This window comes from Coregonus lavaretus (genome assembly GCF_964263955.1).
Source record: "Coregonus lavaretus genome assembly, contig: HAP1_SCAFFOLD_293, whole genome shotgun sequence".
In the NCBI taxonomy this organism is placed as follows: domain Eukaryota; kingdom Metazoa; phylum Chordata; class Actinopteri; order Salmoniformes; family Salmonidae; genus Coregonus; species Coregonus lavaretus.
Genome location: NW_028159039.1, coordinates 42,720 through 114,808, shown reverse-complemented (window position 1 = coordinate 114,808; position 72,089 = coordinate 42,720). Strand labels below are relative to the sequence as shown.

General features: G+C 42.6%; 2 protein-coding genes across 12 annotated transcripts in view; one reads left to right on the top strand and one right to left on the bottom strand.

The window, feature by feature from the left end:
- The window catches only part of LOC311123342 (uncharacterized protein), a 32,305-nt gene extending 21,365 nt beyond the window's left edge, over positions 1–10,940 (bottom strand). For 2 of the 11 annotated variants that reach the window (XM_084197614.1, XM_084197611.1), the window contains exon 1: positions 10,803–10,916. Coding sequence is in view for 1 of the 11 variants with exons in the window: in XM_084197604.1 (XP_084053730.1) it covers positions 4,919–5,046 (128 nt within the window). In the remaining 10 variants the exon portion in view is untranslated. Of the gene's footprint in view, positions 1–3,701; positions 3,965–4,918; positions 5,063–10,683 lie in introns of those variants that run through there. The other 9 variants (XM_084197613.1, XM_084197607.1, XM_084197609.1 and 6 more) reach the window with 9 other exon arrangements.
- A 23,085-nt stretch (positions 10,941–34,025) lies between these two features.
- On the top strand, positions 34,026–63,910 carry LOC311123333 (NLR family CARD domain-containing protein 3-like). Its single transcript, XM_084197596.1, has 11 exons — positions 34,026–34,062; positions 41,526–41,630; positions 43,785–43,883; positions 48,525–48,641; positions 51,332–51,448; positions 51,824–51,908; positions 52,038–52,266; positions 52,691–54,480; positions 54,761–54,927; positions 61,034–61,080; positions 61,603–63,910. The coding sequence occupies exons 3-11, from the start codon at positions 43,801–43,803 to the stop codon at positions 62,127–62,129; spliced, it is 3,162 nt and encodes a 1,053-aa protein (XP_084053722.1). The 5' UTR covers positions 34,026–34,062; positions 41,526–41,630; positions 43,785–43,800; the 3' UTR covers positions 62,130–63,910.
- Positions 63,911–72,089: the final 8,179 nt, after the last annotated feature.

The window sequence follows — 72,089 nt, the reverse complement described above, 5'->3', positions numbered from 1 at the left end:
CATGACTGACCCACCGCCAAACCAGTCATGCTGAAGGATGTTGCAGGCAGCAGAACGTTCTCCACAGCGTCTCCAGACTCTGTCACGTCTGTCACATGTGCTCAGTGTGAACCTGCTTTCATCTATGAAGAGCACAGGGCGCCAGTGGCAAATTTGCCAATCTTGGTGTTCTCTGGCAAATGCCAAACGTCCTGCACGGTGTTGGGCTGTAAGCACAACCCCCACCTGTGGACGTCGGGCCCTCATACCACCCTCATGGAGTCTGTTTCTGACCGTTTGAGCAGACACATGCACATTTGTGGCCTGCTGGAGGTCATTTTGCAGGGCTCTGGCAGTGCTCCTCCTGCTCCTCCTTGCACAAAGGCGGAGGAAGCAGTCCTTCTGCTGGGTTGTTGCCCTCCTACGGCCTCCTCCACGTCTCCTGGTGTACTGGCCTGTCTCCTGGTAGCGCCTCCATGCTCTGGACACTACGGTGACAGACACAGCAAACCTTCTTGCCACAGCTCGCATTGATGTGCCATCCTGGATGAGCTGCACTACCTGAGCCACTTGTGTGGGTTGTAGACTCCGTCTCATGCTACCACTAGAGTGAAAGCACCGCCAGCATTCAAAAGTGACCAAAACATCAGCCAGGAAGCATAGGAACTGAGAAGTGGTCTGTGGTCACCACCTGCAAAACCAGTCCTTTATTGGGGGTGTCTTGCTAATTGCCTATAATTTCCACCTGTTGTCTATTCCATTTGCACAACAGCATGTGAAATGTATTGTCAATCAGTGTTGCTTCCTAAGTGGACAGTTTGATTTCACAGAAGTGTGATTGACTTGGAGTTACATTGTGTTGTTTAAGTGTTCCCTTTATTTTTTTGAGCAGTGTATTTTTGTTTAGTATAGATAAAAACACAAAGCTTCCAGCAGAGGTCAGTGCTCTTCTGACAGCTGTCAGATGGTAGTGTGATGTCCGAAGCTTCGACCGTCATCATCACGTAGTATTGTTACTTTGATACAAGCATTGATACGTTGTGTCCAATCAGTAGTGCTTTGAAAACTGCAACGGCGCATCAGACCACCGGTTTTAATCGTCCAATCCCTAGTGTCCACTGAATGTTGACTAGCAACAAGAAAGTGGTACCTAAAAGACTCCCACCATGAGTGCCCATTGAAGTGGCTCCAGACGAGGATATCTGAAATAAAAACCCTCCAACTTACAATATGGAGTAAAAAAACAAGTGGAGCAAACCAAACCAAACCAGACCAAACCAGACCAAACCAGACCAGACCAAACCAGACCAAACCAGACCAAACCAAACCAGACCAAACCAGACCAAACCAGACCACACCAAACCAAACCAAACCAGACCAAACCAGACCAAACCAGACCACACCAAACGAGACCAAACCAAACCAAACCAGACCAAACCAAACCAAACCCTGGGAGATACAAGACAGAAAGACTTTGTTCATCAACTTAAAGAAGCAGAGCTACAAAGAGGTGCCAGTCTTCTAACATCTCTAAGGCCAACCAGAACACTGGACCAGCTGCTCTTCAATATCACATAACAGATGGAACCCTTCTGACTAAAGAGATGACAAGCCAGCACAGGCATAAGCATACTGTCTAATGAGGTGGCGCCAAGAGGTGCGGCCAACGTGCTAACGTCCAACCTCAAAATATAAATGGAAATACCAAAGCCTGTAACAACATGTAGTCGTGACTGATATCTTTCACCTCATCTCCCTGTTACTGTTTGTTAAGGTAGTTATAGACAGTGCAGCAACACAAGGCCACATTCCTCTCAGCCCTTCCACTCTCTCAGGCTAATGTGTATTTATTAAAAGTAGACTATTTCTTTCAATCTGTTCTTTTCTAAACGTATCTGAGAATGTAGACAGAAGGGCTAAAACGGGCATGATTGATCTGAGGGGAAATCATTGATACATTCAGAAAGTATTTTTGCAACAAGTAGGAGATTTATATTATGTAAAGTAGGCTAGGTTATAATATATAATAGCGGTTTGTTAGTGATATGCAGATGGAGGTCTATACCTCAGCTATAGCCTACATATCCTAGATGACCAGCCTAAACCGGTTCAGATCAGTTCACATAGGCTATCAGTAGCAGGATTGATCACCTACAAATCGGTTTTCAGTCCAAATAACAGGGCATGTAAACTAGGCCAAATATTCTCAAAACATTTCCTAAAGAGACCATCTGGGCCCGTTTCCCAAAAGCACCTGAAGGCTAAGTTAATCATTAGAACCTTTGTAGTATTGTTAAATCTCCAAGCTGTTTTCAAAACCATTGTTTCTTTATTTTTACTATTTTCTACATTGTAGAATAAGAGTGAAGACATAAAAATTATGAATTATGAATATGGAATCATGTAGTAACCAAAAAAGTGTTAAACAAATCAAAATATATGTTATATTTGAGATTCTTTAAATAGCCACCCTTTGCCTTGATGACAGCTTTGCACACTCTTGGCATTCTCTCAACCAGCTTCATGAGGTAGTCACCTGGAATGCATTTCAATTAACAGGTGTGCCTTCTTTTAATATGCCATTTAGCAGACGCTTTTATCCAAAGCCACTTACAGTCATGTGTGCATAAATGTTTACGTATGGGTGGTCCCGGGTATCAAACTCACTACCCTGGCGTTACAAGCGCCATGCTCTACCAATTGAGCTACAGAGGACCACATTTGTCATTTGTTCTTAAACGGATGAGGATGTCGTTTGTTCTTAAAAGTTAATTTGTGGAATTTCTTTCCTTCTAAATGCGTTTCAGCCAATCAGTGCTAGATGCGTCACTACAGACCCTGGTTCTATTCCAGGCTGTATCACAACCGTCTGTGATTGGGAGTCCCATAGGGCTGCGCACAATTGCCCAAGCGTTGTCCGGGGTAGGCCGTCATTGTAAATAAGAACTTGTTCTTAACTGACTTGTCTACTTAAATAAAGGTTAAATTAAAAAAGGTTGAGTCTCTAGATTTCCTTGCTGCTCTGGGGAAATAATGAAATGGTTGTCATAGTGATTTAAACTGGGACTGGTTATCTCCAATCTGAGGCCATGTCATTTATTATATTTCACCCAATTGATAAAGGAAGCTAGAAGGCTGAACCCAGAAGACAACTCTAAATAAACACTAACTGATATAATCCTAAAATCCTTTCACTCATATTGTAATGTATCTTTGTTCAACGGATGTCGGGAAGCCTATGATATCAATAGTGTAGCAAACAGCGGGGCAGGGCGGTAAAGCCAGGTCACTGGCCAAAAAGGCAAACACCCTACGCATCGCAGCAATGGGAATTGTAACCTGACTCACACTGTCCCCTACAAAAGTCCCGTGCTTCGACTACTCAGACCCCTCACATGTCCGGGCCATGAATTCTGATGGCCTCACAGACATCATACTACTTCTGACACCAATGTAGTGAACAGCGGGGCAGGGAAGTGAACCCAGGTTGCATGTGTAAAAGGCAAACATCCTACACATCGCGCCGTTGGCGCCAATTGGGTTACTTGGTTGGCATTGTGACGTGGCTCATTTAGCGAGGATCACTACAATATAGTAGAACTATGATACAATTACATTTATCATATGAAATGTTAAATGTAGAACTATAATATATGAATATATTGAATTTGACTTGCCCATGTTCAGTTAGCTCCATTTTGTATGATTAAACTGACACGTACCTGTCTCAGTAGAAGTCGACTGTTAGGTCTGAGTGTTTTACTTCCATTCACTGTACTAAAATTACACCATACATTTAATTTCTCTACACACTTTACAATCATTCCTGGCAGGATTCTCACCTTGTAGCCTGAATTCACAACCAGAACATGTCAAGTCATTGAGATATCTACTGTTCTGCTGAGAGAGCACCTTCCTGATGACTAGCACTCTGTGTATTCTTATGGGTGAAGTCTGATCTGGAATGTGAAGCTAACTGAAATGTAGATAAGCTTTGAAAAAACAGTATATCTAGCTAGCATCATAGTACACCCCTCAGGCTACATACAGGTTTCAGCATGAGGCAGACATCAACAGCCGAGTTGTAGGCTACTACCTGGGTCATATTCATTAGTTTACACCGCAGCCAACAGTTTTAAAATGTTGCAACAAACCGTTTTTTTTTGTCATTTAGCAGACACTCTTATCCAGAACGACTTACAGTTAGTGAGTGCATACATTATTTTTCATACTGCCCCCCCGTGGGAATCGAACCCACAACCCTGGCATTGCAAACACCATTCTCTACCAACTGAGCTACATCCCTGCCAGCAATTCCCTCCCTTACCCTGGGCTAATTGTGCACCACCCCAGGGGTCTCCCGGTCGCAGCCAGCTACGACTTTACTTTCTTTTTACTTTTCTCTTTTTTAAATTTTAAATTTGAAAAGGAATTTTCCCACACAGCAGGAAATGCATACTTGTAATGTATTCAAGGTTTAAAAAGGCTTCTAAAGTTTATAATTTCCACTTCAAAATGTCAGACTTATTTTGCTATAATGAAAAATTTATCAACCCCTACAAAAAATGTCCATTAATTATAATCCACATAATAATTCACATTTCCTGTTGCTGCAGGATTATTTTCCTGCTGAGAAAAACTGGGTGAAATTAAGATATGGCATCTGTAAGTGCATTCATCTTACGATAGCTAGGTGAGACAACCACATATCACAGTCATATATACAGGATACAAACATTTTATTCTAGCTGAACAATGGAAATGTAGTGTTTTGCAAACAACAACAAAAAAATGCATACACATTTAAAATCTATGAATAAAAAATCGGAGAAAATATTAGCAATAAATTATATTTAAAAAAAACACAAATGTGATTTTTTGGGGGAAATAGCGTTTTGGAAATAAACATAATAAATTCTTCATAAAATTGTCATCTCACCTCTTAGCTTTGGGGTCATGTTCCCCAGAGAGACTCATTTTAGAGGCAGGGACCCCCTCCTCTCTCTCCCCAGACAGACTCATTTTAGAGGCAGGGCCCCCCTCCTCTCTCTCCCCAGAGAGACTCATTTTAGACCACTGACCCCTAAACAGAGATGCAGCATGTTGGTTGTGGTTAACACAGTGACAACTCATTCTAGAATGTCAATTGTTCTCTTTTCCTCATGATCTCTTAGAAATAAAACATTTATTAACAGACACATGCAAATAGTCGGGTGATTTAATTGTATCACAGGAACATTGTTACATTCCTCAACAAGAAATAAAACATTGTCTCTCAAACAGAAGAAGGAACTAACAGAGAGCCACTAACAACAACCAAAACGAAACAGGTGGTTTTAGGAGGGGTTCTGAAAGACACTCATGGGGGTGTCCACTAGTGGTGGGAAACAGAGGCTTTCTGAACCCTTTGGGGCTTTCACCAAATTGTGCCGAAAACGCCATGGATAGATTTGAGTGCTAATAAACAACATTTAGTTAGAATGTGGGGTTCACTTTTTGCCTCCAGGTTCACTATGTTTTCAAAAATGATGCATCTGTGGTATTATTTAGGATACTAAATACAGAAGATTATCATAGGTTACACTAAATAAAACACATTATTTAAACAACAATGGGAAATCCCAATCCCCGTCCCTACCTGCTGAGCTCCCATTCAGGGGCTACAAACTGGAAGACATCAAACTAAATGTATAAATAAGGTGTCCAGTAGAGGTCAGTGTTTGAAAGAGACTTTGCATCAAAATAAAAAGCACTGGCACCAGGGAGAAATCAGTGAGATCGCTCGCATTTTGTGAGGCCGGTTGGACGTACTGCCAAATTCTCTAAAACGACGTTGGAGGCAGCTTATGGTAGAGAAATTAACATTAAATTATCTTTCAACAGCTCTGGTGGTCATTCCTGCAGTCAGCATGCCAATGGCACGCTCCCTCAAAACCTGAGACATCTGTGGCATTGTGTTGTGTGAGAAAACTGCACATTTTCGAGTGGCCTTTTATTGTCCCCAGCACAAGGTGTACCTGTGCAATTATCATGCTGTTTAATCAGCTTCTTGATATTTCACCCCTGTCAGGTGGATGGATTATCTTGGTAACTGAGAAATGCTCACTAACAGGGATGTTAACACATTTGTGCACAAAATTGGAGAGAAATAAGCTTTTTGTGCGAATGGAACATTTCTGGAATCTTTACATGTTGCGTTTATATTTTTGTTCAGTATAGATACAAACACAAAGCTTCCAGCAGAGGTCAGTGCTCTTCTGAGACCTGTCATGGAAGTGTGATATCCGAAGCTTCGACCGTCATCATCACGTAGTTTTGTTACTTTGATACAAGCATTGATACGTTGTGTCGAATCAGTAGTGCTTTTAAAACTGCAACGTCGCATCGGAGCTCCAGTATTAATCGACCAATCCCTAGTGTCCACTGAATGTTGACTAGCAACAAGAAAGTGGTACCTAAAGGACACCCACCATGAGTGCCCATTGAAGTGGCTCCAGACGAGGACATCTGAAATAAAACCCTCCAACTTTCAATATGGAGTAAAAAAACAAGTGGAGCAAACCAGACCAAACCAGACCAAACCAGACCATACCAAACCAAACTAGACCAGACCAGACCAAACCAGACCACACCAAACCAGACCAAACCAGATCAAACCAGACCAAACCAGACCAAACCAAACCACACCACACCAGACCACACCAAACCAGACCAAACCAAACCACACCAGACCAAACCAGACCAAACCAAACCACACCAGACCAAACCAGACCAAATCAGACCAGACCAAACCAGACCAAACCAGACCAATCCAGACCAGACCACACCAAATCAGACCAAACCAGACCAAACCAAACCAAACCAAACCCTGGGAGATACAAGACAGAAAGACTTTGTTCATCAACTTAAAGAAGCAGAGCTACAAAGAGGTGCCAGTCTTCTAACATCTCTAAGGCCAACCAGAACACTGGACCAGCTGCTCTTCAATATCACATAACAGATGGAACCCTTCTGACTAAAGAGATGACAAGCCAGCACAGGCATAAGCATACTGTCTATTGAGGTGGCGCCAAGAGGTGCGGCCAACGTGCTAACGTCCAACCTCAAAATATAAATGGAAATACCAAAGCCTGTAACAACATGTAGTCGTGACTGATATCTTTCACCTCATCTCCCTGTTACTGTTTGTTTAGGTAGTTATAGACAGCAGGGGCGGTGTGTTCATTAGGGCGATATGGGCGACGCACTGCCAAACGGGAAAAGGAAGGGATTTTTTTTCTAATCAATTATATCACGGCAACAGTAGTTCAGTGTTCTAATCTAGACGTCTGATCTGCCACTAAATGTCCAATCAGGCTAAAGTCGTGCTTCAAATGTCCCCGCCCGTTTTGGGGCGATTTCAGTCAGGTTGAAAATCGCCCAGAAGTCTCTCATAGCCTCTAATGTAAAATATTTTTTTTTCAAATATCAGAGCTTTCAATACAATCTCTATGGGTTTCTGAGGGCTTGCACTTACGCGCTTTCGTCATACGTAACATAACCATGAACGTAACTAAGAAACTTCTCTTTCACCCTGAAGGCGGCACGGCAGACAGCACCGCTTGGACAGCGACTGGTGTAACCGACATGCACCATCTTTCAGAAAAGATTAAGAAAAATGAGCTGTCAAAGACCCACATGGATAGCTGTTTGAGATTGTCTGCTTTGGGGAGAGTGAATATATTTACTACGACACTAGCTGTCCGCCGCCACAACAATGAGGTTAGCAACAGCAGAGTCGTGAACACTGTCTACGAGAATCGAGACGACCTCATAGAATGTTTTGAAGCCATCCGGACGGGTTCATTCATTCACGGGTTCATTCACATAGACAACAATACTGTACAAAGCCAACAAACACATTGGTCTGTTTGCCTTCAGGGACTCCTCTCAACAGCAGCTGCAAGAAGCAACAGGAGCCAAAAGACCCAGAACAGCGTTGAGAGAAGAGGAGAAGCAGAGGCTGTCTGAAGAGGTCTGCAACACCATCCTGGATCACACCAAAGAAAGGTTCTCTTTCTCTGGCCACCTTGTGAGTGCTACCTTACTGCAAGCAGACATGTTAGAAAGGTACTGCCATTCAAAAAAATAAAAAATCTGTTCATGTTCATTTTTACAAATCTATACAATTGGCCAGAATATGGTTGTTCATTTTTACAAAGCCATACAGATAGCTATGTTTACCTTTTCTAGAAATTACTTTCAAATTCTGTTTTCAGGCGAAATGTCTATCACTGTTCATTTTCACAAATCTATACAAGAGGGCAGAATATGGAAGTCTATAAAAATTTCTTATTACCAATAACTTTCATCAATGTTTTCAGTAGCCTCTATCAAAAGCTCCTGCTTGCTTGTTGTGAATTATGCTCAGGTGCACATATTTCCAATTCAACCATGAGGCAAAAAATGTGGTAAAAGCTCTTGTTGATCCTGCAATCTGAACAAATACCAAGATGCTGTATTTTCAGCTGATATTTCATTTGTTTATGGAAATGCATATTGTTTATGCATTGTTGAGGAATGTGAAAGAACACCCTTGATTATTTTTACTGTGATAACTTATTTTGCTTTTGTAAGCCAACACTTTTGAGATCAGTCAATAAATGCTTCTGGTATTGACTTATATGCTGCCCCTGTCTTCATGTTGTTGCTGGACATATCTTTTAAAAAATGTGTGTAGGTCACCTAAATCGTCAGAAAAATTGCCCCCCCTGAGAATTTTTTCAGGAGCCGCCACTGATAGACAGTGCAGCAACACAAGGCCACATTCCTCTCAGCCCTTCCACTCTCTCAGGCTAATGTGTATTTACTAAAAGTAGACTATTTATTTCAATCTGTTATTCTCTAAACGTATCTGAGAATGTAGACAGAAGGGCTAAAACGGGCATGATTGATCTGAGGGGGATCAGTGATCCGTACAGAAAGGTTTTTTGCAACAAGTAAGAGATTTTATATTATGTAAAGTAGGCTAGGTTTTACTGTATAATAGCAGTTTGTTAGTGATATGCAGATCAAGGTCTATACCTCGGCTATAGCCTACATATCCTAGATGACCAGCCTAAACCTGTTCAGATCAGTTCCCATTGGCTATCAGTAGCAGGACTGATCACCTACAAATCGGTTTTCAGTCTAAATAACAGGGCATGTAGCCTAGGTCAAATATTCTCAAAACATTTCCTAAAGAGACCATCTGGGCCCGGTTTCCCTAAAGTATCTGAAGGCTAAGTTAATCGTTAGAACCTTTGTAGGAGTATTGTTAAATCTCCAAGCTGTTTCCAAAACCATTGTTTCTTTATTTTTACTATTTTCTACATTGTAGAATAAGAGTGAAGACATACAAATTATGAATTATGAAAATGGAATCATGTAGTAACCAAAAAAGTGTTAAACAAATCAAAATATATGTTACATTTGAAATTCTTTACATAGCCACCCTTTGCCTTGATGACAGCTTTGCACACTCTTGGCAATCTCTCAACCAGCTTCATGAGGTAGTCACCTGGAATGCATTTCAATTAACAGGTGGGTCTTCTTTTAACATGCCATTTAGCAGACGCTTTTATCCAAAGCGACTTACAGTCATGTGTGCATACATTTTTACATATGGGTGGTCCCGGGGATCAAACCCACTACCATGGCGTTACAAGAGCCATGCTTTACCAATTGAGCTACAGAGGACCACATTCGTCATCTATTCTTAAAAGTTAATTTGTGGAATTTCTTTCCTTCTTAATGCGTTTGAGCCAATCAGTGCTAGAGGCGTCACTACAGACCCTGGTTCTATTCCAGGCTGTATCACAACCGTCTGTGATTGGGAGTCCCATAGGGCTGCGCACAATTGGCCCAGTGTCGTCCGGGGTAGGCCGTCATTGTAAATAAGAACTTGTTCTTAACTGACTTCTCTACTTAAATAAAGGTTAAATTAAAAAAGGTTAGGTCTCTAGATTCCCTTGCTGCTCTGGGGAAATAATGAAATGGTTGTCATGGTGATTTAAACTGGGACTGGTTATCTCCAAACTCTGAGACCATGTCATTTGTTATATTTCACCCAATTGATAAAGTAAGCTAGAAGGCTGAACCCAGAAGACAACTCTAAATCAACACTAACTGATATTATCCTCAAATCCTTTCACTCATATTGTAATGTATCTTTGTTCAATGGATGTCGGGAAGCCTATGATATCAATAGTGTAGCAGTAAAGCCAGTAAAGGGCGGTAAAGCCAGGTCGCTGGCCAAAAAGGCAAACACCCTACGCATCGCAGCAATGGGAATTGTAACCTGACTCACACTGTCCCCTACAAAAGCAAGTCCCGTGCTTCGACTACTCAGATCCCTCACATGCTGGACCATCAATTCTGATGGCCTCACAGACACCATACTACTTCTGACACCAATGTAGCAAACAGCGGGGCAGGGAAGCGAACCCAGGTTGCATGTGTAAAAGGCAAACATCCTACGCATCGCACCATTGGTGCCAATTGGGTTACTTGGTTGGAATTGTGACGTGGCTCATTTAGCGAGGATCACTACAATATAGTAGAACTATGATAAAATTACATTTATCATATCAAATGTTAAATGTAGAACTATAATATATACATATATTGAATTTGACTTGCCCACATTCAGTTAGCTCCATTTTGTATGATTAAACTGACACGTACCTGTCTCAGTAGAAGTAGACTGTTAGGTCTGAGTGTTTTACTTCCATTCACTGTACTAAAATTACACCAGACATTACATTTCTCTACCACTTTATAATAATCCCTGGAAAGATTCTCACCTTGTAGCCTGAATTCACAACCAGAACATGTCAAGTCATTGAGATATCTACAGTTCTGCTGAGAGAGCACCTTCCTGTTGACTAGCACTCTGTGTATTCTTATGGGTGAAGTCTGATCTGGAATGTGTAGCTAACTGAAATCTAGATAAGCTTTGACAAAACAATATATCTAGCTGGCATCATAGTCCACCCCTCAGGCTACATACAGGTTACAGCATGAGGCAGACATCAACAGCCGAGTTGTAGGCTACAACCTGGGTCGTGTTCATTAGTTTACACTGCAGCCAACAGTTTTAAAATGTTGCATAAACAGTTTACTCCAAACACTGTACAACGTGACCTAAACGGTTTCTGTTGCCAAACGTTTTGCTACGGTGGGCACTAATGAACACACAGTCTTTCCACAATATTTATTTGTCTCTCTTTCACACAAAATACCTTCCTGAGTGAAAAGAGTTAACAGTAGATTATGAAAGAGAAAATGTTGTTGCTTGTTGTGTTTTAAGCCTGTTTTGAGAAGACAAGTCTATAGACCTATGATACAGAACACTCTTAGAAAAAAGAGTTCCAAAAGGGTCCTCTGGCTGTCCCCATAGGATAACGCTTTTGGGTTCCAGGTAGAACCCTTCTGGCTTCCATGTAGAACCCTCTGTGGAAAGGGTTCTACCTAGTACAAAAAAATGGTTCCACAAAGGGTTCTCCTATGGGGACAGCCAAAGAACCCTTTTAGATTCTAGATAGTGTAGGAGCGATCACCCTGGGGCACACAATGGGCACAGAACGAATTCACCCCATGCATCTAATTTATATTGAAAACATGTTAAGGAGTGTCGGCCTATTATAACAATATGACAATATAATAAACTATATTAATACACATAACAATATCATCAACTATATTAATACACATAACAATATCATCAACTATATTAATACACATAACAAGATCATCAACTATATTAATACACATAACAATATCATCAACTATATTAATACACATAACAATATTATCAACTATATTAATACACATAACAATATCATCAACTATATTAATACACATAACAATATCATCAACTATATGAATACACATAACAACATCATCAACTATATGAATACACATAACAATATCATCAACTATATTAATACACATAACAATATCATCAACTATATTAATACACATATTATTATTATAACGCCTCTCTCCCCAGGGGTAACAGCTCCTCTCTCCACAGGGGTAGCAGCTCCTCTCTCCCCAGGGGTAACAGCTCCTCTCTCCCCAGGGGTAACAGCTCCTCTCTCCCCAGGGGTAGCAGCTCCTCTCTCCCCAGGGGTAACAGCTCCTCTCTCCCCAGGGGTAGCAACTCCTCTCTCCCCAGGGGTAGCAGCTCCTCTCTCCCCAGGGGTAGCAGCTCCTCTCCCCCCAGGGGTAGCAGCTCCTCTCTTCCCAGGAGTAGCAACTCCTCTCTCCCCAGGGGTAACAACTCCTCTCTCTCCAGGGGTAGCAGCTCCTCTCTCCCCAGGGGTAGCAGCTCCTCTCTCCCCAGGGGTAGCAGCTCCTCTCTCCCCAGGGGTAGCAGCTCCTCTCTCCACAGGGGTAGCAGCTCCTCTCTCCCCAGGGGTAACAGCTCCTCTCTCCCCAGGGGTAACAGCTCCTCTCTCCCCAGGGGTAGCAGCTCCTCTCTCCCCTGGGGTAACAGCTCCTCTCTCCCCAGGGGTAACAGCTCCTCTCTCCACAGGGGTAGCAGCTCCTCTCTCCCCAGGGGTAACAGCTCCTCTCTCCCCAGGGGTAGCAGCTCCTCTCTCCCCTGGGGTAACAGCTCCTCTCTCCCCAGGGGTAACAGCTCCTCTCTCCCCAGGGGTAGCAGCTCCTCTCTCCCCAGGGGTAGCAACTCCTCTCTCCCCAGGGGTAACAGCTCCTCTCTCCCCAGGGGTAGCAACTCCTCTCTCTCCAGGGGTAGAAGTCCCTCTCTCCCAGAGGTAGCAGCTCCTCTCTCCCCAGGGGTAGCAACTCCTCTCTCCCCAGGGGTAACAGCTCCTCTCTCTCCAGGGGTAGAAGTTCCTCTCTCCCCAGGGGTAGCAGTTCCTCTCTCCCAGAGGTAACAGTAGTGGTAGTCGGTGGTGGTGGTTGTAGCTGTGACTGGAGTGAGGCCTGTCCAGGGACTTTTCTAGGATTTGAAGACAAAGCCAGTATGGGGGTCCAGGGGCTTTTCAACAGCTAAATGCATGAATTTGGTGCACTTTGAGATGAACATTGAGATATTAGATATTTCTCAGGTAACTTGCACCTTCCCACCTGCCACAGCAGACACTGTCAGTACTCAATCACAGTTGCTACTGTGGGTCTCTCTACTCTGGAACACTCTCTACTCTGGAACACTCTCTACTCTGGAACACTCTCTACTCTGGAACACTCTCTACTCTGGAATACTCTCTACTCAGGAACACTCTCTACTCTGGAACACTCTCTACTCTGGAACACTCTCTACCATGGAACACTCTCTACTCTGGAACACTCTCTACTCTGGAACACTGTCTACTCTGGAACACTCTCTACTCTGGAACACTCTCTACTCTGGAACACTCTCTACTCTGGAACACTCTCTACTCTGGAACACTCTCTACTCTGGAACACTCTCTACCATGGAATACTCTCTACTCTGGAACACTCTCTACTCTGGAACACTCTCTACTCTGGAAGACTCTCTACTCTGGAACACTCTCTACCATGGAACACTCTCTCACTCTGGAACACTCTCTACTCTGGAACACTCTCTACTCTGGAACACTCTCTACTCTGGAACACTGTCTACTCTGGAACACTCTCTACTCTGGAACACTCTCTACTCTGGAACACTCTCGGAACACTCTCTACTCTGGAACACTCTCTACTCTGGAACACTCTCTACTCTGGAACACTCTCTACTCTGGAACACTCTCTACTCTGGAACACTCTCTACCATGGAACACTCTCTCACTCTGGAACACTCTCTACTCTGGAACACTCTCTACTCTGGAACACTGTCTACTCTGGAACACTCTCTACTCTGGAACACTCTCTACCATGGAACACTCTCTACTCTGGAACACTCTCTACTCTGGAACACTCTCTACTCTGGAACACTCTCTACTCTGGAATACTCTCTACTCAGGAACACTCTCTACCATGGAACACTCTCTACTCTGGAACACTCTCTACCATGGAACACTCTCTACTCTGGAACACTCTCCACCATGGAACACTCTCTACCATGGAACACTCTCTACTCTGGAACACTCTCTACCATGGAACACTCTCTACTCTGGAACACTCTCTACTCTGGAACACTCTCTACTCTGGAACACTCTCTACCATGGAACACATACATCTACAGTGTATTGCCAAAAACCACTCAAGAACTTCAAACAAAGACTCTCTCTCAACAAAACTTAAATATGCCAATTAGCAGACACTTTTATCCAAAGCAACTTGCACACATACATATATATATATATATATATTAACATATGGGTGGTCCCGGGGATCGAACCCACTACCCTGGCATTACAAGCGCCATGCTCTACCAATTGAGCTACAGAGGACCACACAAACAATTCACATCAAACATTTATTATCATAACAGTATGGTGCTTTTAAAACTCACATCACTGTGATTGATCCATTTGAAGAAAGAAGTTCAACAGGTTGAAACAGTGAAAAACTATGGAGGACTAAAAGTGCCACAATTAAATAAATAAATACACCATTAAATAATTACTTAAATGTGTCATTAATTAATTAAAATTAGAATTAAATACATAAATGTGTTATTAAATGTGTCATTAATTAATTCAAATACCGATTCATTTTATGTAAAATACATATATAATAATTTCACTATTTACATTTACATTTCATGGTCCTGCGTTGGAGTGCTTCCTGAATTACTTAAAACTGTCAAACTGACCCATCAAAAGTTGGTAGGCGGAACCTAACGCCTGATTGGTTACCCTCTGCATCAAGCCAAGACAAATCAATTCCGGATAATGTCAGCAGGTCCTGCTTCTACATCCTCTGCTAAGTTTAAAATGTCTCTAACCAACTCCCTGGAAAGTTCACGGAGATCCTCCATTGTCTCTATCCAGGTTGGCCTACTCTACTTCAGACCAAAGCAATGGATCAGACTAGATTCGCGTTAGCCCCGCCCACTGACTTTGATGGGTCAGTTTGACAGTTTTAAGTAATTCATGAATCACTGCAATGCAGGATCATGAAATGTAAATGTAAATAGTGAAATAATTATATATGTATTTTACATAAAATGAATCGGTATTTGAATTAATTAATGACACATTTAATAACACATTTATGTATTTAATTCTAATTTTAATTAATTAATGACACATTTAAGTAATTATTTAATGGTGTATTTATTTATTTAATTGTGGCACTTTTAGTCCTCCATAAAAAACATGGTTGTTGGGGATGTTGTATATTATGTATACACATAGGCTATATATGAGCCCAAACCCCCAAAAAAACTAATGATAAAATAATGATTGAACCATTATACAATACATAACCTACTGCATATTACACACGGCAGAAAAACATTAAAAACTGAAAAAAGATTGAAGATGTCTTCGGTACATAATTGGTCTAGCCTTGACTCCACAATTAAACACATTCTAGTAATGGCCTTTGAGTGATGACTGTATTATTATACATACTGGATGGACTGGTTACCTTATGTTACACTCCACACTTCCTATCCATGAGTCTGGGAGAGAACGTATAGGCCCAGGCGATGCTGTTGGTTCATTGATTGTGCAGGGCAGCTTACAGAGTTAGCCTTCCGGTTTACAGAATTAGATGTTAATATAGTCTAGTAATAGGAAGAAAACAAATATGTCCATAATAAATAGGATGACATATTACTTTTAGCTACAGAATATCTCACCACCGTGCGTTTCCATCTCCTCCCCTCTATCCTTCATTCATTTTTCGAGCGCGCAGAGAGAAGGGCTGTCAACAGTTTAGTGAAATGTGTTTCCTTGTGAAAACATGTTACTATTGATGATCCAAAACAGATTCCACCTGGTTTCCCAAATGAAGCACTGGGTAGCTGCAGGAACAGGGTTGGAGAGCCCATGGCATACAGAGTTTGGGCGGAATATCACCTGTCGGGCAGCGAGAGGCTGCATGCTCCTCAAACAGTGGTGGGGTTTTGGAGTGAAATAACCAGAGTATACACAGCATATGATTGAAAAACTAAAAACGAACAGGCAGGAAAGCAGCCTCCATTCACTAGTCGAGCTGTTCCCCTGACCCTGTTCATGCCCATTTGATAATCGGACATTATAAATCCAAACCAATTGTAAAATATTAAGGCCAGGCACCACAGGCAAAACATTGTGATTTTGCTTCCATCTGTCAATGTTCCGATTTTGGGATATTTTGGAACTATAACTTCCATACTTTCATAAAATGTCCAATTACATCGGCAATAATGTATATAAATACTTGATTTGTATCATTTTATCCCAACTCCGTCAACTACACCTAGCATAAATGTCGTTTTTGTTAGCATGTTTCATGTAGAACTTCAACCGCTATTTTTCAAACTCTCCATGTTGAATCATATATAATTCAACCGCTATATTTCAAACTCTCCATGTTGAATCATATATAATTCAACAGCTATTTTTCAAACTCTCCATGTTGAATCATATATAATTCAACCGCTATTTTTCAAACTCTCCATGTTGAATCATATATAATTCAACCGCTATTTTTCAAACTCTCCATGTTGAATCATATATAATTCAACGGCTATTTTTCAAACTCTCCATGTTGAATCATATATAATTCAACAGCTATTTTTCAAACTCTCCATGTTGAATCATATATAATTCAACCGCTATTTTTCAAACTCTCCATGTTGAATCATATATACTTCAACAGCTTGTTTTCCGGAGCTGATCGTTACTAGTCCATATATGGCTATATCCTTTGTGACGTAGTGCTGAAAGAGGAGGCGTTTACTGACATCCGATTGGTTACTGACATTTTAATGGCACTTTCCGGCAACCTGATTGGTTACTGGCATTTTAATGGCACTTTCCGGCAACCTGATTGGTTAAAAGGCCTCACGTGCCGCACAGCGCTTCCTTGTTTGAAAATATATCCCGCGAGGAATCCACGTAAAGAGAGACAAAATGAGAAAATCTCGAAGAATATACCTACAGTATGTGGATAAAAAATAGGCGATCTCAGTTAGCCAATGCGAGAAAAGCAGTGAATGAAAGAAAACATGAGCCTGATCAGCCGATCCAGGCAGTGGCAGTACAGGTAGAGGAGGAAAAGGAGGAGGCCGGCAGCAGCGCGTCGAGACGCACATTAGTTGAGATGAAGATGACAGCTAGCAGCGATCAACCAGACAGCAGATCGTACATGATTTGTACATGATTTGATTTGCCCTAAGTGTCTAAACACTGGACTGAAAATCACCATAGACCTCCACCAACCAGGGATTCTGTAATTCTGTCATGATAGAATCTGCACCCTGAGAAGGTGATCGTGATGCATTTAGGAGGAGTGTTTACACTTCCTCCAGGCTGCAGGAGGGCTCCAGGGGAGATGTGGCATTTTATATAAATGTGAGGATGGTTCTTCTAGCACACGAACTTGGACTTGGTTATGCAGCTCTAAAGACAATAAACAAAGTCCTAGGGATTCCTTCCCTGAGTCTCAGCTCATATCAGAGACATGACAGGAGAGTGACAGGTCAATAAAAAGGGAGAGTAGCCCATTATTGTCAGGTGACTTGCTGTGTATAAATAATATTTAGTAGCCAACTGTGATTACTGAGAAATTAGCTTTACATAAAGTAAATGCATGCTGATATGCTAATATATACACAGGGTAACATGCTGATATGCTAATATGTACACAGGGTAACATGCTGATATGCTAATATTTACATAGGGTAACATGCTGATATGCTAATATGTACATAGGGTAACATGCTGATATGCTAATATGTACATAGGGTAACATGCTGAAATGCTAATATGTACATAGGGTAACATGCTGATATGCTAATATGTACATAGGGTAACATGCTGATATGCTAATATGTACATAGGGTAACATGCTGATATGCTAATATGTACATAGGGTAACATGCTGATATGCTAATATTTACATAGGGTAACATGCTGATATGCTAATATGTACATAGGGTAACATGCTGATATGCTAATATGTACATAGGGTAACATGCTGATATGCTAATATGTACATAGGGTAACATGCTGATATGCTAATATGTACACAGGGTAACATGCTGATATGCTAATATGTACATAGGGTAACATGCTGATATTTAGTCCTGCAGTTATGACTGTAATGTCGACAGACATCATAATAAGTACTTTTTCCCCCCACTTTAGTAGCAGAGATTCAGAGAGGGCAACAGCCAATGGGGAGTGCTGCAAAGCTAATTAGAATACGCAGATATAGACCCAGACATGGCAGAGTTGCTGAAGGAGGATGAGGATGCCATCATAGACATTCATGGATCCTTTGATGGCTCTTGGCACAAGAGAGGATTCACTTCCAACTACATTGGTGCTGGTACCAGCCAGCCCTAGAAAATGGTGAAGATCCACCCAGTCACAAAAAACATGGAGGCCATACATTCTTTAATTGAGAGGATGCACAGAAAATGGTACCTGTATATCACAGGATGTCAAATGATAACGTCCTCAAAAGAATGTAGCACGGAGGAACCCAGAATGCAAATGAATGTCTGAACTCTAATATGGTCGCGACGCCCCAAAACTGTCTTCTTGGGCAAAAGCCTCATTGCCAGTATGGCAGTAGCCACGTTCAATGAGGGAGCCACTGCTATATCAGATGGGATGGACTAATTGTGTATTGGCAGCACTTTGGTGACACTGGAAGCAATCAGAGAGGAGTTGTGAGAGCTGATGCTGCTTCAATGGAGTGTGACAAGGGGAGGCGCAGGTCACATGACACAGTCAAGAAAGTAAAGCGGCACCAGCAACAACTCAAAGAGGGCCGTACATATGGGGCAGGCATAGCTGATTACTGTTCTGCACATTTCAACAGCCATACAAAAGCCTTGGATGTGACACATTGAGCAAAGTTATATGATTTTTTGGCCAAAACTGCATATTTGCCCTACAGACCAGTATTCAAAGCATATGCTCTATTGCTTGAAACAAATGTATTAAACGTGCTGATGTATTTGTAAAAGGTATATTTGATGTTTATTTGTCAGTTTAGAAGTGATATATGAAAAATAGATTAATTTAATGTGACGTAAATGGTCATATTTATGGAAAGTACATTTTAATTGTAGTCTGTGGTGTTTGGCATTACAGTTGTTCTCAATTGCTAAAACACAATTTCTGAAACCTTGCTCCATTTCCTGAAAACATTAAACACAAAACCTCATCTTCAAGCACTATTTACAAAACCTCTGACTCCTCTCACAAAATGAAACATTCACCCTCAAAACAGTTTTTACCTGTGTTCAAAATCAAACACTGCTCTCAAATCATAAACAAAGTGATCAAAATGATAAACACTCTCAAGCAGTCAGTAAACAATACACCGAAAAATAGAAAACACATTGTTCAAAACATACAGTTCTCAGGGAGAAGTACATTTTAAATCTCAAAACAAATTTCATGTTTTTCCATCATTGTCTCTTCCTCTTCGTCCTCCTCTTCCTCTTTCTTGCCCTCCTCCTCCTCCTCCTCCTCCTCCTCATCGCCCACCTCGGATACGCACTCGTCCTCGTCCTCTCACATTGTTTCTTCTATCCATTCTCAGACTTTCTCCTTCCCACCTTCAACAACCTGTTTGCTCTCTGAACTGCCTTATATTGGTTGTGTCGCATCATTTGAAACAGGTTAAATCCATTTTGAGTGGATGTGTTCAATCAATGACATGTGCTCTCTATTTGTATTTGATTGTTGCCACTTGTGTTTACCAGTATGGATGACATGTGCATTAGAGTGCAGAATGTGTTTGGAGAATGAGAACGTGTTTAGAGTTTTGCTGAAAAGTCTAAGTGAGATCTGCATATTGTGTTTTACCATGTGAAATGGTTTAAGATATTGACAACAGACTGCATAATTAGTTAAATTAGTCAAGGCAACTGAGAACTTTGTTCAGCCAATGGGTTTTAGTGTTTTAGCAATTTGGCCTTTTATAAACGCATTTCATGCAATTCCACGTCATTTTACTTGACTGGAGACTCTGGCATAATCTTTATTAATGCCGTGTTCAAAACAACTGGAAACTCTGAGCTGGTAAATCTCAGACTTCCGACTTTAATGAGTTCAAGACAACTGGGAAATGGGGAAAAAACGAGCTCCGACTCGAAACATTTGTTTTAAACGGTCATCCAACTGGGAATTCTGGCCTCTTTCTAGAGCTCCGACTGGAAACATTTGTTTTAAACGGTCATCCAACTGGAAATTCTGGCCTCTTTCTAGAGCTCCGACTGGAAACATTTGTTTTAAACGGTCATCCTACTGGGAATTCTGGCCTCTTTCTAGAGCTCCGACTGGAAACATTTGTTTTAAACGGTCATCCAACTGGGAATTCTGGCCTCTTTCTAGAGCTCCGACTGGAAACATTTGTTTTAAACGGTCATCCAACTGGGAATTCTGGCCTCTTTCTAGAGCTCTGACTGGAAATATTTGTTTTAAACGGTCATCCAACTGGGAATTCTGGCCTCTTTCTAGAGCTCCGACTGGAAACATTTGTTTTAAACGGTCATCCAACTGGGAATTCTGGCCTCTTTCTAGAGCTCCGACTGGAAACATTTGTTTTAAACGGTCATCCTACTGGGAATTCTGGCCTCTTTCTAGAGCTCCGACTGGAAACATTTGTTTTAAACGGTCATCCAACTGGGAATTCTGGCCTCTTTCTAGAGCTCAGACTTTCCTGATTTGAAGACCACTGATGTCATGATTCTACCTCATTTTTTCCAGAGTTCCCATTTGTCTTGAAAGCGCAATAGCGCACAAATGATCGAAATGATCGACACTTAAAAACTGATAATCTGAGATCAATGAAAACGAACTTGAATCCATCAATAGCCTATGCCTTGGTGTGTCTAGACATATTGTATGCTACAATATGAGGAAGAAATTATAGTCCTAAAAATGTTTTAAAGTTTCTCTTACAGATTTGCAGCGCGTTCCCCACAGTATGCCTTGTTATTGTGCTACACTCCATTTACATTTTAGTCATTTAGCAGACGCTCTTATCCAGACCGACTTACAGTTAGTGAGTGCATACATTTTCATACTGGCCCCCCGTGGGAATCGAACCCAAAACCCTGGCGTTGCAAATGCCATGCTCTACCAACTGAGCTACACGGGGCCTAGATTATTTTTAAAATAAGCTATTTATCCTCTGTGACTACATTTTAGGCTTTCTCATGGTGTAGTAGGCTATTTTGAATTATTTCATTTATTTCTGAACAGACAGCAGTAATTCTATAACTTTGTAAAATGTATTTCAATTGATCAATTGAGCAGCTCCTCCAGAACCCTTGGCGTGGCTCTATACATGATGGGCAATGCTGGAGAGATGAGAGTTGGAGGCTCATGTCTGTCAGAGCAGAGAGAGTTCTGGGAGAGATTATTAGAATTTTTACATTGCAAAAAGTGACAATTATCTTTCATGCCAGGAGAGGTACCGGATCCGGCCAAATAGGTTCCTGAACAAAACAGTCCAAAACGGAGAGGTGCCGGATCCTGTTCCGGCAGGATCCGGATCAAATTAAGCACTGATAATACACTATAACCATCATATCAAAGTAAACTTGGAGTCACGCGATATGTTGCGTGGTCCTCCCACTACGACTCGGGAAAGCATGCAGTTTTAGGCTACAGATGAAATAAGTTATGATGAACTTCACAGGTTGGTGAAAGTGCAAGGTGACGAGCTTGATGCTCCTTTCCAATAAATATTAAGGCTCTTATTCAGCTAACATGATGATCGATGCTCAGCTGCCATTTGTGAAATACAAATAATATCGATATAGCCATACCCACACTGTATCTGTGAGTTGTTGGCATGTGCCATGGCCAGAGTGGGCACATTTGCTATATAATGCAACAGCTTTAGTGACAAAACCATCAGTAGAGTTGAAGATGCGATGGAAACCCATTTAACTTGTGTTTTCCATGTGGTACATGGGAATTTAACCACACAAGGAATTACGTTATCATGTACAGCCTTTTATCCACAAAAAATCAGTTTGATGGAAACATCTCTGGAGGGAAAATGCGCATATTGTTTTATGCAGATTTTAGAAAATTTCGCATGGAAACATTTCGAATATTGGATGAAAACCTATCTATTGACCAGATACTCCATTGGCCGCTCTAACAATCAAAATAATTATCTTAAAAAGTTAAAGGCAGTCGAGAGGAAGCAAGATCAACAGAACCGAAAACCAGAAAAAAATGTTTTCAAGGAACAGCAACAGAACCTGGAACGAAAGTGATCGATAGTGTTCTAGAACAGAACTGATATTTTAAAAACAACTGGTTAAAAAGTGTTATTTTACGAGTCACACACAAAAAAACACTATGAAGTGCTTATGCAAAGCCCTCACTCTGTCACTCCAACTTATTCCAGTGTCTGCCTGCCAGCTGAAAGTCTTTACCAGTGGGTGTGTTTAGGCTACCTGCCCCTCCCCTCTCTGAAGCAGAGGCTACTGTACTGACGTTACAAGCTTCATTCAGAAGATAGATGTTTTATTTGCTAGAGAAGAGAATGGTGGTGTCGGGAAGAGTGGGGTGTGCCGGACACAACAAAAGTTTCAGATTGTACAGGCTTCTTTTCACTCTGTCAATTAGGTTAGTGTTGTGGAGTAACTACAATGTTGTTGATCCATCCTCAGTTTTCTCTTATCACAGCCATTCAACTCTAACTGTTTTAAAGTCACCATTGGCCTCATGGTGAAATCCCTGAGCGGTTTCCTTCCTCATCGGCAACTGAGTTAAGAAGGACGCCTGTATCTTTGTAGTGACACACCATCCAATGTGTAATTAATAACTTCACCATGCTCAAAGGAATATTCAGTGTTTGCTTTTTATTTTATTTTTACCCATCTACCAATAGGTGCCCTTCTTTGCGAGGCATTGGAAAACCTCCGTGGTCTTTGTGGTTGAATTTGTGTTTGAAATTCAGTGCTTGACTGAGGGACCTTACAGATAATTGTTTGTGTGTGGTACAGAGATGAGGTTGTCATTCAAAAATCCTGTTAAACACAATTATTGCACACATGTGAGTCCATGCAACTTATTATGTGTCTTGTTAAGCATATTTTTACTCCTGAACTTATTTAGGCTTGCCATAACAAAGGGGTTGAATACTTGTTGACTCAAGACATTTCATCTTTCATTTTAAATTAATTTGTAAAACATTATTCCACTTTGACATTATGGAGTATTGTGTGTAGGCCAGTGACACAAAATCTCAATTTAATCCATTTTTAATTCAGGCTGTGTAACAACAAAATGTGGAAAAATTCAAGGGGTGTGAATATTTTCTGAAGGCACTGCATTATAGACCGTTCAGACTTAAGTAGGGGACGTTGTTGGGCATCTCCTTTAGCATACGCATCAGATTCATCTACTGGGTTGTTATCAATCTAAATAAATACCATCTAAAATATAATATTGCTTGATTGAATGTCTTAAGAATATTTTGTTACTTATTTTGAATAGTTCTATATTTAGAAGTACATAAAATGAATGTAAGGATATGTTTTATATTATAACCAATCAGCATTCAGGATTAGACGTTGTATAATATTCTACAAAGGCCTACTGAAACATGTAGCATATGTTCGTTTCCCATACAATAAAAACATGACAATGTAATACATTTGATAAATAGTATTTATAGATGTGATTAGTAATAGAGTTATAGTAAGTAATACAGTCTAGTAACAGCTTCTTTTTACAAAGTAAAACATAAAAGATAATTATATCAACCTGCAAGGCTCACGGTCATATTATTTACTGTAAACATGAGTGCCAAAGCTTGATAAATAGTGCAGAAACAATTGTAAAGGATGAATTACATAAATAAATATCGGTGAAAAGATATCCATGAAAAGATATGAAAACAAGAGTAATTTATTGATTGTATGGGACCCTGTATTGTGTCCTTACCAGTGTTTTAACTCATGAATCAATCTCATGAATAATGCTTCAGTTCGGCTGGCGCTGAACTCGGCTAGCCAAACCCAACGAGTGTTCTAGTATACTCCCTTAAAAAGACCTTAAAAGACCTTCGCTAGAAAATCGTGAAAAAATAGGCAGTAGTCCTATTTGTCCTTTTTGAGATGCCGTAGCCAGTGTACACTCAAAATCGTCTGAATTAATTAAGATAACTCAAGCAATCTTGGAAAAATGGGTAAAATTGCAGGACATTTGCTTTAAAACTGCAATAATTCTCTCTGCCCCATGGCAAAATATGTAGAATTGCATGAAATTGGTTATAAAATGGCTACATATTCTCTCCACCCCAATGCAAAATGTGTATAACTGCAGAAAACTTGCTTTAAAACTGCAATATTTTCTCTACACCACATGGCAAAATGTGTAAAAAGAATTAGACCACCCACAACACCCACAATTCTTCATCATCATTACACCATTGTTCTAAATTAAATTCACCCTCTTCACCCTCCTCATCGTTCAGTTCATTCAAATGTAATTGTAAAGTAACGTGCCCCATTATCCGTTTCCATCGCCCGTTCATCCATTGGCATCATTCAACCAGTGAGGAGAGAGACACATTATCACCTGGGTACCAACGTCTTACAGCGCATTTGTCTTTGTCACGAATACCGCCGAGGCTGCTCCTCCTCCTTGTTCGGGCAGGCTTCGGCGTTCGTCGTCCCCGGAGTACTAGCTGCCACCGTTTGATGTTTTCGATGTTTGTTTTGTCATGTCTAGTTTAGTGCACCTGTTTCGTATTCTGTCCTGATTATGTCCCCTATAAGTTTTCCTGTGTTATGTTTTGGAGTTGTGTGTTGTTGTCCGCCTGTCGTTTGTCTGTTGGTTTATGTTGTGCTTTAGTGTTTTACGAGTAGCGCGTAGGTTTTCGCCTGCTGTGTTTTGAGGCCATTTATTTTCTGTATTGTGTATTCAGTCAAGTAAAGCTGTTTGACTTATCCGCTGTGTCCTGCGCCTGACTTCACCACCACATCCACAAGTACATCGTGACAGTGTTGTTGTTTTATCGTACTGCTTTGCTTTATCTTGGCCAGGTCGCAGTTGTAAATGAGAACTTGTTCTCAACTGGCTTACCTGGTTAAATAAAGGTGAAATAAAAATTTTAATACAAATGAATGGAAGTTAGGCTACCAAGCAAGCTTTTTAGCCAGGTAGCCTAGGACAACAACAAATAAAAGTGTGTACTGTATGACAGAGTGATATACCATTTTGTTGTGCTGGAATGTTGTTGCTGAAGAGATTGCTATCTCTTCTCTCACTCTGTTTTAGTTCATGCAGGTGACTGTGACCCTCTGGCAGAACGCCCAGAATATGTTCTGGAAGTTAATATAGGAGACATTGCTCAGTTTCTTAGGAAACTAAGCCTGCGGGATAACAGCCAGTCACAAGCAGGAACCAATCCATGTTCTGACCGACCTGTGTACTATGGTGCATTGAGTTGGTTGGAACCTCTCCAGTTAACTGTTAATAAACAATATTAAATTAAACTTAAATTCATTTAAGTTTGACTTCGTGTGTCCCTGTGTTGAATTTCCACGACATCATCAACATAAAAGAGAGGAGGATGTCATTGGTGTTTCTCTACTAGTAGAGTGAGTCAACATGAAAGGGGAGGATGTCATTGGTGTTTCTCTACAAGTAGAGTGAGTCAACATGAAAGAGAGGAGGAGGTCATTAGTGTTTCTCTACTAGTAGAGTGAGTCAACATGAAAGAGGACGATGTCATTGGTGTTTCTCTACTAGTAGGGTGAGTCAACATGAAAGAGGGGGATGTCATTGGTGTTTCTCTCCTAGTAGAGTGAGTCAACATGAAAGAGGAGGATGTCATTGGTGTTTCTCTCCTAGTAGAGTGAGTCAACATGTTTTCTCTACTGGCACCAACACACACACAGAGAAATCAGACCCATGGACAGCCACATCATATTTAGCTAACGTTGATTGGACTGAATTGTTTTTGGTATCTTTCAGTTGTCACTGTATTAGACTAAGCAGAGGTGATTTAATAATGTTGAAATGTTGAAGTTGAAATGGTGCTGGAATAGTGGAGGCAGCTCCTGTTTTCTTAGTGACTTGCGTTAACTCTCCGTGGTTCTAAATCAATAGTTGTTTAGTGCATATGAACTAACAGGTTATAGAGCAAACAATGCAATTATCACAACACATAGATTGTAGAGGTCCGTCTGTCCCTCGAGGATGATGACGAATCCGGTGAACCACACAATTAAACAAGGATAGAGAGTGAAAAGGATCTGGCTACACTCATACTGTCCCTGACCATTATGAAAAAAAGCAAATTGAACAATAAACTTCGGTGTCTCAACACTGTAACGAACTCCGTCGTTGTTCCCCAAGATCACCTCAGTCCACTCTGCGCGTAACTGGACAATATGCTTGGCACCAAACCGTACGTGGACGCGGACAGTTCCAGAACGCGGACATGAGCAGAGCAACACAATAAACTAATCCAAGTCTTTAAAGTCAGTTACATTAGTAATATTCATGTTTTATTTATTTTAAAAAATCGTTTTCTAAAACAATATTTTGAGATCTGGGCCCATATCCAAAAAGCATCTCAGAGTAGAAAATGTGTCGTATAAGTGCTGAGAATAAAGCCATTTTAGTCCTACTCTTATGGGTATAAATTAAAGCTATGCATGAAGCCTCTTTATTCATAAGCGTCCCACCTAGTTGGCAGATATTTAGGACACCTCATGAGCTGTCCTAACCAGTTAAGAGGTACCAGCAGGTGTCTTGATAATAGAAACATGCAGCGAGTCAGTGGTTCCTGTGCAACATGTAATTGCTTTGGAGCAGTGGTGACCTGTCATTCAGGGCAGAGCCCCACCTGTTTAGCAGATGCTCTTACCCAGAGCGATTTACAGTAAGTGCATTCATCTTAAGATAGCTAGGTGAGACAACCAGATAATACAGTCAAATATACAGGATACGAACATTCCATTTCAGCTAAACAATGGATATATAGCGTTTTGCAATTAAAAATAATGCACATCTAAAATCTATTAATTAAACATCTGAGAACAGTAATATTGAAGGTACCCATAAGCAACCATTTCTAATTAAAAAACTCATGTGAAAAATTGTGGAAATAGCATTTAGGTACCACGTTCATCTGTACAAACAATAGTACACAAGTATAAACACCATGGGACCACGCAGCCGTCATACCGCTCAGGAAGGAGACGCGTTCTGTCTCCTAGAGATGAACGTACTTTGTTCTGAAAAGTGCAAATCAATCCCAGAACAACAGCAAAGGACCTTGTGAAGATGCTGGAGGAAACAGGTACAAAAGTATCTATATCCACAGCAAAACGAGTCCTATATTGACATAACCTGAAAGGCCGCTCAGCAAGGAAGAAGCCACTGCTCCAAAACCTCCATAAAAAAGCCAGACTACGGTTTGCAACTGCACATGGGGACAAAGATCGTACTTTTTGTAGAAACGTCCTCTGGTCTGATGAAACAAAAATAGAACTGTTTGGCCATAATGACCATCATTATGTTTGGAGGAAAAAGGGGGTTGCTTGCAAGCCAAAGAACACCATCCCAACCGTGACGCACGGGGGTGGCAGCATCATGCTGTGGGGGTGCTTTGCTGCAGGAGGGACTGGTGCACTTCACAAAATAGATGGCATCATGAGGAAGGAACATGATGTGGATATATTGAAGCAACATCTCAAGACATCAGTCAGGAAGTTAAAGCTTGGTCGCAAATGGGTCTTCCAAATGGACAATGACCCCAAGCATACTTCCAAAGTTGTGGCAAAATGGCTTAAAACAACAATGTCAAGGTATTGGAGTGGCCATCATAAAGCCCTGACCTCAATCCTATAGCAAATTTGTGGGCAGAACTGAAAAAGCGTGTGCGAGCAAGGAGGCCTACATACCTGACTCAGTTACACCAGCTCTGTCAGGAGGAATGGGCCAAAATTCACCCAAATTATTGTAGGAAACTTGTGGAAGGCTACCCGAAACGTTTGACCCAAGTTAAACAATGTAAAGGCAATGCTACCAAATACTAATTGAGTGTATGTAAACCTCTGACCCACTGGGAATGTGATGAAAGAAATAAAAGCTGAAAGAAATCATTCTCTCTACTATTATTCTGACATTTCACATTCTTAAAATAAAGTGGTGATCCTAACTGACCTAAGACAGGGAATATTTACTACGATTAAATGTCAGGAATTGTGAAAAACAGAGTTTAAATATATTTGGCTAAGGTGTATGTAAACCTCCGATTTCAACTGTATTCTTAATTCCATTCCTTAACAAAGGCCAAAACTGCTTTCAAAAGTGTTTTCCCCGTGATCGCATTAAGAGTTGTTGTCCGTTGACTGCTTGAATAAACGGCCCTACAAAGGCAAAGAGCATCAACTAGAAAACAGTACAACTGAAGTGTCACGGTTTCGGCCGAGGCTGCTCCTTCTCCTTGTTCGGGCAGGCTTCGGCGGTCGTCGTCCCCGGAGTACTAGCTGCCACCGTTCGATGTTTCATGTTTGTTTGGTTTTGTCTAGTTGTACACCTGTCCCTTGTTAGTGTCTGATTTTGTTTCCTATTTAGTTATCGTGTGTTGGGTCAGGTGTTATGTGTGATTGTTCATTGTCAAGCTGTTGCTCTGTTGTATACTCTCGTGTTTGTTGTTTTCCCGAGAGTCCGCACTGTGTGCGCTTTATTCATTTTTACGCACTGTGTGTGTTGTGCGTAATTTTGTACTTTGCCTCCCGGTTGGGTTGGCTGTTCGCCTGTTTGGTGCTGCATTTTTGTTTACTAAAGTCTGTTGACGAACGCCCGTGTTTCCTGCGCTTGATTCCTCACCGCATCCACACTCAACACCTGACATGAAGACAAAAAAGGCTTTAAAGTTGTTTTTGCTGTTCAGCCAAATATGTCGTAGGTAGATAAGTGTAAATGCACTGATGTATCATCTTATTATGACCACTGATCTGACCTATGACCCCTAAAATGCTGATACTGCACTCTGCCTTTGTATGACCTTAAACAGCTGTATGGGTCATGCAAAAGCAAAGTGCAGCATCTAAAAAATCTAAATGTGTTTATCCAGCTTTCTTGTTGTTTTTAATGGTGTTATGTGCTTATGTACCTCACTTGCTGTTGTTTCCTTGGTTTTTAAAGGGATTTTGTAGTTACAGCAAATTTGACCCTCCATTTTCTCTGAAACAGAAGATAATTGAACCAGGACACTTTGTCACAAGATATAACAGATACTACGAAGCCTGATTTAGGTCTGAACTCATCTTTGACCGAATGTGTAGCGGCAGTTTGCAATTGTACGGCAGAATAGCTGTGCACATCATCCTAATACCTCTTTATGGACTACATTTGTAAACTTGAACAGTATCTTCTGTTAGGGTGTGAACTGGTATGGTAAGATTACCTAGTGGGGCCAGTAACTGAAAGGTTGTTCGTTCAAATACCTGAGCCATCAAGGTAAAAATCTGTCTGTGCCCTTAAGCAAGGCACTTACACCTTATTTGCTAAAGGGGCACCGTACTACTGTGGATGACCTTGTAAAACAGGACATTTCACTGCATCTATCCGGTGTCTGTGACAATACATTTACAAATATTTTATTTATTTATTACAACAGTTAATTTAACAATGCTGGTTATAAATCTTGTTGACATTCATCAAAGGACACCTTGACTTGCATTACACTCTCACTGCAGAAAAATATTCTCATGAAATCATATGACTCATAGTTAGAGAAAAGGATTCCTGTAAACGTGGCCTGCTACAAGCAGGAAACCAGTTATGGATGTGTGATCTGTCTTGTCATCTTTTTGGGGTAACCACATTGGAACATTCCAACATTCATCTTTAAGGACATGAACTGGCAGAACAGGTTTCAGCAAAGTATGGAGTCATTGTTTTCAGGAAGGTGTCTCCATGGCGATAGGAGGGACAGGAGGCAGACTAAGGGCAAGGGAAGCCACCTGAACTACTGCCTTACAAAGGCAAAGAGCAGTCCACGCAAACAGTGAATCTGAGAACAAATGGCAAGTGAAGGTGTCCTTGGATCAACGTAAACAAGAGTTATGACCAGCATTGTTAAATTAACTGTTGGAATTGCAAAAAAATATATATGTTTTTATTGTCAGATACACCGGATAGGTGCAGTGAAATGTGTTGTGTTACAGGGTAAGGCATAGTAGTACAGCACCCATGAAGCAAGTTAGTGTGATGTGCCTTGCTTAAGGGCACATCAACAGATTATCACATTGACGGCTCGGGTATTCAAACCAGCGACCTTTCAGTTACTGGCCCAATGTTCTAACCACTAGGCAATGTGACCACACCATACCAGGTCCCGCCCTAAAAGAAGACAATGTTTAAGTGTTCAAATGTAGTCCATGAAGAGGTATTAGGATTATGTGCACAGCTATTCTGCCGTACAATTGCAAACTGCTGCTACACATTTGGTCAAACATGAGTTCAGACCTAAATCAGGCTTCATAGTATTTGTTATATCTTGTGACAAAGTGTCCTGATTCAATTATCTTCAGTTTCAGAGAAAATGGAGTGTCAAATTTGATGCAGCTACAAAATCCAAGGAAAAACCAAGGAAACAGCAGTAAGTGAGGTTACTGCCATCTGGCTTTGTTCCACCATGTTCTACTGCAGTTACTACGGTTTTCCTTGGTATTCTATCAGGCTCTGAGTTCAGGCCATCCCGACCATGACACTCACCCTCACACACTCAAAATTCAGCGGGAAAATGTTGAATAATTTTTGTCATAAAGTCAGTCTTGTCCAAAACTGAGTTTAGTGAGACTTGTGGTTGTGACTGCATCACAACGTAAATGAAGGTTGCCCACATGCCCACACCAAGTAATAATCCATTCAGAATGCAACTGCACGCAACCCAATCGTAATGCCTGTGGTAAATGTGGGTTGACTTTGGATATCCCTATGGGGCTAGTTAGGGACCATCAGTAAATTACACCATGTACATGGGACAACATGTTACAATTCCAATAGCTCCAAATTTGGATTGCAAAACTAAACAGAGACACCAGACAAGACACAGAGACAGCAACAGAAGAATAGGATATGATGGAGAGAGACACCAGACAAGACACAGAGACAGCAACAGAAGAATAGGATATGATGGAGAGAGACACCAGACAAGACACAGAGACAGCAACAGAAGAATAGGATATGATGGAGAGAGACACCAGACAAGACACAGAGACAGCAACAGAAGAACAGGATATGATGGAGAGAAACATCAGAAAAGACACAGAGACAACAACAGAAGAATAGGATATGATGGAGAGAGACACCAGACAAGACACAGAGACAGCAACAGAAGAATAGGATATGATGGAGAGAGACACCAGACAAGACACAGAGACAACAACAGAAGAATAGGATATGATGGAGAGAGACACCAGACAAGACACAGAGACAACAACAGAAGAATAGGATATGATGGAGAGAGACACCAGACAAGAAACAGAGACAGCAACAGAAGAATAGGATATGATGGAGAGAGACACCAGACAAGACACAGAGACAACAACAGAAGAATAGGATATGATGGAGAGAGACACCAGACAAGACACAGAGACAACAACAGAAGAATAGGATATGATGGAGAGAGACACCAGACAAGACACAGAGACAACAACAGAAGAATAGGATATGATGGAGAGAGACACCAGACAAGACACAGAGACAACAACAGAAGAACAGGATATGATGGAGAGAGACACAAGACAAGACACAGAGACAGCAACAGAAGAATAGGATATGATGGAGAGAGACACCAGACAAGACACAGAGACATTAACAGAAGAATAGGATATGATGGAGAGAGACACCAGACAAGACACAGAGACAGCAACAGAAGAAAAGGATATGATGGAGAGAGACATCAGACAAGATGAAAGACATCAATAGACGACACAGAGAAAGTGATGGATAGAGACAGAGGAGGGGAGAACACACAGTAGACTATCACTAAAAGCTGATATCGGGATTCTAATTACTGCACTGTGTGTGTGTGTGAGAGAGAGAGAGAGAGAGAGAGAGAGAGAGAGAGAGAGAGAGAGAGAGAGAGAGAGAGAGAGAGAGAGATAGAGTGTTTAGGTACTGTGGGATTATTTAATCAGTTTGGCTCATTGGACAGGTCAGAGTCTATGTTTGAAGTTCTTGAGTGGTTTTTGGCAATACACTGGTGATGTATTCACGGATTTAGCTGTTGAAATTCCTTCCCGGACCCTCCTACTGGCTGTGGGCTAAGCCACCGATGTCTTCATATCCTAGGGTAGAGAGGAGCTGCTACCCCTGGGGAGAGAGGAGCTGTTACCCCTGGGGAGAGAGGAGCTGCTACCCCTGGGGAGAGAGGAGCTGATACCCCTGGGGAGAGAGGAGCTGTTACCCCTGGGGAGAGAGGAGCTGCTACCCCTGGGGAGAGAGGAGCTGTTACCCCTGGGGAGAGAGAGGAGCTGATACCCCTGGAGAGAGAGGAGCTGTTACCCCTGGGGAGAGAGGAGCTGTTACCCCTGGGGAGAGAGGAGCTGCTACCCCTGGGGAGAGAGGAGCTGCTACCCCTGGGGAGAGAGGAGCTGCTACCCCTGGGGAGAGAGGAGCTGTTACCCCTGGGGAGAGAGAGGAGCTGATACCCCTGGAGAGAGAGGAGCTGTTACCCCTGGGGAGAGAGGAGCTGTTACCCCTGGGGAGAGAGGAGCTGCTACCCCTGGGGAGAGAGGAGCTGTTACCCCTGGGGAGAGAGGAACTGCTATCCCTGGGGAGAGAGGAGCTGCTACCCCTGGGGAGAGAGGAGCTGTTACCCCTGGGGAGAGAGGAGCTGTTACCCCTGGGGAGAGAGGAGCTGTTACCCCTGGGGAGAGAGGAACTGCTATCCCTGGGGAGAGAGGAGCTGCTACCCCTGGGGAGAGAGGAGCTGTTACCCCTGGGGAGAGAGGAGCTGTTACCCCTGGGGAGAGAGGAGCTGTTACCCCTGGGGAGAGAGGAGCTGCTGCCCCTGGGGAGAGAGGAGATGTTACCCCTGGGGAGAGAGGAGCTGTTACCCCTGGGGAGAGAGGAGCTGTTACCCCTGGGGAGAGAGGAGCTGTTACCCCTGGGGAGAGAGGAGCTGCTGCCCCTGGGGAGAGAGGAGCTGCTACGAAGAGAGACTGTGACCCTGCTCGGGAAGAGCTTATCGATTGGTGATTGTTGGGGCACGTTTGGCAGGAGCTTCAGTAATGAAGATTGCTGAACTTGCTGATGTTTCACAATATGCCATGGCCGTCTCAGTCACCAGGTCTCAACCCAATTGAAGACAACCATCAACAAAACACTAAATTATGGAATTTCTTGTGGAAGAATGATGTCACATCCCTCCAATAGAGTTCAATAGACTTTTCTTTTCTTTTTTCAACCTTGACAATGAACACTTTAATGAACCACAAACACTTGATGTTTAGGGATGGCACAAACATAGGGAGACAGTTTGTGTTCCTTCTCACATATGCACCTAGGAAGATGCAGTGTTTCTCAACCTGTCATTTTACATAATGTTGCAAGACACATACCATCAAATGAATCCATAGACTTTTGTCCATATTTACAGAAGGCTGTCATTTCACAAATTGTTCCTATATTGAAAGGACATAGGGAAAATAAAGTCAAACATTTCAATAGAAAATAATAAAAACAATCACAGCATTACTCAGTCTTAATGTATTTTAACCATATTAACCAGTTTAATCAAATTGTTTTAATTTGGAACACTAAATCAGAACTACATTTGGAGTTCCAGACACTTATAGAATGTATGCCAAGGCACATTGTAAGAGCTATAAAGAGACAGGGAGTGGGAGAGAGAACAGGTAGAACCTGATATGGAAATGAGCAGAACAAACTAAAGGAACTTTCCACCACCGAATGATCATTCCAGACTCTACTTCTATTGAGAGACATATAAAAGGTAAGACGACGATTGTTATGTGTATTAATATAGTTGATGATATTGTTATGTGTATTCATATAGTTGATGATATTGTTATGTGTATTCATATAGTTGATGATATTGTTATGTGTATTCATAAAGTTGATGATATTGTTATGTGTATTAATATAGTTGATGATATTGTTATGTGTATTAATATAGTTGATGATATTGTTATGTGTATTCATATAGTTGATGATATTGTTATGTGTATTAATATAGTTGATGATATTGTTATGTGTATTAATATAGTTGATGATATTGTTATGTGTATTCATATAGTTGATGATATTGTTATGTGTATTCATATAGTTGATGATATTGTTATGTATATTAATATAGTTGATGATATTGTTATGTGTATTAATATAGTTGATGATATTGTTATGTGTATTAATATAGTTGATGATATTGTTATAGTGTTATCCCGAGTGGCGCAGTGGTCTAAGGCACTGCATTGCAGTGCTAGCTGTGCCACTAGAGATCCTGGTTCGAATCCAGGCTCTGTCGTAGCCGGCCGCGACCGGGAGACCCATGGGGCGGTGCACAATTGGCCCAGCGTCGTCCAGGGTAGGGGAGGGAATGGCCGGCAGGGGATGTAGCTCAGTTGGTAGAGCATGGCGTTTGCAACGCCAGGGTTGTGGGTTTGATAAAAATAATATATGTGCTAACTGTAAGTCGCTCTGGATAAGAGCGTCTGCTAAATGACTAAAATGTAAATGTAAAATGTTATAATAGGCCTACTCTCCTTAAAATGTTTTGGATATAAATTAGATGCGTGGGGTGAATTCGTTCTGTTTCCATCTGTGTGCCCCAGGGTGATCGCTCCTACACTATCTAGAATCTAAAAGGGTTCTTTGGCTGTCCCCATAGGAGAACCCTTTGTAGAACCCTTTTTGGTACTAGGTAGAACCCTTTTGGGTTCCATGAAGAATCCTTTCCACAGAGGGTTCTACATGGAAGCCAGAAGGGTTTTACCTGGAACCCAAAAGCGTTCTCCTATAGGGACAGCCAGAGGACCCTTTTGGAACTCTTTTTTCTAAGAGTGTTCTGTATCATAGGTCTATAGACTTGTCTTCTCAAAACAGGCTTAAAACACAACAAGCAACAACATTTTCTCTTTCTAATCTACTGTTAACTATTTTCACTCAGGAAGGTATGTTGTGTGAAAGAGAGACAAATAAATACTGTGGAAAGACTAACAACAACTTACACTTCCTCAAAACTGGTTGTGTGTGTTCATTAGTGCCCACCGTAGCAAAACGTTTGGCAACAGAAACCGTTTAGGTCACGTTGTACAGCGTTTTGGAGTAAACTGTTTATGCAACATTTTAAAACTGTTGGCTGCGGTGTAAACTAATGAATACGACCCAGGTTGTAGCCTACAACTCGGCTGTTGATGTCTGCCTCATGCTGAAACTTGAACTTAGCCTGAGGGGTGGACTATGATGCAAGCTAGATATACTGTTTTTTCAAAGCTTATCTACATTTCAGTTAGCTTCACATTCCAGATCAGACTTCACCCTTAAGAATACACAGAGTGCTAGTCATCAGGAAGGTGCTCTTTCAGCAGAACTGTATATATCTCAATGACTTGACATGTTCTGGTTTTGAATTCAGGCTACAAGGTGAGAATCCTGCAAGGAATGATTGTAAAGTGTGTAGAGAAATTAAATATATGGTGTAATTTTAGTACAGTGAATGGAAGTAAAACACTCAGACCTAACAGTCTACTTCTACTGAGACAGGTACGTGTCAGTTTAATCATACAAAATGGAGCTAACTGAATGTGGGCAAGTCAAATTCAATATATTCATATATTATATGTATATATTATAGTTCTACATTTAACATTTCATATGATAACTGTAATTGTATCATAGTTCCACTATAGTGTAGTGATCCTCGCTAAATGAGCCACGTCACAATTCCAACCAAGTAACCCAATTGGCGCCAGTGGTGCGATGCATAGGTTGTTTGCCTTTTACACATGCAACCTGGGTTCGCTTCCCTGCCCCACTGTTTGCTACATTGGTGTCAGAAGTGGTATGGTGTCTGTTAGGCCATCAGAATTGATGGTCCGGACGTGTGAGGGGTCTGAGTAGTCGAAGCACGGGACTTTTGTAGGGGACAGTGTGAGTCAGGTTACAATTCCCATTGCTGCAATAGGGTTAACCCTACTGCTGCTATGCGTAGGGTGTTGCAAAAAACCTTTCTGTACGGATCACTGATCCCCCTCAGATCAATCATGTCCATTTTAGCCCTTCAGTCTACATTCTCAGATACGTTTAGAAAAGAACAGATTGAAAGAAATAGTCTACTTTTAATAAATACACATTAGCCTGAGAGAGTGGAAGGGGTGAGAGGAATGTGGCCTTGTGTTGCTGCACTGTTTATAACTACCTTAACAAACAGTAACAGGGAGATGAGGTGAAAGATATCAGTCACGACTACATGTTGTTACAGGCTTTGGTATTTCCATTTATATTTTGAGGTTGGACGTTAGCACGTTGGCCGCACCTCTTGGCGCCACCTCATTAGACAGTATGCTTATGCCTGTGCTGGCTTGTCATCTCTTTAGTCAGAAGGGTTCCATCTGTTATGTGATATTGAAGAGCAGCTGGTCCAGTGTTCTGGTTGGCCTTAGAGATGTTAGAAGACTGGCACCTCTTTGTAGCTCTGCTTCTTTAAGTTGATGAACAAAGTCTTTCTGTCTTGTATCTCCCAGGGTTTGGTCTGGTTTGGTTTGGTTTGGTCTGGTTTGGTCTGGTTTGGTCTGGTCTGGTTTGGTCTGGTTTGGTCTGGTCTGGTTTGGTCTGGTTTGGTCTGGTTTGGTTTGGTTTGGTTTGCTCCACTTGTTTTTCTACTCCATATTGTAAGTTGGAGGGTTTTTATTTCAGATGTCCTCGTCTGGAGCCACTTCAATGGGCGCTCATGGTGGGAGTCTTTTAGGTACCACTTTCTTGTTGCTAGTCAACATTCATTGGACACTAGGGATTGGACGATTAAAACCGGAAGTCTGATACGCCGTTGCAGTTTTCAAAGCACTACTGATTCGACACAACGTATCAATGCTTGTATCAAAGTAACAATACTACGTGATGATGACTGTCGAAGCTTCGGATATCACACTACCATCTGACAGCTGTCAAAAGAGCTCTGACCTCTGCTGGAAGCTTTGTGTTTTTATCTATACTGAACAAAAATACACTGCTCAAAAAAATTAAGGGAACACTTAAACAACACAATGTAACTCCAAGTCAATCACACTTCTGTGAAATCAAACTGTCCACTTAGGAAGCAACACTGATTGACAATAAATTGCACATGCTGTTGTGCAAATGGAATATACAACAGGTGGAAATTATAGGCAATTAGCAAGACAACCCAATAAAGAAGTGGTTCTGCAGGTGGTGACCACAGACCACTTCTCAGTTCCTATGCTTCCTGGCTGATGTTTTGGTCATTTTTTAATGCTGGCGGTGCTTTCACTCTAGTGGTAGCACAACCCACACAAGTGGCTCAGGTAGTGCAGCTCATCCAGGATGGCACATCAATGCGAGCTGTGGCAAAAAGGTTTGCTGTGTCTGTCAGCGTAGTGTCCAGAGCATGGAGGCGCTACCAGGAGACAGGCCAGTACATCAGGAGACGTGGAGGAGGCCGTAGGAGGGCAACAACCCAGCAGCAGGACTGCTTCCTCCGCCTTTGTGCAAGGAGGAGCAGGAGGAGCACTGCCAGAGCCCTGCAAAATGACCTCCAGCAGGCCACAAATGTGCATGTGTCTGCTCAAACGGTCAGAAACAGACTCCATGAGGGTGGTATGAGGGCCCGACGTCCACAGGTGGGGGTTGTGCTTCAGCCCAACACCGTGCAGGACGTTTGGCATTTGCCAGAGAACACCAAGATTGGCAAATTCGCCACTGGCGCCCTGTGCTCTTCACAGATGAAAGCAGGTTCAAACTGAGCACATGTGACAGACGTGACAGAGTCTGGAGACGCTGTGGAGAACGTTCTACTGCCTGCAACATCCTCCAGCATGACCGGTTTGGCGGTGGGTCAGTCATGGTGTGGGGTGGCATTTCTTTGGGGGGCCGCACAGCCCTCCATGTGCTCGCCAGAGGTAGCCTGACTGCCATTAGGTACCGAGATGAGATCCTCAGACCCCTTGTGAGACCATATGCTGGTGCGGTTGGCCCTGGGTTCCTCCTAATGCAAGACAATGCTAGACCTCATGTGGCTGGAGTGTGTCAGCAGTTCCTGCAAGAGGAAGGCATTGATGCTATGGACTGGCCCGCCCGTTCCCCAGACCTGAATCCAATTGAGCACATCTGGGACATCATGTCTCGCTCCATCCACCAACGCCTCGTTGCACCACAGACTGTCCAGGAGTTGGCGGATGCTTTAGTCAAGTCTGGGAGGAGATCCCTCAGGAGACCATCCGCCACCTCATCAGGAGCATGCCCAGGCATTGTAGGGAGGTCATACAGGCACGTGGAGGCCACACACACTACTGAGCCTCATTTTGACTTGTTTTAAGGACATTACATCAAAGTTGGATCAGCCTGTAGTGTGGTTTTCCACTTTTTAATTTTGAGGGTGACTCCAAATCCAGACCTCCATGGGTTGATAAATTTGATTTCGATTGATATTTTTTGTGTGATTTTGTTGTCAGCACATTCAACTATGTAAAGAAAAAAGTATTTAATAAGATTATTTCATTCATTCAGATCTAGGATGTGTTATTTTAGTGTTCCCTTTATTTTTTTGAGCAGTGTATAAACGCAACATGTAAAGTGTTGGTCCCATGTTTCATGAGCTGAAATAAAATATCCCAGAAATGTTCCATATGCACAAAAAGCATATTTCTCTCCGATTTTGTGCACAAATTTGTTAACATCCCTGTTAGTGAGCATTTATCCGTTGCCAAGATAATCCATCCACCTGACAGGGGTGGAATATCAAGAAGCTGATTAAACAGCATGATCATTACACATGTGCACCTTGTGCTGGAGACAATAAAAGGCCACTCGAAAATGTGCAGTTTTGTCACAAAACACAATGCCACAGATGTCTCAGGTTTTGAGGGAGCGTGCCATTGGCATGCTGACTGCAGGAATGTCCACCAGAGCTGTTGCCAGAGAATTACATTGGTGTCAGAAGTGGAATGGCGGCTGTGAGGCCATCAGACTGGCCTGGAGGTGTGAGTAGTCGACTTCCTGGTCGGAGGGGGCAGTGTGAGCCATATTCCAATTCCCACCATGTGGGTTAACCCTATTGGTGCGATGCGTAGGTTGTTTGCCTTTTACAAGTGCAACCTGGGTTCACTTCCCTGCCCCGCTGTTTGCTACATTGGTGTCAGAAGTAGTATGGTGTCTGTGAGGCCATCAGATTGCACGGCCCGGATGTGTGAGGGGTCTGAGTAGTCGAAGCACGGGACTTGCTTTTATAGGGGGCAGTGTGAGACAGGTTACAATTCCCATCGCAGCAATAGGGTTAACCTAGTATTGGCCAGCGACCTGGGTTCACTGCCCTGCCTTGCTGTTTGATACAATATTAATATCACAGGCTACCAAACGTCCGTTGAACAAAGAGACACAACAATATGAGTGAAAGGATTTTAGGATAATATCAGTTAGTGTTTATTTAGAGTTGTCTTCTGGGTTCAGCCTTCTAGCTTCCTTTATCAATTGGGTGAAATATAACAAATGACATGGTCTCAGAGTTTGGAGATAATCAGTCCCAGTTTAAATCGCCCATATTGTCAATTTTTATTTCCCCAGAGCAGCAAAGGAATCTAGAGACTCAACCTTTGCAGAATCAGAATCACCTTTATTCGCCAAGTACATTTGCATGTACATATGTAGGATCTTAATTTGAGCCAGTTTGCTACAGCAGGAAAATATTACTGCAGCAACAGGAAATGTGAATTATTATGTGAATTATAATTAATGGACATTTTTGTAGCGGTTGATCCATTTTTATTAAGAGAAACTCAAGTCTGGCATTTCTAAGTGGAAATTACAAACTTCAGAAGCCTTTTAAAACCTCAAATATACTACAAGTTATTCTGCGGTGGAGGGTGATCAAATTAAGATCCTACATCCGTACACATAATTTTACATGGTGATAGTGACAGACAACATTTAGAGACAGAATACAGACAGAAGAGTTTACACAAATGTCTGTACAACATTATACACAACTAGGAAGAGTGAGCATAGAGCTATAAGAGAATGAACAGTGGATATACAGATATACAGTACAGTGGGAATAAAGTTGATATACAGATATACAGTACAGTGGGTATACAGTGGATATACAGATATACAGTACAGTGGGAATACAGTTGGTATACAGATATACAGTACAGTGGGAATACAGTTGGTATACAGATATACAGTACAGTGGGAATACAGTTGGTATACAGATATACAGTACAGTGGGAATACAGTTGGTATACAGATATACAGTACAGTGGGAATACAGTTGGTATACAGATATACAGTACAGTGGGAATACAGTTGGTATACAGATATACAGTACAGTGGGAATACAGTTGATATACAGATATACAGTACAGTGGGTATACAGTTGGTATACGGTGGATGTCCTCATGTACAGTACCAGTATAAATATATCTAAGAGAGATTAACAGAGTGCTAATGTAGTATAGTTCAGTTATTTAGTGTACAGTTCAGAGATGGCTTGATGTGGTGAGCAGCATAGAGTTTATAGTCCTTTAGTCTCTATGGACCAGATGGTAGTGTACAGTTCAGAGATGGCTTGATGTGGTGAGCAGCATAGAGTGTATAGTCCTTTAGTCTCTATGGGCCAGATGGTAGTGTACAGTTCAGAGATGGCTTGATGTGGTGTGCAGCATAGAGTGTATAGTCCTTTAGTCTCTATGGACCAGATGGTAGTGTACAGTTCAGAGATGGCTTGATGTGGTGTGCAGCGTAGAGTGTATAGTCCTTTAGTCTCTATGGGCCAGATGGCCAGTTGGTGAGGGCTACAGCATGGGGAAAGAAACTGTTCAGATGGGGGTCTATAACATCCAATCACATAGGTTTACAGCAGCTGACAGTTGCAACGTTATTGCTGATAACTCAAATTGCCTTATTTAGATAAAGACATAATCTCTGTACAGATGTAGGATCTTAATGTGATCACCCAGTTGCAGGATAACTAAAACTTTAGTGTATTTGAGTGTATTTAAGCTTTAAAAAAGGTTTCAATTCCACTTTTGTATTAAAATAATTGTTCATTAATTATAATCCACATAATAATTCAAATGTCCTGTTGCTGCAGGATTCTTTTCCTGCTGTAGCAAACTGGCTAAAATTAAGATCCTACATCTGTAGCAATACACCTCTCTTTGATGTACATGGCTATATCAGGATTGACTTTTGACCATTTGACATCTTTTATTTACTGTTGTTTAGGCTGGTTGAATGAGTGGCCTATAAAAGCTACTTCATCTGCAAGAGAACAGGCGGCTGCACCAGCGACTGTAAGAAGTTATGTGATTTCCTCATATGAACGTGAAAGTAAGTGTGTAGCCTACGCAGTTACACAATGGCTGTTGAAACTGTGGCACATATTTCTCGGTAACATTAGAAGTCGGATGAATGTGTTGATATGTAGGAAAGACGGGCAGACTGTCATAGGTCTAGGCTAAACTACAAACTATTATAAGGTTAGGTCGACGTCAGACATTCAATAGTCAGAGTAGGTTTGAGCTGTGATCACTTACCATGTTGACAAACCTGATGGTCTCCGTTTGAAATGGTGTGTAAAATACCATGCCTAGGCTACAAGCTCTGTCCTGCTACTGTTAGGTCTGTAACGTTATGGGAACTGATCTGAACAGGTTTAGGCTGGTCATCTAGGATATGTAGGCTATAGCTGAGGTATAGACCTCCATCTGTATCAGGACTAGGCTCCTGCTACTGTTACTGTTATAACGTTATGGGAACTGATCTGAACAGGTTTAGGCTGGTCATCTAGGCTATAGCTGAGGTCAGTGGTGATTTTAGCATGTCAATCTTGGTGGGGCAAAACATAAATAAAGGGGGATGCATGCCAGCAAAGCCACTCCACAACACAACACTAAACAATACATTCATTGCACTATAACGGTGACAAACGGTGCCCACAAACTGTTAGGGCCTACATAAAGCAGAGTCCCAACAGCAGAGTCCCAACAGCAGAGTCCCGACAGCAGAGTCCCAACAGCAGAGTCCCGACAGCAGAGTCCCAACAGCAGAGTCCCAACAGCAGAGTCCCAACAGCAGAGTCCCAACAGCTGTCCTATCATTTCTCTTCATTATTTCTCTTCATATGACAAGGATTAAAAAGGATTTGCCTGTAGATTGTCGACTTGATTCATGATGATGACTGCTGGCTAAGATTTTGAAAGTATGATGTTGACATGATCAGTCCAATCAAAGCTACTGTAGATATAATGTGATTTGATGTCATTTTATCTGTGGCCAATGACCTTCGTGGATGGGCACTTCTAATGTAACTCTGTGGCAGCACCCAAGGGGCTTGAATTTTCTAGCTCTACTCTTAGACTTGGCAGTGACGTAGTGTCCCCATGAGTGACAGAACACTGAGCCAATCACGGCGCAGCGCTCTGTATTTTCTTCTGGCTTGCCCCACCACCACAGAAAGCACTGAGCTAGGCTGAAACACCTGCATTTTGGAGCTGCCTTACTCAAGAAAACAAAAAAGAGACCGTGTCTATATTAACTCAATGATATATATATATTTTTACATTGTTTGCAAACTGATATGTGACACGTATTAATGCCAAAATAACATGCAAAACAGGAAAGGCCACCTGCCCTTAATGACGGGTCGCTGGTTGAGAGAATGCCAAGAGTGTGCAAAGCTGTCATCAAGGAAAAAGGGTGGCTTTTGAAGAATCTCAAATATAAAATACATTTTGATTTGTTTAACACGTTTTTGGTTACTACATGATACCATATGTGTTATTTCATAGTTTTGATGTCTTCACTATTATTCTACAATATAGAAAATAGTACAAAATAAAGAAAAACCCTTGAATGAGTATGTGTTCTAAAACTTTTGACCGGTAGTGTATATATTTTTTACATTGTTAGCACACTGATATGTGACATGTATTAATGCCAAAATAACATGCAAAACAGGAAAGGCCACCTGCCCTGAATGACGGGTCACCACTGGCTGAGGTATAGACCTTGATCTGCTTTACACAAAAAATTACTGGTATACATTATAACCTAGCCTACTTTAAATAATAAAAAATATCTTAATTGTGGCAAAAAACCTTTCTGTATAGATCACTGATCCCCCCCAGATCAATCAAGCCTGTTTTAGCCCTTCTGTCTACATTCTCAGATACGTTTAGAAAAGAACAGATTTAAAGATAATAATTGGCTGACTTTTAATGAATACAAATAAGTGTGAGACATGGCCTTGTGTTGCTGCACTGTCTATAACTACCTTAACAAACAGTGACTTGTTATTATTATTGACAGTTAACATGGAGAAGAGATGTCACAACCAGATGTTCATTTGATTGCATTAAATAGCCTGACTGTTTCAATATGTCTGTTAGTAAATGTTTTGTAAGAGATAATTAATAAATGATAACAATTCACATTCAAGAATTACTGTGTTAACTACAACCAACATGTTGGATCTCTGTTTAGGGGTCAGTGGTCTAAAATGAGTCTCTCTGGGGAGAGAGAGGAGGGGGGCCCTGCCTCTAAAATGAGTCTCTCTGGGGAACATGACACCAAAGCTAAGAGGTGAGATGACAATTTTGTTTAAGAATTATTAAGAGTTTATTTCCTAAATGCTATTTCCACAATAATCAGAAATGGTTGCTTATGGGTACCTTCAATATTACTGTTCTCAGATGTTTAATTAATAGATTTTAGATGTAGATAATTATTATAATTTTTATTGCAAAACGCTATATATCCATTGTTTAGCTGAATTTGAATGTTCATATCCTGTATATTTGACTGTATTATCTGGTTATCTCACCTAGCTATCTTAAGATGAATGCACTTACTGCAAATCGCTCTGGGTAAGAGCATCTGCTAAACAGGTGGGGCTCTGCCCTGAATGACAGGTCACCACTGCTCCAAAGCAATTACATGTGGCACAGGAACCACTGACTCACTGCATGTTTCTATTATCAAGACACCTGCTGGTACCTCTTAACTGGTTAGTACAGCTCATGAGGTGTCCTAAATATCTGCCAACTAGGTGGGACGCTTATGAATAAAGAGGCTTCATGCATAGCTTTAATTTATACCCATAAGAGTAGGACTAAAATGGCTTTATTCTCAGCACTTATACGACACATTTTCTACTCTGAGACGCTTTTTGGATATGGGCCCAGATCTCAAAACATTGTTTTAAAAAACGAATCATTTTGTTTTACATAATAAAAAATGAATATTACTAATGTAAGCCACTGTAAAGACTGGGTTTAGTTTATTATGTGGCTCTGCTCATGTCCGCGTTCTGGAACTGTCCGCGTCCCCGTACAGAACTGTCCGCGTCCACGTACGGTTTGGCGCCAAGCATATTGTCCAGTTACGCGCAGAGTGGGCTGAGGTGATGTTGGGAAATAACGACGGAGTTCGATACAGTGTTGAGACACTGAAGTTTATTGTTCAATTTGCTTTTTTGCTTAATGGTCAGTGACAGTATGAGTGTAGCCAGATCCTTTTCACTCGCTATCCTTGTTTCATCTTGTGGTTCACCGGATTCGTCATCATCCTCGAGGGACAGACGAACAACCTGCTAGCTATCCAAGCTAGTCGGTACAGCTAGCTAAGCTAGCTACCACTACATCATCACCGGCTGCCTGCATTTCTTGTGGACCGATGGAGCTCCCGGGTTGTTTCTTCCACCTGTTAAATACCGTGGAGGGCTTCTCCCTCTCTCGTTGACGGATGCTGGCTACCTACCATCCCTCTGTCCGGTTCTCCTCTCTTCACTAGATGGACGGTAACTTTAGTGTTTAACCCCTCTGTGTCCAAGGACTGAACTTTTTGAGTATTATTTTCGGGGCGCCTCAAGTTACATTTTTTACAACGTTTATTTCTGATAAAATTAGTTCATTGCATCCGCCATGGAGCCCAGTTTCATAATATTACCTTCTGCCCTGGTTATGAAGTAATCGCGAAAAAACAAGCCTTATGTTTGGGTATTTTTCACCCTACCAGCTCCTTTTAGTTCTATTGAGCACCGTGACACCGACTCGCCTTCAGAACATTCTATTCCCAGCCCATTGTTCTGCGTCACAATGCCAGCTTCACTATTGTTATCAATGAGACCTGCCTGCGTTTACCCTGTAGGTTTACTTCAGGTAACTTATTATTAACAAGGTTATGGCTACTTGGTGAGCGTTAACCCTGTAGGTTTACCTCAGGTAACTTATTATTAACAAGGTTACGGCTACTTGGTGAGCGTTAACCCTGTAGGTTTACCTCAGGTAACTTATTATTAACACGGTTACGGCTACTTGGTGAGCGTTAACCCTGTAGGTTTACCTCAGGTAACTTATTATTACCAAGGTTACGGCTACTTGGTGAGCGTTAACCCTGTAGGTTTACCTCAGGTAACTTATTATTAACAAGGTTACGGCTACTTGGTGAGCGTGCACACTGTTCACCTGAGTACATGTTGTGGTCATCAATAGTGAGGTGAGACACAGTTTAAGAGGCAATGGCTGGTGGATAGCCATCAAACATTAAACATTTTCTGGTCATGGTTAACCATATTTGACAAAAGTGTACAATCTAAACAAAACGCATGTCCCTGTCCTCTTTTTCAAGATGTTGCAGATTTAAACAGCCAGAATACATTTTTTAATTAAGAAATAACAATTTTTCTGATGACTTGTTGTTTCTAAATGGCTGCTGGGTAATTTGATATGCATCGAAATCTTCGTTCGTAGGCATCAAATTGAGCGAATGCTGCGCAGGTTCACTGAGTTGCAAACCAAATGGGTATAATGGGGTGATTGTTGTCTAATCGGGTCGTCTAGCTAATGGATTTGTAGATCTGACGCAGTTGCTACTTCAGATTATGAGCCTAGCAAGTGTCATATAGCTCAGTTCGAACAGCATGGTGCTTGCAACGCCAGGGTTGTGGGATCGTTTCCCACGGGGGGCCAGTATGAAAATGTATGCACTCACTAACTGTAAGTCGCTCTGGATAAGAGCGTCTGCTAAATATGTAAAATGTAAATGTAAAAAATGTCATGAATTAGTTATTTAGTACCCACATATGGCCAAAGGGAGGCGCAAGAGTGCTATCAACCCATACTGTTTTTTGCCATAAAACCCTAAACCTAACAATCAATCAAATGTATTTATAAAGCCCTTTTTACACCAGCAGATGTCACAAAGTGCTATACAGAACCTCTTACCCTACTTATAACCTATTTTAGCCGTAACCCTAACCCCTAATTCTAGGGTAGGGTAGCCTAGAACACTTTTAGAAACTATTTTAGTAATAATATTATCTTACAATTATAGTATTAAATAGCGTTTTGATTATTTTGTTGTTATTTTATTATATGTATAATAGCAAGACAGAAAACTTGATAAATAAGACACATTTGTTTTATTTTTCAAATGTGGTTTGAATTGGGTGACCTAGTAACCTCTGTGTGAAGGTCCAGCAATTGGCGTGGGGCAGGTTTGAGACTGATCTAATACACTTTATTTCTCAGCTGCCTCACCAATGTCTGTACGTGAATTAATAACTTTTAATTGCTAAATATTTCCAATAGATTGCAGCATAAGACCATGAAGCATCAGTTATATGCTACAAGCAGCAATATGATTGACATAAAATAGCATGCAACCAAATACTATATGTCCCATGATTTTCTAAAATGGTCACTCATTACTTTAGTTAGCTATATATCTCGTATTAGGCCTGTGATGCTTTTGGAAGAGCAATTAAATAGTGACTATAGCAGGTGTTGAACCCCTGGTAAATAATCACTAGTCAGATGCTCCAACCTCAACCCTAGTATACATGCATTAAAAATATCTAATATATCGATTAAACAACCTCGGAATAGATAAGACAAGAGTGCGTCTTCCAGCCCACCAATAAATTACAACATGCAACCCTCCCGGTTAGCAAATGTACGTCAACATGCCCCTCGCTTGTGCTAGAAGGCATAGTGCTCGCTGCTGGTTGATGAATCTGACAATGAATGTACTAGGAAAATACGATTTTCTCGACCAGAGGTGACTAAATTAATGTTCAGGCTTATTGATAATCATTATAGTAATAATTTCAAAACATGAGCATAAAACAGGTAATAATAAACATGATTCATCATTATATTATTTCACAGTAATGTGTTAAATGCTTTTTCAGTCGTTCCTCTTGCGTTAGCAGTGTGGAAAGGGACAATAAAAAGCGTGTGCAGGAGTTTTCCTGTGAGGGGGAGTGGTGGTGTATCCAGGGAGAAAACTAAACTAACCTTCTGAAATGTCATTTGTGGTCTTATGCTGCCATCTATTGGAATTATTTAGCAACTGCAGTAGTACTGAATAAAGTATATCCTTACTAAAGTAGTAATTAATTAATTAGTTAATTCTACCACTTACAACCATAAAATAACAATGTATAGCATAAAAACAATGAAACTGACATAAACCAAAAACACCATACATTTAGTTAACTATATATATATATACTATTTATTTAGATGGGTGACATTATCTGCCAAAGTAACACCACTGTAGATAAAGAAGAGCTCTCCAGTAGGTGAACCAAATCATTCAAAGGCCATTTTCTCAAAAGTGAGGTTACATGTTTATCATCTTTCAAAGCAGAATTACTTTCCCATTGTTCCTCAACTGTAGTGTATGATATACCTTTTTCTAGCTGAGTCTCTACTTTTATCCAATGTCAAAAACACAATTTCAAATTTTGCTACATAAGACCGAATCGGATTGTTTGACTGTGTAAAACCTAGCAGTACTATTTATTTCTCTGAGAGTGAGGCAGATATATTATTACTGTGTAAAACATAGCAGTACTACTTATTTCTCTGAGAGTGAGGCAGATATATTATTACTGTGTAAAACCTAGCAGTACTACTTATTTCTCTGAGAGTGAGGCAGATATATAGCATTTTGCAAAAAACATGATTATTTGTCTCTCTGAAATGAAACCATCAAGTGATAGATTTTAAATAATCACATGTCTGTCATTCAACAACCATGCCATGATTAGCTACTGAAAAATCACACCAATCTCTTTCATAATTTCTTTAAACAGTAAAAGATAATTTACGAACATTTCTGAAAATGGATATATAGCGTTTTGGAATGAAACTCTTGTTTCTCCATCTGAGCTCAGAGTAGATGAGAGATGTAATGTTTGTCTCTGTTGTGTTGAAGCCCAATCAAGCAGGAGAGACCAGCCTCCCCTGTACCCAGCTGTGTGTCCATGAAGAGTGACCGGTCTATGGGTCAACCTATATTCTTCAGAGAGGGAGCCTTTTCTACTGAACAAAGGTAAGAAGAACTCATGGGTCATGGTCAGTGAGTTAAACAACACTGTCTCTAGTCATTTCTCCTCTCCCATTTTCCCATTTCTGTTGGTGCTGTCATCTTCAGGACAGGAATACCGGCTTACTTAACGGAGGAATAAACACACATGTTCATCGTTGGTGTTTTAACCAGAATGCCCTTGCTTTATTTTCGCACATGCGCAGTTGTACATTTCTCATAGGGCATGACTGTACCAGTGTAAGAACACAATTTAATAACATATTAGTCTATATGTTAACAATTTATTTTTGTTGTTTTCATAATCCATAGGCTAATCGTTTTTTTCCATTTTCATAGTACTGAAACAATATTAAACAAACACAACATTCCCTCCCTGTGTGTGTGTGTGTGTGTGTGTGTGTTTGTGTGTGTGTCAGTGAGTGTGTGTGCACTCCCTGGATGAGGAGATGTAATCTCTATCCTAATTGCCTAGTCACTTTCACCCCTACCTACATATACATATTACCTCAATTACCTCAACTACCTGGTACCCCTGCACATTGACTCGGTACTCCTTTACTCATTACTGTTATTTTGTTAGGGCTCGCAAGTAAGCATTTCACGGTAAAGTGTACCACTGTTGTATTCGGCGCATGTGAGAAATACAATTTGATTTGATTTGAAGCTCATGCGCAGAAATAAGTCATTGGGTCTAATGGTCATCTTGTGTTGAACTGCAGGCCGTCAAATCAAAGGCACTCCTTCCATATAAAGTTGTTTTTGACTAACATGAAAATGTGTCAGTTTGTTAAACTACTTAAGACAGAACATTTTCAAAATTTAAAACTAAGGAAGTCATTTTTACCTCTCATTGACTTCTCAAACCCCAAACCCTGGCCTGGTCTGCTTCATATGCATTCCCAGAAGACATTTTTTACATCAGCAGTTGTCACAAAGTGCTTATATAGAAACCCAGTCTAAAACCCCAAAGAGCAAGCAATGCAGATGTAGAAGCACGGTGGCTAGGAAAAACTCCCTAGAAAGGCAGGAACCTAGGAAGAAACCTAGAGAGGAACCAGGCTCTGAGGGGTGGCCAGTCCTCTTCTGGCTGTGGTGGGGGGAGATTATATGAGTACATGGCCATTAAGGCCAGTTCGTTCTTCAAGATGTTCAAATGTTCATAGATGACCAGCAGGGTCAAATAATAATCACTGTGGTTATAGAGGGTGCAACACGTTAGCACCTCAGGAGTAAATGTCAGTTGGCTGTTCATAGCCAAGCATTCAGAGGTCAAGACAGCAGGTGTTGTAGAGAGAGAGAAGGAGAGGGAGAGAGAGAGAGAGAGAGAGAGAGAGAGAGAGAGAGAGAGAGAGAGAGAGAGAGAGGGTCGAAACAGCAGGTTCGGGACAAGGTCACACGTCCTGTGAACAGGTCAGAGTTCCATATCCGCAGGCAGACCAGTAGAAACTGGATCAGCAGCACCGCAAGGTATCACGTCCGGTGGAGCATGTATCGATACTGATAGGATCGAAAGAAAGGGAGCGCTGCTCTCGGATCAGTTTTGTCCATTCAAATCATTCCTCAACATTATAATTATTTCACAATACTGACCACGGATCAGCTTCTAGAAAGATATTACTACCTACGGCTGCAAATATTGAGGTAGTTTATTCTAATGCTTACACAATAAAAATGCACTAAATCACAGATTCGGCACATCATTGCGCACATGTTAGGCTACACATCATGAAATATATTGAGACAAATTACAGACAGTAGCCTACAAGTAGCAAAATAAAACTAAATATATTGAACATTGAATGTATTTCAATATGATTGAAATAGAACTATAGCCTACTGTTTATATTTTAATGCAGTCATCTCTGTTTTCATTTGAAGCAAATTTGTGTACTTCCCTTGTTTGAATCAATTGCAAAGACATTGGCAACTTTGTATTTGTAGTCAACTTTGTTCTGAATTCATCTGCGGTCACAAAGAGACGGATAAACCATGTGATTCTATGTTTAGCGGAGATCTTCTCTGTATAAAGTGACGTGAGAGGGCAAAAAAGCATCTAACGATGCACTTGGCTGTTCTACAAGTGGTCTGAGGCAGGTGTTAGAATATGAGCGTTTTCAAGTGCAACGTTAATAACGATGGTTTTGGGAAACAGCACAGAGATTTAACAATGCTCCTACGAAGGTTCTAACGATGAACTTGGCCTTAAGATGCTTTTGGGATACCAGGCCCTGGACAAAAACATCTGCTAAATGACTAAAATGTTTTACATACAGATCTCATATTACTGTATTGAATTATTATTTCTAATATTTAAATATTGATGTCACAAGTGTATCATTTGTACAGTTCTTTATTAAAAATGTAGTTATTTGTTACATTTAACTGTGTAAAATCTATTAGTGCTACTTATTTCTCTGAGAGTTAATTAGATATATAGCATTTTGCAAACAAATGAAATTATGCCATTAAGTGATTGATTTTAATCAAATACATGTCTGTCATTGAACAACACCATGCCATGATTAGCTAGTGAAAAAACACAACCATTTATTTGATAATTTCTTTAAACAATAGAAGCTAATTTACGAACATTTCTGAAAATGGATATATAGCGTTTTGGAATGAAACTCTTGTTTCCCCATCTGGGCTCAGAGTAGATGAGAGATGTAATGTTTGTCTCTGTTGTGTTGAAGTCCAATCAAGCAGGAGAGACCAGCCTCCCCTGTACCCAGCTGTGTGTCCATGAAGAGTGGCAAGTCTATGGAACCTCCTATATACTTCAGAGAGAGAAACTTTTCTACTGAACAAAGGTAAGAAGAACTCATGGGTCATGGTCAGTGAGTTAAACAACACTGTCTCTAGTCATTTCTCCTCTCCCATTTTACCATTTATTTTTGTTGTTTTCATAATCCATAGGCTAAACCTTTTTTCCATTTTCATAGTCCTAAAACAATATTAAACTAACACAACAATCCCTCCCTGTGTTTGTGTGTGTGTGTGTGTGTGTGTGTGTGTGTGTGTGTGTGTGTGTGTGTGTGTGTGTGTGTGTGTGTGTGTGTGTGTGTGTGTGTGTGTGTGTGTGTGTGTGTGTGTGTGTGTGTGTGTGTGTGTGTGTGTGTGTGTGTGTGTGTGTGTGTGTGTGCACTCCCTGGATGAGGAGATGTAATCTGATGTTTTGTCCACAGAAACCAACAGGAGAGATCAGAGTCAGAGATTCTCAGTGGTCAGTCTTCCCAGAGTCATCAAACAGACCTGGCCTCCATATTCAGTGTATGTGGTCCTGTTATGTACATTTATTTTTGTTTACCTCAAGTAAAGTTGATCTGTCAATCATTCATTCATGTGTTAATGAGAAAGCATTTAGTCTCTTGCTCAACTTATTTACTTGATTTATTTCAGTTGCTTGAAGAGAATATCATGGCATTTGTGAAGAACGAGCTGAAGATGTTCAAGAGGATTCTTAGTCCAGAACTCCCAGAAGGCTTTGAGAGTCAGAAGCAGGATAAGGAAGTGGTGGATGCTGAAGATGAGAAGCAGGAGAGCAGTGCCAGAGAGGGGGCTCTGAAGATCACACTGCACGTCCTGAGGAAAATGAACCAGAAGGAGCTTGCTGACACACTGGAGAAAAGTAAGAGCTGTCTGCCTCATGTTGAATGCTGTTTTAGAACATTTAAAAGCTGTAGCTAAAGTACAGCTAAAGTAGCTGTGTAACTCAATGATATTGTAGCAGCCTTAACACAACCCCTAGTGACCTCATCAAGGAGAGAGAGAGAGAGAGAGAGAGAGAGAGAGAGAGAGAGAGAGAGAGAGAGAGAGAGAGAGAGAGAGAGAGAGAGAGAGAGAGAGAGAGAGAGAGAGAGAGAGAGAGAGAGAGAGAGAGATCATAATAATATAATCAGTCACACCAGTCTGTAATGCATTATGAAAACATTTACACATTTATACAGTCAGTTAAGAGAATAAAGTATTATCATTTAAAATGTTATAACAGTCCTAGAATACTGTAGGCATTAAAACAGACGTAATATTAATATGCTCTGTGTTATTTCTAGATTCAGATGAGCGTGCTGTGATTCTTCAACGTGAACTCAAATCTAATCTAAAGAAGAAGTTTCAATGTGTATTTGAGGGGATCGCTAAACAAGGAAACCCAACACTTCTCAATAAGATCTACACAGAGCTCTACATCACAGAGGGTGGAACAGGAGAGGTCAATAATGAACATGAGCTGAGACAGATTGAGACAACAACCAGGAAACAAGCAAGACCAGAGACTGCAGTCAAATGTAATGACATCTTCAAACCCTTAACTGGACAAGACAAACTTATCAGAACTGTGCTGACAAAGGGAGTCGCTGGCATTGGAAAAACAGTCTCTGTGCAGAAGTTCATTCTGGACTGGGCTGAAGGAAAAGCAAATCAGGATGTCCAATTTGTATTTTCATTCCCTTTCCGGGAGCTGAATTTGATGAAAAAGGAAAAACACACTTTGATTGAACTTCTCAATCACTTCTCAATGGAAACCAAAGAATCAAGAATCTCCAACTACGACAAGTACAAAGTTCTGTTCATCTTTGATGGTCTGGATGAGTGCCGACTGCCCCTAGACTTCCAGAAGAACAAGATATGTTGTGACGTCACAAAGTCAACCTCAGTGGATGTTCTGCTGACAAATCTCATCAAGGGAAATCTGCTTCCCTCTGCTCTCCTCTGGATAACTACCCGACCTGCAGCAGCCAATAAGATCCCTTCAGGGTGTGTTCACCAGGTGACAGAGGTACGAGGGTTCAATGACCCACAGAAGGAGGAGTACTTCAGGAAGAGATTCAGTGATGAGGACCTGGCCAGCAGAATCATCTCACACATAAAGACATCAAGGAGCCTCCACATCATGTGCCACATTCCAGTCTTCTGTTGGATTTCTGCAACAGTCCTTGAACACATGTTGAGTACAGACAAGACAGAAGAGATGCCCAAGACACTGACTGAGATGTACTCACACCTTGTGGAGTTTCATACCAAACAGAAGAATGAAAAGTATCTTGGGAAAGAAGAGACAGGTCCACACTGGAATAAAGAGAGCATTCGGTCACTGGAAAAATTGGCTTTTCAACAGCTTGTTGAGGGCAATCTGATTTTCTATAAAAAAGACCTGAAAAGGGCTGGCATTGATGTCAATGACGCATCAGTGTACTCAGGATTGTGCACACAGATCTTTAAAGAGGAATGTGGGCTGTACCAGGACAAGGTCTACTGCTTCGTGCATCTGAGCATTCAGGAGTTTCTGGCTGCTGTATATGTGTTCCTCTCATTCATCAACAACAATGAGAATCTAATGGCCGAACCTCAATCAACCAGGAACTTTTTTGCACTGTTCAGAGACAAGCCTGAAGTTACTTTGTACAAGAGTGCTGTGGATAAAGCCTTACAAAGTGAGACAGGAAACCTGGACCTTTTCCTCCGCTTCCTTCTGGGCCTCTCACTGGAGTCCAATCAGAAGTACTTACGAGGTCTACTGACAAAGACAAGAAGCAGCTCACAGAGCCATGAAGAAACAGTCAATTACATCAAGGAGAAGATCAGGGAGAATCCCTCTCCAGAGAGGTGCATCAATCTGTTCCACTGTCTGAATGAACTGAATGACCATTCTCTAGTGGAGGAGATCCAAAGCTACCTGAGATCAGGAAGTCTCTCAGAAGCCAAACTGTCACCTGCACAGTGGTCAGCTCTGGTCTTTGTGTTGCTGACTTCAGAAAAGGAGCTGGATGTGTTTGACCTGAAGAAATACTCCAGATCAGAGGAAGGTCTTCTGAGGCTGCTGCCAGTGGTCAAAGCCTCCAGAGCTGCTCTGTGAGTACATAAAATGACTTTTAAGTACTAATCATCAGGAAGAAATATTCAGTTTAGAGAAATATATGTATTATTGAAAAACATATTGAATCAATGCATTGATGTTCACATTAGTATAACAATATGACCATACAATTCTAGGAGATGGAAGATGAATCTATATGTTGTTTAAGAGAATAAACCAAATGCATCTGCCATTGTCCTTCTACACTACTGGTGTTAAATTAACAGTGTGTTTGTGAAATCATGATGATCTCTCTGTCAGGCTGTCAGGCTGTGGAGTCACAGAGGAAGGCTGTGCTTCTCTGGTCTCAGCTCTGAAGTCAAACCCCTCACACCTGAGAGAGCTGGATCTGAGTAACAATGACCTGAAGGATTCAGGAGTGAAGCTGCTCTCTGCTGGACTGGGGAATCCCCACTGTAAACTGGAGACTCTGAGGTCAGTATTCCTGTATCACTCAATGACCACACACACACTGGACACACTCTGGACACACACACACACACACACACACACTGGACACACACACACACACACACACACACAAACACACTGGACACACACACACACACACACACACACACACACACCCACACACACACTGGACACACCCCCACTGGACACACACACTGGACACACACACACACATACTGGGCACACACACACAAGAACACAATGGACACACACACACACTGGACACACACACACACACACACACACACACACTGGACACACACACACACACACACACACACACACACACACACACACTGGACACACACACACACACACACACACACACACACAAAAACACAATGGACACACACACACTGGACACACACACACACACACACACACACACAAAAACACAATGGACACACACACACTGGACACACACACACACACACACACACACACTGGACACACACACACACACCCACACACACACACACTGGACACACACACACACACACACACTGGACACACACACACACACACACACACACACACACACACACACACACACTGGACACACACACACACACCCACACACACACACACTGGACACACACACACTGGACACACACACACACACACACACACACACACACACACACACACACACACACACACACACACACACACACACACACACACACACACACTGGACACACACACACACACCCACACACACACACACTGGACACACACACACTGGACACACAATGATTAATTTAGAAACATGTTATCTATTGTTAATAATGATACATTCATTCATTTATGTACAGTACCAGTCAAAATTTTGGACACACCTACTCATTCAAGGGCTTTTCTTGATTTTTACTATTTTCTACATTGTAAAATAATAGTGAAGACATTAAAACTATGAAATAACACATATGGAATCATGTAGTAACCAAAAAAGTGTTAAACAAATAAAATATAGAATTAGCCACCCTGTGCCTTGATGACAGCTTTGCACACTCTTGGCATTCTCTCAACCAGCTTCACCTGGAATGCTTTTCCAACAGTCTTGAAGGAGTTCCCACATATGCTGAGCACTTGTTGGCTGCTTTTCCTTCCCTCTGCCGTCCGACTCATCCCAAACCATCTCAATTGGGTTGAGGTCAGGTGATTGTGGATGCCAGGTCATCTGATGCAGCACTCAATCACTCTCCTTCTTGGTCAAATAGCCCCTACACAGCCTGGAAGTGTGTTGGCCTGGAAGTGTGTTGTCCTGTTGAAAAACAAATGATAGTCCCACTAAGCCCAAACCAGATGGGATGGCGTATCGCTGCAGAATGCTGTGGTAGCCATGCTGGTTAAGTGTGCCTTGAATTCTAAATAAATCACAAACAGTGTCACCAGCAAAGCACCCCCACACCATCACACCTCCTCCTCCATGCTTTACGGTGGGAACTACACATGCCGAGATCATCCGTTCACCCACACTGCTTCTCACAAAGACACGGCGGTTGGAACCAAAAATCGCCCATTTGGACTCCAGACCAAAGGACAAATGTCCACCTGTGTAATGTCCATTGCTCGGCCCAAGCAGGTCTCTTCTTATTATTGGTGTCCTTTAGTAGTGATTTCTTTGCAGCAATTCGACCATGAAGGCCTGATTCACACAGTCTCCTCTGAACAGTTGATGTTGAGATGTGTCTGTGACTTGAACTTTGTGATGCATTTATTTGGGCTGCAATTTCTGAGGCTGCTAACTCTAATGAACTTATCCTCTGCAGCAGAGGTAACTCTGGGTCTTCCATTCCTGTGGCGGTCCTCATGAGAGCCAGTTTCATCATAGCGCTTGATGTTTTTTGCGACTGCACTTGAAGAAATGTTCGAAGTTCTTGAAATGTTCCGTATTGACTGGCCGTCATGTCTTAAAGTTATGATGGACTGTCGTTTCTCTTTGCCTATTTGAGCTGTTCTTGCCATAATATGGACTTGGTCTTTTACCAAATAGGGCCATCTTCTTTATACCCCCCTACCTTGTCACAACACAACTGATTGGCTCAAACACATTAAGAAGGAAATAAATTCCACAAATTAACTTTTAAGAAGGCCCACCTGTTAATTGAAATGCATTCCAGGTGACTACCTCATGAAGCTGGTTGAGAGAATGCCAAGAGTGTGCAAAGCTGTCATCAAGGCAAAGGGTGGCTATTTGAAGAATCTCAAATATAAAATAGATTTGGATTAATTTAACACTTTTTTGGTTACTACATGATTCCATATGTGTTATTTCATAGTTTTGATGTCTTCACTATTATTCTGCAATGTAAAAAATAGTAAAAATAAAGAAAAACCCTTGAATGTGTAGGTGTGTCCAAACTTTTGACTGGTACTGTATATATACTGTCACGAACTCTGATGCGGATGTGGTGCGAATCAATAGCAGGACACAGGAGCTCAGTTAATCCAGACTTTACTAGAAAATCCAAAAATCATAACACGGGTCAAACAACCCGGAGGCGAAACATACGCCACAGTGCGTAAAACACTCCCAAACCGAACTGTGCACGAACAATAGTGCGACGGTAAAACAATTACACACAACACATGACAAACAAATGGAACAATATATAGGGTACAAAATCACACTAACAGGGAACAGGTGCACAACAACTAGACAAAACCAAACGAACATCGAAAACATCCAACGGTGGCAGCTAGTACTCCGGGGACGACGAACGCCGAAACCTGCCCGAACAAGGAGGAGGAGCAGCCTCGGCCGAAACCGTGACATATACATATGTATATATGAATAGATATGGCAGGTTTCAGGACTCTGATGTATCTGAAATTGTTGAAAGAATAAATTTTCACACCAATGAATAGCAGTGTGATTTTTAATATGATTTGACTCTTTGCAGGCTGTCAGGCTGTCTAGTCACAGAGAAAGGCTGTGCTTCTCTGGTCTCAGCTCTGAAGTCAAACCCCTCACACCTGAGAGAGCTGGACCTGAGCTACAATCACCCAGGAGACTCAGGAGTCAGACTGCTCTCTGCTGGACTGGAGGATCCACACTGCAGACTGGAGAAACTCAAGTATGTAGAGGGTTTATGTCAATGTTCATATCAGACATGTTGGAGTTATCAGGCTAGTTAAGACAAGCATTCTGACCACCACTTGGACTAAGTTATATAAAGACTGTGTGTGTGTGTGTGTGTGTGTGTGTGTGTGTGTGTGTGTGTCCAGTGTGTGTGTGTGTCCAGTGTGTGTGTGTGTCCAGTGTGTGTGTGTTTGTGTGTGTGTGTGTGTGTCCTGTGTGTGTGTGTCCTGTGTGTGTGTCCTGTGTGTGTGCGTGTCCAGTGTGTGGGTGTGTCCAGTATGTGTGTGTGTTTGTGTGTGTGTGTGTGTGTGTGTCCGGTGTGTGTGTGTGTGTCCGGTGTGTGTGTGTGTGTGTCCAGTGTGTGTGTGTGTGTGTGTGTGTGTCTGTGTGTGTGTCTGTGTGTGTGTGTGTGTGTGTGTGTCCAGTGTGTGTGTGTGTGTCCAGTGTGTGTGTGTGTCCAGTGTGTGTGTGTTTGTGTGTGTGTGTGTGTGTCCTGTGTGTGTGTGTCCTGTGTGTGTGTCCTGTGTGTGTGCGTGTCCAGTGTGTGGGTGTGTCCAGTATGTGTGTGTGTTTGTGTGTGTGTGGGTGTGTGTGTCCGGTGTGTGTGTGTGTGTCCGGTGTGTGTGTGTGTGTGTCCAGTGTGTGTGTGTGTGTGTGTGTGTGTCTGTGTGTGTGTCTGTGTGTGTGTGTGTGTGTGTGTGTGTGTCCAGTGTGTGTGTGTGTGTCCAGTGTGTGTGTGTGTGTGTGTGTGTGAGTCCAGTGTGTGTGTGTGTGTTTGTGTGTGTGTGTGTGTGTGTCCGGTGTGTGTGTGTGTGTCCAGTGTGTGTGTGTGTGTGTGTGTGTCTGTGTGTGTGTTTGTGTGTGTGTGTGTGTCCAGTGTGTGTGTGTGTGTCCAGTGTGTGTGTGTGTATGTGTCCAGTGTGTGTGTGTGTGTGTGTGTGTGTGTGTGTGTGTGTGTGTTTGTCTGTGTGTGTCGTGTATCGTGTGTGTGTGTGTGTTTGTCCAGTGTGTGTCCAGTGTGTGTGCGTGTGTGTCCAGTGTGTGTGTGTGTGTGTGTCCAGTGTGTGTGTGTGTGTTTGTGTCTGTGTGTGTGTGTGTGTGTGTGTGTGTCCAGTGTGTGTGTGTGTGTGTCCAGTGTGTGTGTGTGTGTGTGTCCAGTGTGTGTGAGTGTGTCTGTGTGTGTCGTGTATCGTGTGTGTGTGTGTCTAGTGTGTGTGTGTTTGTCCAGTGTGTGTCCAGTGTGTGTGTGTGCGTGTGTGTCCAGTGTGTGTGTGTGTGTGTGTGTCCAGTGTGTGTGTATGTGTGTATGTTTGTCCAGTGTGTGTGTGTGTGTCCATTATGTGTGTGTGTCCAGTGTGTGTGTGTGTATGTTTAGTGTGTGTGTGTGTGTGTGTGTGTGTGTGTCCTGTGTGTGTGTCCTGTGTGTGTGCGTGTCCAGTGTGTGGGTGTGTCCAGTATGTGTGTGTGTTTGTGTGTGTGTGTGTGTGTGTGTGTGTCCAGTGTGTGTGTGTGTGTGTGTGTGTGTGTGTGTGTGTGTGTGTGTGTGTTTGTGTGTGTGTGTGTGTGTGTGTCCGGTATGTGTGTGTGTGTGTCCCGTGTGTGTGTGTGTGTGTGTGTGTCTGTGTGTGTGTCTGTGTGTGTGTGTGTGTGTGTGTGTCCAGTGTGTGTGTGTGTGTCCAGTGTGTGTGTGTGTGTGTGTGAGTCCAGTGTGTGTGTGTGTGTTTGTGTGTGTGTGTGTGTGTCCGGTGTGTGTGTGTGTGTGTCCAGTGTGTGTGTGTCTGTGTGTGTGTCTGTGTGTGTGTGTGTGTGTGTCCAGTGTGTGTGTGTGTGTGTGTCCAGTGTGTGTGAGTGTGTGTGTCCAGTGTGTGTGTGTGTGTGTGTGTGTGTGTGTCTGTGTGTGTCGTGTATCGTGTGTGTGTGTGTCTAGTGTGTGTGTGTTTGTCCAGTGTGTGTCCAGTGTGTGTGTGTGTGTGTGTGTGTGTGTGTGTGTGTGTGTCCAGTGTGTGTCTGTGTGTGTGTCTGTGTGTGTGTGTGTGTGTGTGTGTGTGTCCAGTGTGTGTGTGTGTGTGTGTCCAGTGTGTGTGTGTGTGTGTCCAGTGTGTGTGTGTGTGTGTGTCTGTGTGTGTCGTGTATCGTGTGTGTGTGTGTCTAGTGTGTGTGTGTTTGTCCAGTGTGTGTGTGTGCGTGTGTGTCCAGTGTGTGTGTGTGTGTGTGTGTGTCCAGTGTGTGTGTGTGTGTGTATGTTTGTCCAGTGTGTGTGTGTGTGTCCATTATGTGTGTGTGTCCAGTGTGTGTGTGTGTATGTTTAGTGTGTGTGTGTGTGTGTCACACACTGGACACACACACACACACACACTAAACATACACACACACACTGGACACACACACATAATGGACACATACACTGGACACACACACACACACTGGACACACACACAGACACTGGACACACACACACTGGACACACACTGGACACACACACACACACACACACACACACACACACAAACACACACACTGGACACACGCACACTGGACACACTCACACACTGGGCACACACACATACTGGACACACAAACGCACACACTTGACATACACACACACACTGGACACACACACACACACATACACACTGGACACACACTGGACACACACACACACACATACTGGACAAAGACACACACACACACACACACACACACACACAAACACACACACACACACACACTGTACATACACACTCACTGGACACACACAAACAGTGGACACACACACACACACACACACTTGGACAAATGTATATACTGACTGTTTGTGTGTGTGTGTGTGTGTGTGTGTGTGTGTGTGTGTGTGTGTGTGTGTGTGTGTGTGTGTGTGTGTGTGTGTGTGTGTGTGTGTGTGTGTGTGTGTGTGTGTGTGTGTGTGTGTGTGTGAGTTCAGGTGTATCCCTCAATGACTGTCTGTTCTTCTGCTTACCGCTACAGTGTGGAACATGGTGGAGAGAACACAATGAAACCTGGACTTAGAAAATGTGAGTGTTGACTGCTGTGAAGAATATGACTAAGAATAAGTCTTAATTCAAGTGAAGTCAAAGTCAAAGACCACCATCATTACTTACTTGGTCATATTAAATATCAGCTGTAGTTCTACAGAAGCACAAATCAGGGACACCAAAGATTACAAAGAGTTGCTTTGACAATGTGTCTGTGTGTGTGTGGCGCGTTCCTGTTACATTAGAAATGTGCATACCTGAAGGTGTGTGTGTGTGTGTGTGTTCAGTGTGTGTGTGTGTTCAGGATGACGATGATTTGTAATATTGTGTGTGTGTGTGTGTTCAGGATGTGTGTGTGTGTGTGTGTGTAATTAATGGGAATAAATGTGTTTTATATTACCATACAGTATAACATATGATCATTCAACAAGTCTCAAGTTACCTTAACTTCTCCTTTTGATACCTAGAAACATCTACATTAAATGAATTAGTGAAAAGTGAGTTAACATTCTAATGTGAATGATGATGATTTCTAATATTGTGTCTGGTTTCATCCATCAGATGTCTGTGATCTCACACTGGACCTAAACACAGTAAACAGAGACCTCTCTCTGTCTGAGGAGAACAGAAAGGTGACATGTAGGACAGAGGAGCAGCCGTATCCTGATCACCCAGAGAGATTTGAGGTCTGGTACCAGGTGCTGTGTAGAGAGGGTCTGACTGGGCGCTGTTACTGGGAGGTAGAGTGGAGTGGGAGTTGGGCTGGTATAGGAGTGGCATATAAAGGAATCAGCAGGAGAGGAGGGGGTGATGACTGTGTTATTGGATACAATGACAAGTCCTGGAGTCTGTTCTGCTCTGACAACAGTTACTCTGCCTGGCACAATAATACGTCCACTACCATAGACGTCCCCTCCTCCAGCTCCCACAGAGTAGGAGTGTATCTGGACTGGCCAGCCGGCACTCTGTCCTTCTACAGAGTCTCCTCTGACACACTGACCCACCTGAACACATTCCACTCCACATTCACTGAGCCCCTCTATCCAGGGTTTAGGATTTTGTATGATGGAGACTCAGTGTCCCTGTAAATAATAACCATGGTAACACTGACAAACACACACACACTGGACACACACACACACACACACACACACACACACACACACACACACACACTGGGGACACACACACACTGGGGACACACACTGGACACATACACACACAGGACACACACAGACACACACACACGCACTGGACAAACACACACTGGACACACACACACTGGACACACACACACTGGACACACACACACACTGCACACACACACACACTGGACAAACACACACACACACACACACACACACACACACACACACACATACAAACAGGACACACACACACATACACTGGACACAAACACACACTTGACACACACACACACACACACACACACACACACACACACACACTACACACACAGACACTGAACACACACACACACACACACACACACACACACACACACTGGACTCACACACACACACACTGGAGACACACACAAACACACTGAACACACACACACACACACACACACTAGACACACACACACAAACACACACACACACACTGGACACACACACACTGAACACACACAAACACACACACTGGATACACACACGCTGAACACACACACACACACTTAACACACACACACGCTAGAAACACACACTGAACACACACACACACTGAACACACACACTGGACACACACACACTAGACACACACACACACACTTAACACACACACACACGCTGGACACACACTCTGAACACACACACACTAGACACACACACACACACACTTAACACACACACACACGCTGGACACACACACTGGACACACACACACTAGACACAGACACACACTTAACACACACACACACGTTGGACACACACTGTGAACACACACACACTCTGAACACACACACTCTGGACACACACACACACTGGACACACACACACACACACTGAACACACACACACTCTGGACACACACACACACACTGGACACACACACACACACACACACACACATACTGAACATACACACACACACTGGACACACACACACACACACCGGGGACACACACACACTGGACACACACACACTGGGCACACACACGCTGAACACACACACACACACTTAACACACACACACACACTTGACTCACACTCACACACACACACTGAACACACACACACACACACACACACCCACACACACACACACACACTAGACAAACACACACACACACACTGGACACATACACACACACACTGGACACACACACACACTGGACACACACACACATACTGCACACACACACACACTGGACACCTATCCTTGTGTTGGATTTTGATGAAAGGAAATCCCATATAGCCTACTGGACAGGACTTTGCTATGGCATCTTCTGTTTGGGTGTCTCAGGTCAGGTCTGAGCCATGATCAGAATGTGTCTCTGTGTCTATTTCCAGCATGCCATTTCTACATGTCCTGATCTAGTGTTTCACCCCTGACCTCCTCACACCGTCTCACTGTCCATGTCTGCTTTTAGCTCCCACCTCTACTTCACTGTGTTATAATGGACCTTATGCTTGTTATGTCACCTCTGGAACCAGTTATCAAACATACTGACCTTTCTGACCCTATCCCATGGCCCTACTTTCTACAACTGAATATTTAAATTCCTCTATGAGTTTTGTTTCGTGTCCATTTACTTATGTATGTATTTGTTGTATATTGGGGTTGTGCTGCAGAGCATCATGGGGGTTTGTATGTGTTGAGATGATCACGTTCCAGATAAATGGTTGAACTGATTCCTGTCTCCTGTCTCATCATTATTGAATTGTTATACAGACGTGGTTATGAAACCCACGAGACATAACAAAAGAATGGTGATGAGTAAGTCTGAATCTACAGGAACTATTCTGTCTGGAAGAAGTGGGTTTTTACAACTGTTTAAAACTGTTATTTTCTGTGGTACAGTCTAGGCTAATGTTAGCACAGTGTATTGATAGCAGAGGCACGTGCATAGTTTAGCTAGCTAAGAAAGAGAGTTAACATCGTCATGGACGGCAGAAAAGGACTGGAGACGGACGTCGGAGCGGGAAAACAAAATGATTAAAAGGGAGGAACATACAGTGATTAAAGGAAAGTACATTTATTCAACCGTGAAGACAAACCTTTTCATTAAATCTGCTAAATGAGCGAACTTAGGAGGAAACGTCAGTGAGTGAAGTGAATGAAGATCACGTGACTGAGGAAAATATTGATTTGGTTGAGGACAATATTGAAGTGAGTGACAATCAGGAGCTTATTGGGAAATGAACAATTATTGGAATTGATGGAAACATTGGACAGTTTGATAAAAGTATTGATCAGTGGAGCTCATATACAGAACAGTTTGAATATTTTGTTCTTGTAAATGACATGGATGAGGACAACATTGTGCCTACATGTTTTAGTGTAATGGGGCCAAAGACATTTAATTTACTAGGCAGCCTGCTACAGCCAGACAGAACAGGTAATAAGACGTATGGGGATATTGTGGAGATACTTAAAGGACATTTTTCACCAGAACCACTAGTTAATGCTGAAAGGTTCAGGTTCCACAGGAGACATCAGGAAGACGGAGAATCAGTAACAATGTTTGCTGCTGCATTAAAGAAACTACCAGAACACTGAGTTTAATGCTGTTCTAAATGACATCATTAGAGACAGACTAGTATGTGGGCTACGGAGTGAAGCTACACAAAAGAGACTGTTGACTGAAAGTCATCTGACCTTGGCAAAGGACATTGAAATCAGTGTGTCCATGGAACTAGCTGCTAAAGAGGCTCACCAGTTGAGTTCATCAGGAACTTAGTGGGTTCATCTAACAATCCTAATCATTAGCTGATACATTTTAATCTCATACACAGGGTAAACCTTCCACCTAGAAAACATCATTTAATAGAAATCCCAACCGCTCCTCTGTGTGATCTATGTAATCAAGGTGCCTTGGGCTCCTTTAATCATATGTACTGGGAGTGACCAGGGGACATGTTTTGGAAAGAGGTATCCTCATACCTTGTTCCCCCAAACTGTTATTACTGAATGATAATTCACCACTGTCATTACAGCAAAGATGTATAATGTTGTCAGGTTGGACAGCAGCTAAAAAGATGTTGGAACTAAGATGGCAACCACCACACCTCATTGGATCAGCACTTTTATAGATATCATTTATTTAGAACTATCCACTGCTAGGATCCATGTGGCCAAACAACAATTTCATCTGAAACCATAAAATAACTCCTGTAGTGGGTTTTACCCAACAGATTAACCGTTCATTTTATTTTTTTTTGCAAATTTGTACCTTGATTTAGTATTTAATTTAATGGAGATCAGGTTGGGTGTGTTGGGGTGGTCCCAGGAGGGGTTGGAGGGTGGGTTGGTCCCAGGAGGGGTTGGAGGGTGGGTTGGGGTGGTCCCAGGAGGGGTTGGAGGGTGGGTTGGGGTGGTCCCAGGAGGGGTTGGAGGGTGGGTTGGGGTGGTCCCAGGAGGGGTTGGATGATGGGTTGGGGTGGTTCCAGGAGGGGTTGGAGGGTGGGTTGGGGTGGTCCCAGGAGGGGTTGGAGGGTGGGTTGGGGTGGTCCCAGGAGTGGTTGGTGGGTGTGTTGGGGTGGTCCCAGAAGGAGTTGGAGGGTGTGTTGGGGTGGTCCCAGGAGGGGTTGGAGGGTGGGTTGGGGTGGTCCCAGGAGGGGTTGGAGGGTGGGTTGGGGTGGTCCCAGGAGGGGTTGGAGGGTGGGTTGATATGTGATATATTATAATAATATTTACCTGCAATAACTAGTTTCCATAATATACTGATATATATTTTAACAGTATTGTGTCTCTAGCTGTATAACCATTCCTGCTGCTATTTGTTCTTGTCTTTATGTTCCTTTAAAATAAATAAAGGAAAAGTGCACAGGGTTTCAACTGAAAATCAGGAGTCAGGGAAATCAAGTCACATGTGGGAAGGTGGGACATCAAGTATCTACATGCTGGTGTAAGGACATGGATTGTCCAGAGACATTCCAACAAATGAAAAAGAGATGTTCACACTGTTGAGCAGGAGAACACTGAGGTGAGTGACTCATCAGACCAAGAGAACACTGAGGTGAGTGACTCATCAGACCAAGAGAACACTGAGGTGAGTGACTCATCAGACCAGGAGATCACTGAGGTTAGTGATACAGATTAACACATGGCCAGCTGGTGTGTACGGAGATTGACACAGGGCCAGCTGGTGAGTATGGAGATTAACACAGGGCCAGCTGGTGAGTATGGAGATTGACACAGGGCCAGCTGGTGAGTATGGAGATTAACACAGGGCCAGCTGGTGAGTATGGAGATTGACACAGGGCCAGCTGGTGCGTATGGAGATTGACACAGGGCCAGTTGGTGAGTATGGAGATTGACACAGGGCCAGCTGGTGCATATGGAGATTGACACAGGGCCAGCTGGTGAGTATGGAGATTGACACAGGGCCAGCTGGTGAGTATGGAGATTGACACAGGGCCAGCTGGTGAGTATGGAGATTGACACAGGGCCAGCTGGTGAGTATGGAGATTGACACAGGGCCAGCTGGTGAGTATGGAGATTGACACAGGGCCAGCTGGTGAGTATGGAGATTGACACAGGGCCAGCTGGTGAGTATGGAGATTGACACAGGGCCAGCTGGTGCGTATGGAGATTGACACAGGGCCAGCTGGTGAGTATGGAGATTAACACAGGGCCAGCTGGTGAGTATGGAGATTAACACAGGGCCAGCTGGTGAGTATGGAGATTGACACAGGGCCAGCTGGTGAGTATGGAGGTTAACACAGGGCCAGCTGGTGAGTATGGAGATTAACACAGGGCCAGCTGGTGAGTATGGAGATTAACACAGGGCCAGCTGGTGAGTATGGAGGTTAACACAGGGCCAGCTGGTGAGTATGGAGATTAACACAGGGCCAGCTGGTGAGTATGGAGATTGACACAGGGCCAGCTGGTGAGTATGGAGGTTAACACAGGGCCAGCTGGTGAGTATGGAGATTGACACAGGGCCAGCTGGTGAGTATGGAGGTTAACCCAGGGCCAGCTGGTGAGTATGGAGGTTAACACAGGGCCAGCTGGTGAGTATGGAGATTAACACAGGGCCAGCTGGTGAGTATGGAGATTAACACAGGGCCAGCTGGTGCATATGGAGATTGTACCTTATGCTATCAGACCAAAAGTCAAGGCTGACTTGGACGTTTTAGTCAACAACAAAGTACTGGAGCTGGTCAGCGTGAGTCTCTATGGTGTGGAAGCAGTCTTGTCCCATATCATGCCTTCTGGTGAAGAAAAGGCTTTCACATCAAAGACATTGAACAAAGCAGAAAGTAACTAATGCACAGATAGAATGAGAAGCCCTAGGTCACCCTTCTTACAAAATCATTGTTCGCTGACGAGCATCTTTGGACCTCATACTAGGATTCTGTCACTTGCTGCCAGCAGAATGTAAAGGCAGGCTTTGTTGTCAGCACACACCTACGACATCAAGTACCGCAAGTCAGAACTGCACTGCAATGCAGATCAGTGGAGGCTGGTGAGGGGAGGACGGCTCATAATAATGTCTGGATTGGAGCAAATAGAATGGCATCAAACACATGGAAACCATGGAAACCATGTATTTTATGTATTTGATACCATTCCCCTAATTCCGCTCCAGCCATTACCACGAGCCCGTCCTCCCCAATTAAGGTGCCACCAACCCCCTGTGATGCAGATGGACTCCAGGTTACCACTACCTGTGGTCAAGAAAGAGTCAGATGGACTCCAGGTTACCACTACCTGTGGTCAAGACAGAGTCAGGTGGACTCCAGGTTACCACTACCTGTGGTCAAGACAGAGTCAGATGGACTCCAGGTTACCACTACCTGTGGTCAAGACAGAGTCAGATGGACTCCAGGTTACCACTACCTGTGGTCAAGACAGAGTCAGATGGACTCCAGGTTACCACTACCTGTGGTCAAGACAGAGTCAGATGGACTCCAGGTTACCACTACCTGTGGTCAAGACAGAGTCAGATGGACTCCAGGTTACCACTACCTGTGGTCAAGACAGAGTCAGATGGACTCCAGGTTACCACTACCTGTGGTCAAGACAGAGTCAGATGGACTCCAGGTTACCACTACCTGTGGTCAAGACAGAGTCAGATGGACTCCAGGTTACCACTACCTGTGGTCAAGACAGAGTCAGATGGACTCCAGGTTACCACTACCTGTGGTCAAGACAGATGGACTCCAGGTTACCACTACCTGTGATCAAGACAGAGTCAGATGGACTCCAGGTTACCACTACCTGTGGTCAAGACAGAGTCACGCCAAGTAGACGTCTTCTACTTCAGACAAGTGGAAAACTGCACCAGTCACTTCAGCACAAGTGTGGAGAAACACCAGAAACGACCCGGTTTCATCTGAAGTGATGGACATCATCATCAAAGGTAAAGCCGCAGGAGATTCTCTGGAACTGAGATATCAATATAGTCCGTTGTCTGCTGTGAGAAAGGAGAGTTATCATTCCACCTTCACTGACGAAACCGGTGTTGCAACAGTTACACTCAGGTCATTGTGGAATGGTTCACATGAAGTAAATCACACAAAGCTACTTCTGGTGGATTGGATTGGATGGAAGCATTGAGGAGAAAGAGAAAATGTGTTCCTCGTGTCAGGAGGTTCTCAACGTACCTCAACTTGGAGAGAGAGAGGGGTGGAGACAGGGGGAGGAGGAGGGGAGAGAGGGGTGGAGACAGGGGGAGGAGGAGGAGAGAGAGGGATGGAGACAGGGGGAGGAGGAGGAGAGAGAGGGGTGGAGACAGGGGGAGGAGGAGGAGAGAGAGGGATGGAGACAGGGGGAGGAGGGCAAGAGAGTGGGGTGGAGACTGGGGGAGGAGGAGGAGAGAGAAGGGTGGAGACAGGGGGAGGAGGAGAGAGAGGGGTGGAGACAGGGGGAGGAGGAGGAGAGAGAGGGGTGGAGACAGGGGGAGGAGGAGGAGAGAGAGGGATGGAGACAGGGGGAGGAGGAGGAGAGAGAGGGGTGGAGACAGGGGGAGGAGGGCAAGAGAGTGGGGTGGAGACTGGGGGAGGAGGAGGAGAGAGAAGGGTGGAGACAGGGGGAGGAGGAGAGAGAGGGGTGGAGACAGGGGGAGGAGGAGAGAGAGGGGTGGAGACAGGGGGAGGAGGGGGAGAGAGAGGGATGGAGACAGGGGGAGGAGGAGGAGAGAGAGGGATGGAGACAGGTCAAGGAGGAGGAGAGAGAGGGATGGAGACGGGGAGGAGGAGGAGAGAGAGGGGTGGAGACAGGGGGAGGAGGAGGAGAGAGAGGGATGGAGACAGGGGGAGGAGGAGGAGAGAGAGGGGTGGAGAGTGAAAACTCCAGACTATGAAGGGTCCAAACAAGCCAACTCTTAACAGAGATGGAGCCTAATGGTTTATGACAAGTCTCTACTTTTCATTTAAAATGGGTTTTGTTCAGAATTGTTTCATTAAAGGACCAGTGCTGTCAAAAATATGATTTTCCTGTTTTTTTTATACATATTTCCAAGCTATGAGGTTGGAATAATACTGTGAAATTGTGAAAATTATGATAATGCCCTTTTAGTGTAAAAGCTGTTTGAAAAGACCTCCTGAAAAATCAGCGTGTTTTGGTGGGATGGAGTTAATAGCCAATAGCCAATAACAACTCGTTTTCAGTTTTCCCCTTCCCACTCAGACCACTCCCAGACAGTCCTAGCAAAATACTTGCTTGACAAATTGCTCTTTGCTAAGAGAAGCAATTTTTTAAAACCATTTTAATTCATACCAATCACAGTAAGGTACTTAATTGTTACGCTGAAATTATTTGATATTGATATAAAAATGGCTGCATTAGTTTTTTATATATACTGTATATAATTTACCTCCACAGCAACATGGACACCAGCATACTGGCACGTACACACCAGAGGAGGCTGGTGGAGGAGCTATAGGAGGACGGGCTCATTGTAAAGACTGGAATGGAATTATGGAATGGTATTTAACGCATCATTTATTTATTCCATTCCAGCCATTACAATTAACCTGTTCTCCTATAGCTCTTCCCAACAGTCTCCTCTCGGAAACTTCTCGGTTCTGGTAAAAGAGAAGTTGAGAGTGTCACATCATGTTTTATCTCAGCGAAGCTGTACAACAGCATATTTAAGAAGCATAAACTGCAACCATGTGATGTTGTTTTGAGAACTTACTCAGCTCAGCCTATTCAGTTATTGGGAAAGCTGGAGGTTAAAGTGAAATGTGGACTTGTTTGCTACTCTAACTGGGGGTAAACAGTTCACAAAGTTAGACCTTACACAGGAACTACCAGCAAGTGGAGGTAGATCAAGAGTCAAAGCATTTCCTGACTATAAACAAGGGTTTCTACCAGATGAATAGACTGCCTTATGGAGTATCAAGAGCTCCAGCTATATTCCAACGTATTATGGACCAGGTCTTATAAGGGTTGACCTTTGGTTGGGTGCTTTCTGGATCACATTCTTATCACAGGGAAATCGGCAGAGGACCACTTCCAGAACGTAGAAGCAGCAGTGTTACAGAGACTGCAAGAGCCTGGGTTAAGAGTAAAACGGGAAGTTTATGCAGAATCTCTCTACTCTCATCAAACCTGTGACAGAGCTCTTCCAGAGAGATAGACCTTGGGTGGGGTCAGAACAATGTCAGCAGGCATTTGAAACAACGAAGACGCAGCTGTCTTCCTCCTCAGTGTTAGTGCACTACGACCCTCACATGCCAGTAATATTGGCTTGTGATGCCTCACCATATGGGGGGGGGGTGCTGTCATCTCAAATACAATGCCCTACGGTAGTGAGAGGCCTATTGCATATGCTTCACCCACACTCAAATAGAGAAGACAGAGGTGAAGTATGCCCCAATAGAGAAGACAGAGGTGAAGTATGCCCAAATAGAGAAGACAGAGGTGAAGTATGCCCAAATAGAGAAGACAGAGGTGAAGTATGCCCAAATAGAGAAGACAGAGGTGAAGTATGCCCAAATAGAGAAGACAGAGGTGAAGTATGCCCAAATAGAGAAGACAGAGGTGAAGTATGCCCCAATAGAGAAGACAGATGTGAAGTATGCCCCAATAGAGAAGTCAGAGGTGAAGTATGCCCAAATAGAGAAGACAGAGGTGAAGTATGCCCCAATAGAGAAGTCAGAGGTGAAGTATGCCCAAATAGAGAAGACAGAGGTGAAGTATGCCCAAATAGAGAAGACAGAGGTGAGGTATGCCCCAATAGAGAAGACAGAGGTGAAGTATGTCCCAATAGAGAAGACAGAGGTGAAGTATGCCCCAATAGAGAAGACAGAGGTGAAGTATTCCCCAATAGAGAAGACAGAGGTGAAGTATGCCCCAATAGAGAAGACAGAGGTGAAGTATGCCCCAATAGAGAAGACAGAGGTGAAGTATGCCCAAATAGAGAAAACAGAGGTGAAGTATGCCCAAATAGAGAAGACAGAGGTGAAGTATGCCCAAATAGAGAAGGCAGAGGTGAAGTATGCCCCAATAGAGAATACAGAGCTCTGGCAAGGAGACACTTTTGGTGGCCCAGGTTAGACTCAGACATAGAAGACATGGTAAGGAGATGGCTCAGGTTAGACTCAGACATAGAAGACATGGTAAGGAGATGGCCCAGGTTAGACTCAGACATAGAAGACATGGTAAGGAGATGGCCCAGGTTAGACTCAGACATAGAAGACATGGTAAGGAGATGGCCCAGGTTAGACTCAGACATAGAAGACATGGTAAGGAGATGGCCCAGGTTAGACTCAGACATAGAAGACATGGTAAGGAGATGGCCCAGGTTAGACTCAGACATAGAAGACATGGTAAGGAGATGGCCCAGGTTAGACTCAGACATAGAAGGTTATCACTGGTTAAACCCAGCTTTTCAGCTGACATGCAGTCTA

What these genes read in the sequence shown, in the direction of transcription:
- LOC311123333 (XM_084197596.1), top strand. Translation starts at nt 43,801, where the DNA reads ATGAGTCTCTCTGGGGAGAGAGAGGAGGGGGGCCCTGCCTCTAAAATG. An exon ending in CATGACACCAAAGCTAAGAG is followed by an intron (nt 43,884 to 48,524) that starts GTGAGATGACAA and finishes GTTGTGTTGAAG; the next exon opens with CCCAATCAAGCAGGAGAGAC. An exon ending in TGTAAACTGGAGACTCTGAG is followed by an intron (nt 54,928 to 61,033) that starts GTCAGTATTCCT and finishes TTACCGCTACAG; the next exon opens with TGTGGAACATGGTGGAGAGA.